General features: G+C 46.4%; 3 protein-coding genes and 2 pseudogenes across 3 annotated transcripts; 3 read left to right on the top strand and 2 right to left on the bottom strand.

The window, feature by feature from the left end:
- Positions 1–26,772: 26,772 nt before the first annotated feature.
- On the bottom strand, positions 26,773–33,755 carry EIF3F (eukaryotic translation initiation factor 3 subunit F). The gene is made up of 8 exons (XM_016213980.2): positions 33,368–33,755; positions 30,584–30,654; positions 30,270–30,349; positions 29,698–29,835; positions 28,372–28,463; positions 27,788–27,924; positions 27,540–27,653; positions 26,773–27,001 (listed from the first exon to the last, which is right to left on the bottom strand). The coding sequence occupies exons 1-8, from the start codon at positions 33,753–33,755 to the stop codon at positions 26,924–26,926; spliced, it is 1,098 nt and encodes a 365-aa protein (XP_016069466.2). The 3' UTR covers positions 26,773–26,923.
- A 6,608-nt stretch (positions 33,756–40,363) lies between these two features.
- NLRP10 (NLR family pyrin domain containing 10) lies at positions 40,364–43,357 on the top strand. The gene is made up of 2 exons (XM_016213936.2): positions 40,364–40,643; positions 41,733–43,357. The coding sequence occupies exons 1-2, from the start codon at positions 40,364–40,366 to the stop codon at positions 43,355–43,357; spliced, it is 1,905 nt and encodes a 634-aa protein (XP_016069422.2).
- A 5,751-nt stretch (positions 43,358–49,108) lies between these two features.
- LOC148091999 (large ribosomal subunit protein eL31 pseudogene) lies at positions 49,109–49,580 on the bottom strand (annotated as a pseudogene).
- A 157-nt stretch (positions 49,581–49,737) lies between these two features.
- LOC107537838 (olfactory receptor 10A3) lies at positions 49,738–50,703 on the top strand. Its single transcript, XM_087822244.1, is given in 2 exon segments — positions 49,738–50,435; positions 50,438–50,703. Coding segments are annotated over 2 exon segments (942 nt in total). The 5' UTR covers positions 49,738–49,759.
- Positions 50,704–59,423: 8,720 nt separating this feature from the next.
- On the top strand, positions 59,424–60,452 carry LOC107537819 (olfactory receptor 10A3-like; annotated as a pseudogene).
- The last annotated feature ends 10,828 nt before the right edge of the window (positions 60,453–71,280 follow it).

Below are 71,280 nucleotides of genomic sequence, written 5' to 3'. Positions count from 1 at the left end.
GGGATCAGGGTGGAGGGACTTCCGTCGGGTGCTCACTCTTTGGGGCCCAGGACAGCAGGCAGGCAGCCCCGAATGAGGGTGGTAATGACCAGAGCTGTGGGAATGAAGCACGGGGCAGGGGTGGAGGCTGGAAGTAGGAGCCCAACAGATGAGGCAGAGGGCAGGAGCGTGGAGCTGCCAAGGGCAGAGGCCTCACTCACAGTGGAGGAAGCCCCTGAGATCCTGGGCAGGTGAGGGAGCCCTCCTTGTTCACCTGTCCAGAGCCCAGGCTTTGGAAGGGGTGCAAGGTGGAACCCCATGTGGTGATGGGGAAGGGAAGGCCTTGGAACTGCAAAGGGGTGAGGTCACTGGGGGGGTGAAACGGTCGCAAGGTGGGGTCCATGGGCTAGAAGTGGGGATGTTGAGTGCTTACCGATCTCTTCGGTGGCCTCGTTTCAGGGGCCCAGGTTTCCTGTGTTGCTTTGAATGCTGAGATCCCATGGGCCGGGGAGTGCCTCCTGGGGACAAAATCCCTGTCTTGGCAAACGGGTGCAAACCCAGAAAGAACACAAAAGGGTCTTAGGCCCCATGCGGCAAGAGGATGGGCAGAGTTTGGGGGCTGGTGCTGTTTGGGCTGCATACAACCTGGAACCTGATGCAGTTCCTTGTCTCATTCAGCTCAGTCTTGAAGCTAGCACAAGCCACTGGGGTCTTCCTCCATCACCATGGCAACCATTAGGCTAGCAATCATCACGGATTCATTAGGACTCAGAAACCCTCTCTGCTGGCCACAGTCTCCCTCCTAGGCCCTTCAGGACCAGACTGAATACCCAAGGCCTAAGCAGCCATGCCACTCAGGGACACCCAACTGCCAATTTCCACAGCAACAGAGTGAGGGTGCATCCCTGCATCTGTGGTTACTATAGCAACCCAGGCAAAGCCAGATGCACAGAGAACAAAGGCCCCATCTGGAGGACCACAGCCAGAGGACCACATTCACTGACACTCTCTCTGTGGCCAGCCCTGTGCTAAGGAGGCTCAGTAGCAGGCTCTGTGCTGGGGACACGCACACTGCCCCCATGAGGGATCACGGGGGATCTAGGATTTCCTGGTCTGTTGTTCTCGCCCTCTTGTCTTCTCTCTCCACCTAAAGTGTACTTGAGTCATCTTATCCCCTCACAGGGCTTCAACTCCCACAACTCTTACATCAAGAATGTCCACGCCTGCATCGTGGGCTCATCCCTCTCCTAACATCTAGACTCCTTCGCCTACCTGCTCTCTGGACACATCCCCCTGGATGTCCCACAGCACTTCATACCGAGGCATGCAGCTGAGGACTTCCTGTGAGTCTGAGCATTTGTCCTACACATTCTGTCTCTGTGACACATCCAGCCCCCCAGGCACCATCATAGCTTCCTGCTTTTCCCTGTCCACCTTCTGTGCCAATGCAGACAACCATCAAACCCTTCTGAAGCCACCTACCAAGCAACTCTCATCTGCACCCACCCCCTTCCCTAGACCCACATCCATGGTAGGGCCACCGTGTCTGTTGCCCAGATCTTGGCGTCAGGATGGTGTCTGCCTCCAACGTGCTCCTCTCAAATCTGTCCTCGGCTGGCACCAGAGTGAGCTGTGTGCTAAATGCAAATCTGATTGCCTCCAACCTGCCTAAACCCTTCAGAAGCTGCCTCAGGGCAGGATCCAAGCTGCTGTGCTCTGCCCAAGTCCTGAGAGCCCATCCAGCCTCACCTACCACCAGGCGCTCACTCTAACTCCCGAGTCACGTCACCTCTGCCAATCTCTTCCTATCTCCAGTCCCACTTCTTCCCTCTTCTTGTCCATCCTTAGCCACACTCTTCAGTAAGTGTTTAAAGCAATAATCAAGACTTTCTGGGATTCAATTTCAAATTTCTGAGGGAAAATGATGCCTAGATGCAAAGCCAGACATTGCTGACCCCACTCTGACTAGACCCTGGAGGCTTTGGCCCCTCGGTCTTGCCAAGCAGACAGGAAAAGACTTGTGGGGAGACGGTAAGCAGCTGGGGAGGAGGGTGCACAGGTGAGCCCATTCTGTTAATGCCCATGGCCTCCAGAAGAGAGAGGACCACAGGCTGTCCGCTGAGAAGTCATCTCATCCTCCACCCTTTATGTCACAGGTGGGAAAATCAGAGGGAGGAGAGGTCAGAGCCAGGTCCCCCAACCCTCAGTCTGCTGTCCTCTCCACTTTGACACAAGTCTCAAAGCTCCAAAGCCAGCATGGAGGGCTCCCGAGCAGACACACTGCGCACAGCAGCTTCCGGGTGGGGACATGTATGTGTGTGCCCACCTGGAACTGGAGACCTCCTCCCTCTGCTTCTCATAAACTCTCAGATGTCTTCCATCCTGTGGGCTGGATGGAACTTCCCGGTTAGTGTCCAAGGACATCTCAAGACTAATACTCAGGCCACCACCTTCTCAAGCAGTGTCTTCCCTGGTCCCCTTCCTGCTCAAGATCTCAGGTTTACACACTGGTCCACACGTTAAATCAGGGAATGCAAACCAGCCATATCAACCACAGGTGAAGCCAGCTTCCTCCAAGGGGGCCCATCCTCACCTTGACGCTGGTGGTGGGGCTCAGCTATATGACACCCTGAGGAGGACTGGGGAAGGATGGACAAAAAGAATCGGGGAACCTCAGGACTGAATGGACTACATCCCTCAAGGATCACATCTCCCGGGGCAGGAAGCCCTTTGAAGCTCAGCTGATTGACAAGTGATTCTGCAACCTCTGTGTGCACACTTCCAGCGCCAGAGGGCTCACTCTCTCCAGAGCAGTCCCTCCACCTTTGCAGTTGGCAATTTCTCCACTTCAACTCAAGCCCAAACACACTTCCCTTTGGTTCTATTCTGTCTTCCAGAGCCCTGCAGAACATGACTCTCGGGCTGTCCCAGCACTTTGCAGTGTTAGAGCATTTCCACACGCTAGCTGTTTTAATGGTGAGCACAGCCTTTGAGGGAGGGCACTATTACTGACATTTCCCAGACGAGGAAACTAAGGCTCAGGGGGAAGTGACTGGCCTAGTCAGCGGCAGAGCAGGCACTGGGTGACCCGCTGCCAGGCTGGGTGACTGGAGTGTGCAGCTCTGCGGTGCTACAGAGGCCTCAGAAGGGAGACTGTGGAGAACAGTGTGGGCAGAGCTGTTCACCGGAGAAATCCGGGCCTCCCACGGTCATGGCATCAGGGGACAGAGTGGCCGATGGATCTAGGCCTGGACCTTGATATGATAATGCCTCGAGTCCCCTTCAACATGGCATCCTGGGCACCCCTTCAGCATGGAGTTTTCTGAAATGTTTAACCCTTAGACAAGCTGAGCACAGCTGGGGGGGGGGGGCAGGGCACGAGGGGAAGAGGTGCAGGGGGAAGGATGCTCCGGTGACAGGTGTACACCAGAGATCCCGCTCAGCAAAGCAAAAGCCCTTCAGTGAATCAGACCTACCCTCTGCAGAAGGCTGGTTAGCCAGCATCCATGTCTACTTCAGCACTTCGCCTCCCTGTCGCAAACAGATCATCACAGTTTTCCATTAGCCACACGCTGTCCTCGCCCAGGGAGGGAGTCAGGCGACTGTAAGTTTCTCCATCTCCATACACGTGCAGCAATGCTTTAGTGTCCCCTGGGATTCGTGCAGCAGGGACTCTACTGGGCAGGCCTACAATCCCGCCCTGGCTGGACATGATTACAGGGTGTCTATCTTCCAGTTACCAGAGTGGTGACCATGGCAACCTGCAGGCCCTCTTGGGGGTGTCTGAGGATGCAGTGGAGGGCGGGCGTTTAGGAAGGACCACCCACGGTGGGGCCCCAGCTCAGGCGGAAACTGAGCCCCCAACCTGAGGCAGTGAGAACTGAAGGGAGCAGGGGTACCCGGCCCAACAGGAAGTGGGGAGCAGGGCCAGGACTAGGGTGAGTTGAGTGAGGCATTCACCTGAGGTGAAAAATTTAAGAAGGTGCCAAAAAACTCAGTGATCAAGATTAAAGATATTTAAATCAAAACGAATGTAAAAAATATCTTCAATAAAATATCAAATATCAGAGTCCCACAGGACTGGAATTAGGGTGAGGGAAGTGAGGCCAAGTCCTGCAATCCAGGGTTGGACCCTGTCTTTACTAGATTTTTGGTTTTGTTCATTATGGATGTTTTTGCATTCATTTTGCCTTTTTAAATTATTGTATTAAAATATTATTTATCTGGATTACTGGGCTTTTTGGTGGTCCCTTAAGTTTTATACCTGAAGAAAATGCCTCATTTACCTCACCCTAGTCTCAGGCCTCAGGGGGAAGACAGACTGAGTAGGGGGCAGGAGGGAGCCTGATGCAGCTGAAAATGCATCCTGTGACAAGGAGCCTGGAGACATGAGTCCATGTCTCTCAGTTCTAACAGAATCCGATTCAGATTTTACAAGACTATGCAACTTGCCCTCGCAGGTTTGGCTCAATGGTTGGAGTGTCAGCCTGCGGACTAAAGGATCCTGGGTTCGATTCCGGCCAAGGGCATGTACCTAGGTTGCAGGCTTGGTCCCATTCGGGGTGCGTGTGGGAGGCAACCAGTTGGTGTGTCTCTCTCACATCGATGTCTCTCTCTCCCTCCACTCTCTCTGAAAAGCAATAGGAAAAAGGTCCTTGGGCGAGGATTTAAAAAAAAAAAAGACAGCAACTTGAGGACTGCTGCTGGGAGCACAAGTGCCTAGCATGCACATGGCCCCAAAACTACGGGGGGGGGGGGCTCCCCTTCCACCTCCTGCCCTCCCAGGCTGGCTGTGGAGGGAAGGGGAGGAGCAGGGAGAAGAGGAGGAGAGAGGAACAGAGGGGGCGGGCAGGGGAGAGGCTGGCAGTTTTGCACGACTAGGAGCAGGGATGGCAGATTAGCTGTAATTGCCTAAAGCTGAGAGGCTGTTGATAAGTGTTACTAATAATCAACCTTCAGATCTGACACCCAGCTCAGGCTGGGATTACTGTTTTGAATGGAAATCGAACCCAAACCAGTAATTACCCCGGTGAGTGATGCCAGTCTTCCTCTGGAGCCTGCTCTCAGCAGGGAACTGGCACCTGCATGTTGGTGTCAGCCTGTCATGGAGAGGATTCCTCAAGTCTCTTCCCAAGCGCACAAGCTGGCCTGGCCTCCGCTCACTCAATAGGACACAGTCAACAGAAACACCCACCCTTCTTCCTAGGAACTGCAGTGGGCAGGGATGCCCACCTATCATCCAAGGCCTCCAGGCAGAATCCCAGCCTCAGACCTCACTCGCACTGTCTGTCCCCACTTGGACTGGGTGGAGGTCCCTTGTGGACATTGTCCCTAGCTGTCAAAAGCAGTTTCTAGGATCATGGAGGCGGGTGGCTATACTCCCCAGTACAGATGCAGCCCTCTAAGCCTCTGTCTGGGACCCTTGGACAGTCACACAGTTGTTCCCTGTTCGACTGGGAGGCTCCCGGAATGGCCCAAGCTGCGGCCAGGTAAGAGGGGCGAGGACACCACACGTGTAGAGCCCACCCCAGTCCCTGTCTCCATCCCTGGGCAGCGTGTGCTTGCTCCTGGTGCCAGAGTAGACCAGGTATGCCTAGACACCCTCCCTGGAAACAAGCAGCATTCTGCGGCACTAGCCTGTGTCTCCTCTGTGCCGCTCATCCTATCTAGTGGAGCCCTAGAGTGCTGGCACCACCCAGACCCAGGCAGGAGCAGGAAAGACCCAGCTCCCTCCCAGGGTACACCGGTGCCTGGGCCCTTTCCCCCTGGCTTCCCAGCGAGGTAGCTGATACTAAAAAGCATTCATTGGACACACTTCAGTGGTAAACAGCAGTGGCATATCATTTACCACCAAACACTGCATGCCCCTCCACTGTGCCTGGCCCTACGGCCCAGAGGGGAATAAGACAGTCCCTACCCTCAAGCAGCCCTGTAAAGGAAGATAAGTGGGCAGGTAATGACGGATGGCGACGGCTGCAGTTAGTCCCAAGTAAAAATGCCCTGAACTTCAGAGTCTGGAGGTGTTGATAAGCTGCCTCAGCAAGCAGAAGGGGCTGGTCAGGCCTGGTGGGATTCAGAGTGAATGTGACCACAGTCATTGTGGCCGCAACTGGACCAGTGAACCACAGGCAAGTGTCAACACTCAGCGCCCTCCACAGCACCAGCCGACGCCTCGAGGGTGCCACCTAGTGACGGCGCAGCAGGAATGCAGCTCCGTCTTTGGGCCTTGGGGTATCCCTCTGCTCCAGTCCTTCCCCTGAAACAGATCCCAGAACTCAGCCGTGCAAAGGGGAACCAGAAAGTGGTCTGGCTTTGTGCACAAGGGCTTGGTGCTTGGAAGAAAGAGGCACATATGCCCCAGGATCAGGAAGCTGTTGGGCAGCAGGTAGGGGAGGGGTTGTGTCTTTGGAGCTCCCAGGTCCCTCCAGGGCATACTGGTGCCCTATAAGTATCTGTTCCCTCAGCAGTGTCTCCCCACTGCTCCACTGGGACCTCAGCTCTGTCACCTGATCCTGGCCTGGCCCACAGGGAGAGGGAACAGGAAGCCCACTCCCACAACTGGCATGCTCAGCCTCTCAGATGCTGTGATAGATTTGGGGGTCCCAGAGAGGCTATGCTCACCATCAGCTACCTCATCGGCTCCTGTGGCTTAGGAAGGGACTCACCTTCTTCTTGGGCTCAGGTGATGGTGATGCAGGGGCTCAGCCCTCAGCTCTCAGATATCCTATTGGATTCTGCAATGCCTGCTGCCCCCAGTCATTTTCCTTTCTTGCCAGAGAAAGTAATAGTGAGGCAAGGAGAGGTGAGTGGTCCCCAAAGTAAAGTGCCCAGGCTCTAAGAGCACTCAGCCTGAGGTGTGTGTGTGGGGGGGGGGGGGGGGGGATGCAGAGGGAGGAGGGAGGGAATGTGGCCAGGTGTGGGGGGAGAGGAAGAGAACAGACAAGTGTAGGGTAAAGGGGAACATACCCCGGGCAGTATTTGAGAGGGATGGGCAAACATTTTCTTAAAGGGCCAGACAGCTAATATTTGAGGCTTGCAGGCCGTGCTCAACTCTGCAGCTGTCCCGTGAAAGCAGCCGCAGACCATATGTAAACAAACAGGCGTGCATGTTTCCATTTAACTATTTACAAAAACAGGCTGCCAGCCCACCTGGCCACAGTCTGCCTCTCACTACCCACCACAGTGGCTGTCCATGCTGGACCACGGAGGCCACAGCCCAGTAATAACTTCATCCCAAAGACTGCCAACAAGTACCAGCTGCTCAAGGGACAAGGCGCCCACTTCTCTCCTGCCTCCTAGAGTGAGGTTGGAGGTAGTGTCACAGGGGCTGGGGTGTAACAGGTCAGGGTGTTGAGAAGCTTGGCTAGGGGGACCCCGAGATCTCAGTCCTGTCCTGTCTCCATTTCCCCCATGCACTCACCTGCGGTGGGAGGCTCTGCGCAGCCGCAGCTACTCCCCTTCCTTCCCCACGGGGATATCTCCTGGTCCAGCTGCTGTCCCTCCAGCCCCTTTCCAAACAGGAAACCCTCAAAGGCCGGTGGGGGGATGGGGCTGAACTGCCCCAAGGACACGCCACGGGACAGATGACACCCCGAGGAGGACGAGGTGGCAGGAGGGGGGAGGAGGTGTAACCCAGCACCGGGACCCAGGGGCCAAGGAGAGGCCAGGCTGGAACCGACCCCTGCCCCGCCAGGCTGGGCCCAGAGGGCCCCCACCGGGTCCCGGGACACACCACTGGAGCCCACGCCAGCCTCCCCACCCCAGCTCCTGTCCCCTCGTAGGTGGCGCCTTCGCGAGAAGATCGCGAGTCCCAGACTCCGGCTGGTCCCTGGCCTCTCCAGTTACACTAAAAGTGAGACAGGGGAAGATGGTATCAAGGCTCGAGGAGGCAGCGCGGGCTCATCCAACATTGATGCGGCCCAGACTGCCCCAGAGCCCCTCATGGGGGCTCAGGTCCCGGCTCCCAAGTCCCTGAGGATGGGCCCAGCGGGCAGGGAAGGATCATCACCGCAACTCACCACCAGCGTCACACAGGTACCTTTCAGCCCCTCCATCCAAGACCCCTCCAGTGCCCCGGCTTGCCCAATCATGCCTAGTCCTGGGCCAGGGGAAGGGGCAGTGTGCTCCTCCTCCCCCCAGTTCCCAATCCTCCCAGGCCTGTCGCAGGGGCAAAAGAGGGAGGGAGGGAGCTGGCCAGTCTCTCCTCCATCCCCCCTAGATTCAGTTCCTCCAGCACACCTCCTCCACTCAAAAACACACCACAGGCACACAGCCACTAGGTGGTGCACATGACCAGGCAAAGGTGCACAAACTCATCAATACACATTCAATCGTGCACACACACCCTGGCAGAAAAAGCACATACCCCAGACACTCTTACTGATGCACACACTGAGTTGCACACACAGGGAAACACCCCAATGGAAGCCTAGTCCCCAGTGGAAGCCTACCTCCATCCCTGCCTCTGCTCCCTGACACTTGGTGATGGAGAGGTACCGCCACCCATAATGTCCCACCCAAGGCAAGGCGGATTGTGGAGGGAGTGCTGGTGCCAGGGCAGTGCCCTCTTGGTGCCCTGTGGCGTTCCTGGTGTAGTGTTTCATTAGTCTGCAGTATGCGAGAGGGCGTGGAGGCAGAGCCAGGTTGGGATTAAGTCTTTGCTGAGGAATGTGACCTTATAAGAAGATAATCGTGGGTTCCAGTTACCCTGGAGCGGGCCCTCTTTGGCTCCAAAGGTCCCCAGATGCTGGGTCCTTGTCCTCCTAACCTGAACTCTGTGCCCCTCATTCTTACACTAGGTTTCAGTAGACTGGCAATGTTCTCTAGCATCGCACACCTGTGGGTAGCTGCCAACCCAGGCAACAGCATGGGCAGGCAATTCCCTAAAGCCCGATGACTTCCCCACAACCTGGCCTGGCCTGACACTCACCGACAGACCCCCACCCCCCAACACACACACACACACACACCCCTAGGGTTTTCTTTGTTCAGAAGAAACAAGACCAGATCCTCTGCCCAAGGCCTCAGAGTGGGGCTTATTGGGAAGACACCTGATCCAGATCTAACTGCTGCACCTTCAGCACAGCCTGTGCTGCTCAGGATGGACAGAAAGGAGTGCCTCTCTTCTAAGCACAGGCTGGGCCAGGATCCCAGGTGGGACCCAGGCTAAGCTGGCATTTATCTGTCATCAAGGCAAAGGATTTTCCAGAGTGGAGGCATTAGGTGTCAATGGGTGCCCAGGAGCCCCTGCTTGTCAATTGTTCTCCAGACTGTGGGCCTAGCTGGCCCTTCCTTTTACCTTTAGTCATAGATATGATGTCTCTGCCCCGGGGTCTTTCTACTTGAATTCATCCAGTGACCCTACATGGGAAACTGCAGTGCCTGATGACCTCAAACCTCAGTGTGGGCAAGTCCCAAAAGCTTGAGAAGTCCTTGCCTCACCTCCATGACTGACTTCTCTCTCCTCCCGCCCATCACCCTGAGCCCCAATCACACCAGCTGCATGGGAGACAGACCATGCCCCACCCACCGCCTCCTCCAGAACTATTACTCCAATGACCTCAGTACCACCATTCCCATTTGTCCCACCCAGGTCATCTTGGTCCTGTACTGCTAAAAATACGCCAAAAGAAAAGCTGCTAAAAGCTCTGGATCAAAGCAGAGCCTCCAATCACCTGTCCCTGGTGACAATCTCAGCTGCCCCTGCCAACAACCCCTAAGTTGGCACTGCCATGGCCAAGGCCTCCAATCCTGGCCTGCCCTGTTCTCACCCCTCCACCCTGGCCTTTCCAATCATGGAACACGCATTGAGGCCATAGGCCATGTACTTACAGAACCCCAGAACTACCAGAGTGCTTAGTCAGCCAGTCCAGCCCCTTCAACTGCAGGGAAACGGGCCCACAGAGCCCGTGACCTGCCCGGGTCAGAATGGGAATGCGTAGGGCAGTCAGAATCAAATCCTGGACCCCTGGCTCCCTTCAGGCACTGCAGTGCTCTTTCTAACACTGTCCTACTTCATAAAACCCTGTGTACAGACAGTGAAAGCATCGCCTCCTAATTTCAGAGTAAGCTGCTAATGAACCCACATGACACAGTGGTCAGCACGGCTCCCCCCGCCCGGTCTGCCCAGCCCCCGCCAGCTTCTCTGCTCATTCTGAGCCCCGGCAGCCGGACTAGAGTGGGCTGGCAGGTCCAAGTCCTGTGAGAGGGCTCTGTTTCAGTCCCTGATCTATCTGTGAATTCTCCAGTGGGGCTAAAGGCCCAGGCCCTCTTGGGAAAGTTGAATCCTGTCACCCATGTCTCAGGCACTGGCTGAAGTCCCCAGCCCTCGAGTCCCCATCTGACCCTGCTTTCATCCCTGGCCTAGAGGTCCTGTCTGTGTCCCTCTCACCCAACTGGTTCCCATCAGGTCTTTATTAGTTATGCCTCTCGAATCCCTAGGCGGCCTTCCTAGATGCGGTCCAGACCCATCTCAGCAACCCCCCCCAAGCCTTCTCCCCCGCCCCCCCCCCCCCCCCCCCCCCCCCCGTTTTCCTGCCCTCTCCCCTCACCGAGCTCCTGATTACACTGGGGCAGGGCCTACCTGAGTCTCCACACCTACCTTTGTAGCTAGGAATGGCCTAACTTTTGGAGTCAATCCCACAGAGAAGGCCTGATATTAGTGGAGGAGCCCCACTATGGGCCAGAAAAAATAATAATACCTAACAATTAAATAGCACTATGTGCCAGACACTGTTCCAAGCACACTCCACTTATTCAGCCTTACACAGATTAACACATTTAAACCTCACAATAACCCTATGAGATACATACTATTATTAGGTTCCAATTTAAAGATGAGGAAATGGAGGCTTGCAGGAGTTCAGTAGTTTGCCCAAGGTCACCAATGTGTTGTGCAGGTGATTAGGACACTTTAAAGCAACAAGGAACAACTTTCTGGAACACTGGAAAGTAGAAGCCCCAGCCACTGTTCAGTAGCATCCAAACACTGCCTCTGGCTTCCCCTCCCACCCCAGCCAAAAGGATGTGGCTTTGCTGCCACCAGGCTAGGTTCAGAACCAGGAAAGCCTAATTTCTGAAAACAGAAGCACACTCTGTGTCAAGTTCTCTAAGACCGGTAGAGCACGCCTTCATACGAGAGGGCTACTTTACCATACGAATCTAGCTACTTCTCAACTTGACGGGAGCCTGCCTGTGCAGAGGGTGTCACTAGCAACTGAGTGCCCTGTTTGGGAACCAAGAGGCCAGAAAAAAGTTATACCAAGATATGTTGCAGAAACTCCTGGCCACTGTGGTCCCCTTGTCTCCAGTAAGCTGCAGGTCAATTAAATTAGGAACTTCACTATACCTAATCCTACAGCGGATATATGTGTGGCCTGTTTCTGCTAATTTCCAGCCCATCTAAAAGGGTACAAACATTATCTCACTCAGTTCTCACAGTGGCCCTTCACTATTAGAAAATCATCACTCCCATTTTACAGACGAGGAAACTGAGACTAAAGGACAGTAAGTTATGATTTAGTGGATACACTTTTAAACTGTTAGGCCTTTGTTTCTTTTACAAGTGGTAGATATGATTTTTACAAAACAATAAGGAATTTCTTTTCCTGGGCTATACTTAGACAGCTAGTAAGAGGTGGAGCTGGGATTCGAGCCAGGTCTAATACCCAAGCTCAAGCTCTTTCTATTGCCCCCGTTACGCCATCTCAGCAGCTCAGTCCCTTGGGAGTCCCAGCCCTCCCCAGACATATCTAGCACAGGTTACCTTGCTTCCTTCTCTTTCTCTCCTATTCAAAACGTATCCAAAGCTGCAGCAATCAAAACAGTGAGGTGCTGGCATAGGAACCAGCTCAACAGCACGTCACACACACGTGTATATGAAAACATCAAGTTCTACACCTTAAATCCATATAATTCCCACGCATCGATTATATCTCAATAAAGCTAGGAAAAATATCAAACCAATAATAACAACATCACAGAAAAGACAGGCATTAAAGTGTCCACTATTAATAACAGTCAAAACCTTGGCTCATGCCAAGTGCCCATGGCCGGGGACTAGATGGCGGTGGTAAAGTGACACAGTAGAACACTACACAGCAGCGAGGACGAGCTAACCGCGCTGCACGCCAGGACGCCACGCAGCGACTATAAAGCTTGAAAAGGAAGACTGAACAGTACACCTGGTTCTCTTAGGTTAAAGTCAGCAAAACTAATCCCTGCTGTTAGAGGCCAGTCTGACAGAAGTCAAGGAAGTCAGGAAGTGGTCACCCTTGTGTCAGGCGCAGTGACGAGGAGGGCTTCTGATGACAACGGTGTATTCACTTTGTGAAAATGCACCAAGCTCTTCACTTATGACTTGTGCATTTTTCTATATGTAGGTTATGCGTCAATCAAAAGTTGTTTTTTTAATTGATTTGGGGGGGGGGAGGGAAGGAGGAAGGGGGTGGAGAAAGAGACAGAGAGAGAAAGAGGAAAGAAAAAGAGAGAGAGAGAGAAACATTTGTTGTTTCACTTACTTACATACAAGAATCAACCAATGGTTGATTCTTATATGTGCCTTTACCAAGGATCAAACCCACAACTTTGGTGTATCCGACGTTTTAACCAACTGAGCTGCCCAGCCAGGGCAAATCAAAGTTTTTAAAAACAAACAAACAAAAAAGATGGACCAAAGACTTGAACAGACATTTCTCCAAAGTGGAGATATGAGTGGCCAATAAGCACATGAAAAGATGTTCAAAATCACTAGTCACTAGGAAATGCAAATCAAAACCACAATGAAAAACCATCTCATAGATCCTAGGATTGATATAATAATATTTTAGAAAAGGAAAATAACAGGTGTTGGTGAGGATGTGGAGAAATGAGAACCCTCATACATTGCTGGTGGGAATGTAAAATGGTGTAGTTACTGTGGAAAACATTTTGGTGGTTCTTCAAAAAGCTAAACATACAATTACCATATGATCCAGCAATTCCACCAAGGTATATACCAAATATATATATATATATTTATATATATATAAAACAGGGACTGGAACAGATATTTGCACATCAATGCTCATTGCAGCATTTTCATAGTATCGGAAAGGTTGAAACAACCCAAGTGGACATCAGGAGATTGATGGATAAACAAAATGTGGTCTATGTATACAAAGGACTATTTTTCAGTCAAAAAAGGAACGAAGTTCTCATACATGCTACAACATGGATGAACCTTGAAAACACTAAGCTAGGTGAAATAAGCCAGACGCAAAAGAAAAAATATTCTGTGATTCTACTTATACATAATATCTAGAATAGGCAAATCATAGAGACAGAAAGTAAGTTAGAAGTCACAAGGGGCTGGGGAGAGGGGTGAATAAGGAGTTACTTTTTAACGACTACAAAGTGCTTGTCTGGGGTGATGAAAAAGGTTTGGAAATAGTGTGACAGTAACAACATTGTGAAGGTAATTGATGCCACTGAGTTGTACACTGAGTGAAATGGCTAATTTTATGTTATATAAATTTTACCACATAACCCCAACTGTATTGCTATACACTAGCTATGAACAATTGAACAATAAAAAATTTTAAAATACCATTTACAATACTATTGAAAAAATATGCAATAGTTAGGGATAAATCTTACAGAAGGGGTGAAAAATTTACACACTGAAAACTACAAAATATGCCTGAGAAAAATGATCTAAATAGAGATATACCATGTTCATAGATTGGAAGGCCAAATATTACTAAGTCAACTCTTCCCATATTGATCTGTATAGTCAACACAATCCTAACCGAAATCCCAGCAGGCTTTTTATTTTTCCTGGTATAACTGTAAAATCTCATTTAAAATTAATGTGAAATTGATAAGGACCTAAAATAGCCAAAACAGCTTTCAAAAAGAACATCATCCTCACTTCCCCAGGGCTTGGGTGGAAGAGCCTCTTCAAATCATTCCTTCTCTCTTGTTTTAACTCCACACTCACCAAGCAACCTTTTGATTTTACTTGCCAAGTAGCTTGATTCTTGGTTGGGCCACTGTCATAACTACAAAGGGATCTTCACAACTGTGGAGTAATAAATATTCTGGTTTGAAACAACAAAAAATAAAGTTGAAAGTCCTGAACCATCTGATTTCAAGACTTATTACAAAGCTATAGCAATCAAGACAGAGGGGTATTGGTGTCAAGAAAGACAAATAGGTCAATGAGGCAGAAGGCATAGTACAGAAATAAACTATATAATAAGGACAACTGATTTTCAATAAAAGTGAAAAAAAGGAAAAGTCCTCTCAACAAATGGTGCTGAAACAATTGGGTATCTTCTCTTTTTTAATGAAACTCATACCATATACAAAAGTTAACTCAAAATTCAGCACAGACCTAAAATGTTAAATCTAAGTTAGAAAATTCCTAGGAGAAACCTCAGTCAGTTCAAGTTAGGCAATGATTTCTTAAATATGACACCAGAGCACAATGCATAAAAATACAAATTGATCAACTGGACTGCAGCAAAAGGAAAAATTTTCTGCTCTTCAAAATACATAAGAGAATGAAAAGAAAGGCACAGATTTGGATAAAATATTTGCAAGTCATAAATCTGATAAAGGACAGGTATCCAGAATATACAAAGAACTCTCAAAACTCAAGGATAATGAGGAAACAATTTAAATAGGAAAAATGTTTTAACAGATACTTCCCTAAAGAAGAGATATGGATGCCAAATAAGCACACGAAAAGTTGCTCAATATCATTAGTCATTAGGGAAAGGCAAATTAAAATTACAATGATATTCTACTACATGTCTATTAGAATGGCTGAAATTAAAAAGACTGACTATACAAAGTTGTCTCAGGTGAAGAAGTCGGAATTTCCATACACTGCTCTTAGGACTGTAAAATGGTATGCTCATTTTGGAAAAGTTACGGTGTTTCTTAAAAAGTTAAATGTACACCTACCACATGACCCAGCCTAGGTATTTTCCCAAGAAAAATAGACATATGTCCATACAAAGACTTATGCATTAAGTGACAAAGCTTTATTTGTAATGGCACAAAAGTGGAAACAACCCCAGTGTCTACCAACAGGTGAATGTATAAACAAACAACGGTATCTCCATATAACGGAATATTACTCAGCAATAAAAAGAAATGAACTACCAATTCATGCCACAACATGGAAGAAAATCAAAATAGCTCTGCTGCGTGGAAGAAGCCAGACTAAATAAAGAGTATATACTGAATGATTCCACTTACACAAAATTCTAGAAAATGTAAACAAATAAGGTCAGTGGGTCCCTGAGAATCAGGAGGCAGAGAGGTCCACTTCAATGGGGACCTGAAGGAAGGAGAGAGGTTTCCCAGGTTCAAATGTGGTGGGAGCAGAAGCTAGAGAGCAGGGTTGCAGAGTGACAGTTAACTATTAACAGCTGCTTTTATTTGTTTGTTTTTGCAGGAAAATGCTTAGTGACTATATAGAATAATCTCGATTTAAAATTTTCCTCCTATATATGTATTAGACCTTTGGCATACGCTACCACTTATTTCTACTAGAATTCAGACTGTGAGCTCCTCTGGGGGGAGGATTTATGTCTTTTTATCTACTTATCTCCAAGGCCCAGCACATAGTTTGCACTCAATACATCCTGTGGGATAAGGGAATGAATGTGATTTGGGATCTGAGCACAAGCCTGAAGGTTTTGTTATTTTTTTAAGTTTGCCATCCCATCATTTGAGAGTTCCTCTCCACACAGACCTGCTTTCAAAAGGGCGGGCTCCCTGGGACTGTGAGGTGACAACCAGCCGATGGCTAGGACTGTGCAACGAAGGGCTAAGGAGGAGACAGAATCAAACGCCTTTTTCCGCAAAGAAAAGGTGGCCCAGTTGCACGCATCCTGAGGAAGGCAGGATAAAGTTGGGTAGTTTTACAGGCTAAGGAAGGGTCTCCAATGAAGAGAGGGGGTGCGGGCGGAGAAGAGAGCTGGGGGTCCGGGACAGTGAGGAGGGGGCCACGGGGAGTCAGCCCGGGGTGGGGGAAGCACCCCTTCTCCACCTCGGAAAACAGGGGCAGTCGGCGGCGCAGGGAGGATTCAGCCGCGGGAAGAGGGAGCCGCGGCGCCGGCCTGCGGGGCGGTGAGCGCAGCCGGGCTGGCGAAGTTTCCCTTCCAGCTCTCCCCGCCGAGGGCCACGGAGCAGCACACTGCACTCGGGATTCTGGAGATCGAAGCGGGCTTACGAACTTTAAATACGACAAAAAATAAAGACAACAAAAATGTACCCTCTCTTATCATCGTGGTTTCGTGTTTTAAAGAGGGGTAGCACTTGACACACCCGAAGAGTAGAAAGGATGACATCTGGAAATAAATCTACTCCGCTTTGTGACCAACTCACTCCGACGTCATTTTCCCCGTTTTACCAGGAAGGACGATTCTTTCCTCCAAGACCAGAGCGTGGGCAGCGCGGCTGCTAACCGCCCACGCGGGCAGCGGCTCCGGGTCCCCGCGGCCGCCGCGCGCTCTCCGCAGGGGGGCAGCCGCCTCCCCGCCCGGGGGCCCCGCGGCGCAGACCCCGAGGGGGCCCGAGCGAGCCGCGCCCCGCCCGCCCCGCGGCCCCGGCGCCCACCCACGGCGCGGAGCAGGGGGGCTGGGGGTGGGGGTGGAGGGGGGTGGAGGGGGGTAAGGGTGGAGGCGGTGGGGGGCAGCTCGCGGGTCCGGGTGCCCCGGAGCCCCACTCGGACAGCTCTGCCCCGCCGCTGTGAGGACACCCTCGCTTCACTCAAGTCTCGGATACCCGAGGCTCTCGGTACCGACGTCGCGGGTGCTCGAGGGTCCGACACCCCCCCCCTTTTTTTTAACCTGCCACCATGAGAAAAAATTGTATTTATGAAAATCCGAAGCAGCACAAAACTCAGACGCTCCACTCGGGACTGGGCGCTCTCGCCGCTCTCAGCCCCCCGGACGCCGGCTTCTCCCGCGGGAGCCAGCGCGGGCGCCCACGCTCGGCCCCCGAGCCCCGCGAGGCCACCCGGGCGCCCGCCTACCTGTCGTAGCTCCAGCGGCTGTAGGACAGGGTCCGGTGGCTGCTCACGCCCTCCATCGCGCCTCGGGGGCAGCGGCGGCGACCGGAGCTGCGCGGGCTCGGCGCTCGCCCGCAGCCCGCCCCGCGCGCGGAGGACTGTACCATTCCCCCCGGGGGGGACCCCTCCCGCTCCGCCAATGGCGGGGACGTGCGGGCTGCGGGGACCCGGGCCCGAGGGGCCGCCTCCCCCGCGCTGAGTCGCGCGGAGGCAGCAGCCACGGCTTATTTATTTATTTATTTCTGATGTGTGCTCCACGTCGCCATGGCAACCGCTCCCTCTCTCCGCGTCACTAGGGCACCGCGCTTTCAAACCTTCCCGGGCCGGGGAGGCTAAGAGGCTGTCCTTCCTCCCGCAGTCCCGGGACCGCGCCTGGTACTCAGCCCCCGCAGAGATGGCACCTCCTTTCCCGGGTGGGGGGAGCCGGGTCTTCATCCATTAAGGACCCCCAACCTTCCACCGCCAATTGCCCCTTCTCAGGAATGGGAATACCCAGCCCCGGAATTCCGGAGATTCCCCCTCCGCCTCCCCGCCCCCTTCCCCCCAGCTTGCAAGTCCTTGAACCTCCAGGATCCCCCGTCTCCTGAAGCTGTGGGGACTCAGCCTCCCCGTTACCCAAAGGGAAATGCACTTCTCCCTCCCCCTCCCCACTGGATTCCCTCGGCGCCGCTCCGCCGCACAGTGTGGCCCCTTGGGTTCCGAGGACCAATCCCCGTCGTCATTTCCATTTCTGTAGATTTCCTTTGTGCTTTCATGAGATCCAGCTGTGCCGGCTCCACCGGCCGCACGCGCCTCCTCGCCTACACCTGGCTGAGGTCGGCCTAGGGAGGGAGACGCGGTCCGCTGCGCCGGGTGGGGCGGGAGGGGCAGCCCGCGGGCGCCTTTCATCCCCCCCCCTCCCGGCTGCGGGGATTTAAAGGTATAATCTCCTTGCAAGGTCAAGGAGCCTAAGAAGGACCTTTCAGCGCAGCTGTTGGGAGGCCGCGCTGACCCGCTGGGACAGGGGACGCCGGGTTGAGGGGAGGCGCCTAAATTCCCCGGAGGCGTGGGGTGCAGGGCTGCAGAGGTTGAGCTACACTAATCCAAGGATCAGGGGCAACTCCTGTGAAACTAGACTTGCCTGTTAACCCTTAGTTACAGGGCTTGCAACTGGCAGCGCACCTGTTGCATCCACCCATAAGTGTGTGTGTGTGTGTCTTCCATTGACTAAGTTGACAACGCTTAAAAATGGGGAGATTTGATAGATGCAGCTTTATGTCCTCTCTTGAAAACTAAGAAGTTCTAGTGCCTTTGGGCCTGTCTTCAGCATGGCAGGCACAGAACAGAGAAGTGGCTGCTACCCTTACAGGGAGCACATCTTCTCCTATGTGACTCAGGCCCCAGCCATCCAGCTTCTCTCACACAATTCGCTGGTCTCAATAGCTTTGGAGTGTGCCACCATGTGGAATACAGTCATCTCTGTAATCACTGGCTTTCCATGGCCCTCAGAGCTGCCCTAATGCAGAATTAACCAGTATTTACCAAGGGCCAGGTCCTCGGCAAAATGCTGTACGTAGCAAAGGGTTTACAGACAGACATGCATGGACTCCTGTTCTTGATGATACTTTTGGTATGGCCATGACCTCAGGAGTGCTGGATTGGGACTCCAGAAACATGTTGAAAGTGTGTGAAGCCTTATTTCATTGTTTGGGTAGGGGTGAGGAAGGAACTTCCCTATCTGGAGAATGTGTGGTTTGTTGCCCCTCCCACAGAAGACTGCAGAACCAGAAGCCACTGCTCCTGAGCCATATGTTATAAGACATGCCTCCAAGGATGTCCCTCCTCTGAAGGATTGATTGGAAGGCCAAGAGAACCTAAGAAAGGACTCCCTCAGGATAGGTCCTGCTCCTGCAGCATCGCCCCACTCAGTAGAAAGAGCTCTTCCTTCCCTGTTTATGTGTATATTAAGCAATATTTTCCCTTCTCTCTCCCATTTCCTTACAATCTAATACAGATGTGTAAATAGTAATTAAACTTTCACCTCCGTATTTAAGCTACATGGTATCAAAAGGGGAGTGTGAAACAGCTAAGGGGAAATGCACAGAACCCAGATAGACAAGAGACTTTGACCTCTTTTGGAGAGAGGGTTCTGCTGCTCTGCTTGACCCCTGAAACAATGTAGTAGCAGGAGCAGGGAGAACAAGCATAGGAGCCCATCTTGAAGATGTTCAAGTGGGCCAGAGATGGAATGGAAGGTTAGATAGAGGCGAGCTTATTGACCTGGGAGCAGCCTCCTGTGCCTTGGGATCGAATGCTCTGGTAAGGGCACCTGGAGCTGGTCTAATAATACCTTTGCTGCGGTGGCCCTCCGAAGCTTGGATGTGATGGCCTGCAGTGAGATGGTGTAGTAGACAACAGTGATGCTTCACTCAGATTCTTTTGTATCCCTTTTTACTGGTCTGTGTGTCCACACCTTCCACTTGCACCAACAGCCTTGATGTACTTTTGCTTCTAAAATCCAGCACCTGCACCTCTTCTCTGAGGCCTGCCTTCACACTGCTGGAGCCACTGTGCTCGCCACACAAAGAGCAGTAGGTACCTAGGAATTTACTCCCACCCTGGATGGCCTTGTCTATCACCTGACAGGTGCAGGAGTATGAAAGTGCAGCATCCTTGCCATGGCACGGACAACACTGAGGTTAACTTGTACTCCAGTCTCCCTGGAGGGTCAGGTTGAGTAACTTCTGTGGGACTTTGAGATCACACCCTTGTTTTCCTTCCTCCTATATCTTGTCCTCCTACACCCCTCCTTTCCGTGTCTCCATAGCATCTCAGTGGTGCACTAGAGCTGGCTAGTGCTGAGAGCCGATTGCTAGCATCTCTTCCCAACTCCATGTTCAGAAATTGGCCATGGTGGGAGCATTCACATGGATTAGTCACAGAAATTGGTGAATGCTATGAATCAAGGCTTTTTTCTTCTTTCCAGAGAGCCAGTTGTTAATTATTTACCATCGTACCACCGAGGCACTTCCTTAATCATTTGCAGGAGTACTCATTTCAGAGTCTGCTCAACCAGCAGTCACAGAAGCTGGGTCCTCATTACGGTGTCATTCATGTCACCCCACAAGAAGACTGTCCCAGCACTTACATCAGACTCCTTCCATCTTGGACAGGGCCACAGCATGTTCTTACTGGAATTGATACCTTTTCTGAATATGGGTTTATCTTCTATGCCTGTAGTACTTGGCCAATGGCTTATAGACTACTTAATTATCAACCTGAGATTCTGTATAGGGAAGCCTCAGCTAAAGGGTCTATTTATGGTAAAGGATGTGTGACAATGGTTTTGTAAAACAAGGGGTCCTACCACATACTTCATTACCTGGAAAAAAAGGGTAGAACGTGTGAGTGGCCTACTGAAGGCTCAGGTAAGGAGCCAGCTTTGGGATGGAACTGTGGCCCTCCAGGGTGTAGTACATAAACTAAACTCTCAGCTGATATATAGTACCGTGTCCCCAGTGCTTAGAATACACCTTGATTTCAGACTTCCAGTCTCCAGAACCGTGAGATAATAAATTTCTCTTGTTGTAAGCCACCAAGTGTGTGATACTTTTCATGGCAACCCTAGGAATCTAACAGATCGTCTTACCAATACACAACCTTCCCCCAAGTCCTTGTTACATATTGTTTTCAAGGGATCCAACTCAGTATGTTCCCCCTCAGGCTGAATTTTTAGGTCTGTTTGGAGTTTCCATCCTCGTTCTTACCCCAGTCCATCTCTTGCATCTCCAATCAGCTGAGCAGTCTTGCTGGACTGGATGGGATCCTGCCTTACTGTACCATTTCCTTCTTCCAACCTCCAGAGTTTGGTGAGTGCTCCTCATTCACCTGCCCAAACTCTAGTAAGGGCACCTGGAGAGACCAGGTTCCATTATAGGGGCCCCAGGACCACATACTAGCTCTGGCACCAACCCTCCCTGGACAGGAAGCCCAGGACCTCATTTTGGTCATCAAGGCCTGGGCCAGGGTTTCTCCTGGGAAAAGGCAGCTCCAGTATTTTTGAATAGAGAAGCTTTTAGATTACAATCTGATTGGAAGGGGAGTGTATAGGAGATTTACTTAAAACTATTTCTAAACCACATTTTGAAATAGATTATGTGTTTATTTGGGGTGGATATAGAGGAAGATGCTTTGGAATCATCACTACAGCTCAAAGGCAGCCAAGGAAGCATTCTTTCTTTTTTTAAATATATCTTTATTGATTTCAGAGAGAGGAAAGGAGAGGGAGAGAGATAGATAGAAACATCAATGATGAGAGAGTCATTGATCGGCTGCCTCCTGCACGCCCCTGACTGGGGATTGAGCCCGCAGCCCGGGCATGTGCCCTGATGGGGAATCGAACCCCGATCACCTGGATCCTAGGTCGACGCTGAACCGCTGAGCCAGGCCCGGCTGGGCAGGAAGCATTTCTAAAAGTTCTGGTCACACTTTCTGCATTGCCCTGGCCTCTCCAAAGCTGAACCAGGCCTGTAGAAAACTGCTCAGGAACTGAAAGGATGGGAATGGGCAACCAGCAGCCTTTAAGTGGCACGAGGGAGCCCTCTAGTGGCCATCACTCAAAAAGCCTCGGGCACAGAGCTGCACTGCTGCTGGAACTAGGGGTCCATTACCATGGACAGAAGGACTAATACTTGGAGGCAGAGAGACCGTTCTGAGACGGACAACCATCATCCTGGAACAGAATCAAAAGCACAGGGCTGGCAACTCCAGTGAGACAGAAGATAGGTCAGGATGGATCAGACAGGTCACAGAACAAACAGACCTAATCACAGCCTAGGTCACCAAACCCAGTTTGCCCCTATGGGAGGCATCACTGGGGAAAAGTGGACAACTGGAATTTTGTTAGTCCTGTAAGGACTTTTGTTACTGGTACAAACAATGATTATGTTGTTCAGTTATTTTTTAAAATTAAAATTTGAAAATATAAAATTGACTTCAGGTACAGAGAACTTATAAGGCACCCCAAACAACTTTTGGGAGGGTATGAAGGTGCCCCCATGGAGAAGGCAGATACTGTGCTGCGGCAGTTAGTGCAACCCTATCTTTACCGCTAAGCTGCTGTACCCATGGAAACACAACTCTACATATGCACCATTGTAAAATTAAGAGTAATATTTTGATCTTCATAGCTCTTCCTCGTCTTTTGTGCCCAATCAATTCTAATGTCTTTCAAGATTGAATTCCCTTGTCTGCAGATTTAAGCACGTTCTCTACTGTGTCTTTCCAAGACTTGTTCCTATCCTTTACAGCAATTGTTCTACTTTGTCATAATTGTTCATTTTTGTGCACCTACCCCATAATACTGAGACCCATAGAGGCAGAGAACATGGCTCATCTACTTCTACACCCCCAGTGCCCACCTCTATGACTGGTGCATACTAAGCATCACTAAGTATTTGTAGAATGAGTAAAACAAGTAGCAATGTCTGGTGTGCTCCCTCCTCCAGCCCCTCTCCAGAAGATCCTGATGACTCCTAATGGATCTATCATGTCCACAGTGCCCTGTAGTAACTATCCTGCAAGCCACCCATTCATTTATTCATTAACAAAGGTTTACTAAGAACCTATTCTGTGTCTGGGTCGGCTCTGTGATCTAGGAATTGAAGTCTACAGTAGACTTTGCCCTCAAAGAGCTTGTGCTCTAATAGGGGAGAAATAGACAAGTTCAAAATGGTGAGATAATTGCTAAGACAGGATAATATCATGGGCTCATGGCATAGGTGCACCTTCCAAGAGGAGGCAGTACTTAGACTAAAATCTAAGGGATGAGTGGGAAGCCAGCTAAAAGGGTAGATTCTAGCAGAGGGGAGAGCAAGTGCAAAGGGAGCCCAGGCTGGGGGAGTAAGGGATGAGGCTGGAGAGTCAGGCAATAGGATGAGCCATATAGATTGTGGTAAGAAGTGTGGACTTTACCCTGGGCAGTGGGACCTCTGAAGAGATTGCATCTGAGGTATGACCTGGTCAGATTTACAAAGAGCAGTGTGGCTGCTGTGGAATGAATTAGAGAGGGTATAAGGAAAATGTTTTTCTCTAAACTACTTACATCACACACTTCCGTGACCAGATATACAGGTAACTTTCCACACCATGCAATTCTGACAACAGCTGAGTGTCCTACAATTTAGCTCAATGCCGACACTACCTACCTAGAGATAGTGTGAGATCCTAAGGTTAAGAGCTCAGTCCCACAAGACTGCCACCCCTGTTCTGATGCCGTTGCAAGTCTAGGTTGTCACCCATGCTCTGACCAACCCACTATCAATTGGAGCTTCCCATGACCCCCTCCTTGGGTTCGATTAATTTGCTAGAGCACCTCACAGAACTAAACAGTTTACTTGCCATTACTGATTTATGACAAAGGATACGAATGAACAGCCAGATGAAGAGGCAGAGTGCGGCCTCAAAAGGTATAGAGTTCAGGAGCTTTAGTTCCTGGGTCCAGGGTGCACCACCTTCCTGGCATGCACCTTGTTCCTATGTTCTTGTTCACCAGCTCAGAAATGCTTCAAACTCTGTCCTTGTGGGATTTTTGTGGAGGTCTCATTATGTAGATGTATCTGATTAAATCACTGGTACTTAAATCAAGCTGAAAGTTCCAACTTCCAATCACACAGGTCGGTTCACCTGGCAACCAGTCCCCATCTTATGGTTTTCTACAGGCTTTCCAGAAATCACTTCATTAACATAAACTTAGGTACTGTTGAAAGGGGCTTGTCAGGAATAACTAGGCTCTGTATCACTTAGGAAATTCCAAAGGTTTTAAAAACTGCCTGCCAGGAACATGGGTGAAGACCAAAATATACAGAATATCATAGAGGGCAAGATTGAAGGCAGAGTAGTAATAAAACAGTTGAGGCATGATGGTGGAAGGGAGGGGAGAATCAAGGATTCACCCAAGGTTTATGGTTGGGACAATTGAGTGCGTAGTCATGTCATCCCTGAGGAAGGAAATTCAGGAGGTGATTTGTGAGAAAGAGATAACCAGTTCAATATGGAACACGCTGAATTTAAGATGCTTTTGAGACATCCAGGTGAGGTATCTGTGTCCATCTAACTAGTCCAGAATCAGGAAACTAGTTCTGAATGTGGGCCAGAGCTAGAGTTTGAGAATAGGCATCCTTAACATACAGGTAGTCATAATCATCACAGGCTGCAGTGAGAGCTTCCAGGCAGAGGGTGTAGAGAAGGTGAAGAGGCCCAGGATGTAACCCTGGGAATGAAACATTAGGGGGGCCAGAGGAAGAAGGACCAGGAAAAAGCACCGAGAAGGGGTGGCTAAGGCGGCTGGGAGAAAATCGGGCAGTGTCGTGTGTCATGGAAGTTAAGCAACATGTCTCGCCCAGACACATTCTGAGATGTTTTTAGCATATGCACAACCATGTAACAAAGAGAACGTGTGCACACATTCCCAGTTAAAACAAACTTGCACACACATAAGCAAAGGTTGCAAAAAAAAATAAAAATCCAGCCCTGGCCAGTGTTGCTGTTGGTTGGGTGTCGTCCCTTGCACCAAGAGGTCTCTGGTTTCATTCCCAGTCAGGGCGCATGCTCAGGTTGAGGGCTTAATCCCCAGTAGGGGGCCTGCAGGACGCAGCAGATAGATGTCTCACTCTCTAAAAATCAATAATAATAATAATTTTAAAAATCCAGTCATTCTTTTCCAGTAAACCTAGGCACAGAGTGTTCCTTTCCTCACAAACATCTCCCACGCCAGGAGTCAACAATGATGGAGCCACACGGTCGACAGTCATTCTGAGCCTCTGCACAATTGTTTTCTGTGCCTCGAATGCTCCACCGTCTTCTCTCCTTTTTGTCTGTCCTCATTCAAGTCCAGTTTAGATTTCACTTCCTAACTAGACACATGCCATTACCTCTGACACCCGTGATTCCCAGGTCATGACTGCTTTGTCTTCTCCAGCTCTGAAGCACGGCTTTGCTTAGCAGTTTGGCATTCATTAAGGATTACATGAGCAAATGGCTACCTTGAATTCTTCAGCCTTTCTCCGAAAGATCTGGTGCAGCCCGCAGTTGACCAAACAAGTCACAATTCTGTTTTGCATTGCAAGCCTCACCATTTGGTCCCACACTATGCCTCTAACCTTAACTCTGGTCACAGCCCTCTGCATCCTCTAAGCTTCCACCACTTTGGAGTAGTCAACTTCCATATACCACCATCTCCTCAACCACCTTTATCAGAAACAGGCAGCATCTGGACTCGTCCCATCTTACCATCCATGTTTCAACCAGCCTCTAAATCCTCCTGCGTCTGCCTCGTAACACGCTTGAGAATGTGTCTTCGTCAGCATCCCCACTGCTGCCGCCTCGGCTTGGGTCCTTATCATCTCTCCTCCGAACAATCACAGCGGCCCTCAACTCATCTCCCTTCCTTCAATTTTTTCCCCTTTCTACATTACTACCAGGTGATCTTCCCAAAATCCAAATCTGATTAAATATGCTTAAAATTATCCACTGCCTTCCCACAGCTTCCGGGATAAAAAGCCAACCTCCATAGACTGAGGGCCCTTATGGTCACCTCCTGCATATGCCTCCTTAGGTTGTGAACAGGTTAAGCTTTTTTATATCTCCCTACTTTTTTATGTGCCCCTTCTGCCTAGATTACCTTTCATGATTGTCTGGTTTAAAAAAGACAAAAAACCAGCTCAGATACATCCTGGATAGAACCTTCCCAGATACCCTCTGATAGAGCTGGTCAATCCTATGATGTGCTCCTGTTATATTTTTGCCCTAATGGAGTAATTATTTCACTGGGCCACTGAACTATGAAGGAGAAAATGTGAAAATAAAATCCAGACTTGTATTCAAATCCTGTTTCATCATTACTAATTATATAACCTCAAGTAACATATACAACTCCTCTGAAAATAAAAACTGCCCTCAAACATAACAGGTGCTCAATAAACATTAGATCTGGCACTCGTTTTCCAACTGATTTATTTACTTTTCTGTTTTCCCCACTAAAATGGGGAAACACTTAACTTAGAGATCCTAATTCTGCCTCCCTGAACCATGGTATCAAACAGCTCTATCCTATTATTTACATATTTTAAAACACTGACCATACCCTCTACTCTTTCAGTTTAGATTAAGTATCCAATTCTCTCATTTTCCCTGCATGGATTCTCCTTTTCATTTCCTGTGGAAGCCACAAGACCCACTAACGAATGTTCACAGTACTGTCAGTGGATACCTTTCCAGACTGACAACCACGAGGAAAAATTTCGTGATGTTAATTCTCACCATGGAGAAGGCTGTCTTTCCACCAGGAATCATGGGTCCCAGGCCTGAGACCTGTATCCACCTCCTCCTCTCTTTTCCTCTCCTTACTCACTAGCATTCTCTAGGTACTTCAAACTGTGCACACGACAACCCTTTATACTGCCATCCATGTAAGATGCTATGAAAGAGAAGTGATAAAAAACTTTCTATGGAGGTTGTCTGCTCTGATCATAAGCAAAGAGTGGGGAGATGGTGTACCTGTAAGCCAGGGTGCTAAGGCTATCTGGTCTGGGGTCAGGTGAAGCTAAAGTGGCTTGGGCTGTGGGTGCAACTACTGATGACAAGTTGTGCCAAACACACAACTAACTTCTACCTAGAGCGCTCACTTCTGGTTTATGCATGAGCCCTAGAAGAGTTTTCTCCCTTCCCCAGCAGTTACTCACATAGATGAATTCATTTACAAAAGATAGGCTATGTTTATTTTAGAGTCACAAGCAACTGACTCACTCAGTGTGACTCAAACCACAAGAAGCCATTTCCACTTCACTCCATTCTGAGTCCTAGCACTGGAGCCAGAGTAGAACGAGTGCTGCTGGGGCCAATTCACAGGTTGACAAGTTTCTCATTCAGGGCAATCTGTGACTGTGTGAGATTGGCCAGGTAGGTCACCATCAGCAGGTCCTGGAAGAGAAAGAAGCCATCATGAGTGCAGAGCTAGGTAAAGGGGAGCAGAAAGGCTGTTCTGGGCAGCTCTACAATGGACATTGGGTGATAAATGACAGCTGGATAAATGACAGCTGGGAGAGGGTGAGAGCTGAAGGTAGAAGATGGGAAGGAAATGCTTAAGAACACTTTCTCATCTCTATTGATAACTCAAGAGAAAAAGGGTGCTTGAGTTGAGATCCATGGGTAAAATTGTGGGGGGTCTGAGAACGCAGATGGGGAAAATAACAAATTGCATTTTCATTAACCTCTGAATTTAAGTATTTCTTTCAACCGTGAATCTAGATAACAAGTCGCAGTTTCAGCAGTACCTGAGCCAAGGGGATCAAGGAAGGAAAACGGGGTCTCCGAGCATGTGCATTACCTCTTCCTTCCTCCCAAACTGGTGAGCAAGGGGGGCAAAGGTAAAGCCCTGTCTTCGGTCCCCAGGCTCCCTTCACACCCACGGTGAGGCAGGGAAGGCACAGGCTCCCAGAAGCCCAGACATGGCACTCACATTGATGTTGCTGTTGAGCATGGTCTCGAAGTCCTCAGGAACAATCTTGGGTACTTGGTTAACCAGACTCATCAAGAAGCGGCCCACAGTATTGTCAGCGGACACCTTTCCAGACTGAGCACCAAAACAAAGACTGAATGAGGCACAGTTAATTCTCACCACCAAGGACTGTCATTTCAGCAGCCTCTCTCTCAGCAATCTAGGATGGAGATCTATGCCCGCCTCCTTTTTTTCCTTTCCCGTCTCACCAGCACATCCTCTGCATACTGCAACACTGTGCTGAGGGCATCCTGGATGCGAGCCGATGACCCCGCTACTTGCTGCAAGTCACTTGAGAGTCCAATGACCCGGTTGGTGCTAAAACAGGTCTTCATGATCAGGTCAACTGTGGGATTGGGTTGGGAGGTAGAAGAAACAGAGAATTCAGTGGTTCCATCAGGAAAGAGATGCTTTCTAACCATCCTGCTAACTCTCTCACCTCCCTCTGCACTCGGTCAACTTCCCCAAATTCCCATGCTCTGTCCCTGTTAATGTTTCTTCCTCTAGACAGAGCTCAACTCCTGTACCTAGTATGCCAATCACTGGTTCTGGTCTCATAGGAACAGCCCCGTAGCCTCTAGTACTGATAACTTCCCACCTCTAACAATTTTACACATGACTCCTTGAATCCCATTTATGTAGGAGAATGACTGTGACTTCTAGTCATCACAAACCTTAGATCAATGGTTCCTCTTTAAACCACCCAAGGCCCTCCATCCTTGTTAGTGAGCAGCAACCCCCTCCCATGAAAAATTCCCAAGACCTTGAAGGAAGGCATGGGAAGGTGACTCACCTCCAATGCGTTCAGTGTCATAGTATGCGTATTTCACCGTCAGAGGTGTGAACATCACCCCCATGGTCCTCCCCGGGACACCCATTAAAGTGCTGGGGAGAGAGAAGTCAAGGTAAACGGACGGCCTTGAGAGGGCTCCACGTCTGGTCCAGGCTAGGAAAGCAGTCACACCAAGAATATGGCTTCCAAAGGTGGCTCGAATCCCCAAGGCCTCACTTTCTTTCCTTAGCTCATTCCACACATCAAACCCTTGTCCCATGAGAGGGAACTCAGCTTTCGGACCTGGCCTGGTCCAGTCAGAGGATTACTTCAAACACTGTGCAATCTCTGTGATAAGAGGACAGGACACTGGATTTCCCTGGGAAGCCGGCTGCCTAGACATCCACCACCACAGAAAAGAAGGACAGGCCCTTTCTGGGACAGAGTCCTTCATCTGCACCTAAAATACAAATTGGCTGCAGTGCACCAAGTCATCTCACTAAAGGTGACTGCCTTTACTAAGCCAACTACACATTTTTAACTGGATCTTGAGGAGCACGAAATATCTGGGGAGGCTAGGAGATCGAGCAATGGCCATAAGGACTTGGTATCCACCATCTTTGTCTTACTGCATAATAGTTACCTCATTACATCAGCATCAGACACAGAAACAGAAACAGCACGTAAATTTAACGCCTTCATTCTAAACAGGAAATAGAATCCTTCCAACTCCAAGAGCAGCCCCTTCTTCAGGACGCCACTAAAGCCTTTCCCAATACCCCCCTACCCCCCACCCACCGGCACTTACACCACCTCAGTATGTCAACACTGTAATGTTATGGTCATGAAAACTATTTAATCCTGGGCTAATAAATATGTCAAAATAAGGACAGCCATTCTTTAATGTGTACTACCCCGATCCTGTGCTCAGTTGTAGGGATAAGGAAACTCTATAGAGGGCAGCTCAGAAAAGCAGTGAAGATGGTGAAGGGTGATGACCAGAACACCATGGGAGGAGCAGCTATAGGAACCATGCAGAGCTAGCTTCCAGGAAAAATGACACAAAGCACAAGACAGCTTGCTCAAATACCTAAGGGCTGCCCTCTGAAACTGGTTAAGAGCAGTGAGTAGAAACCTGGGGTTCAACTAGGATCAGCAAGGGGAAATTTTCAGGATGGATTTTGTTTCAGAGCAAATAAAGCCTTTCTAATGATAATTGTTGAGTGAGGAATGGGCTTCCTTAGGAGGCAGGGAGTTATACCTGCTTGGACTGGAGGTGGGGTGTCATCTGGCCATGGTATGAACTAGATAGCCTTTTATGCCCTTGTGGCCCAAGCCCCTTGTCACCTGACATAAGCCTTGATGCTCATGCGACCATTCTGGAGGCTCGTGTCCACAGTGAGGTGAATGGGGTTGGGGGCTTCCCGGCTGTAGTACTCGTGGATCAGCACAGAGTGCTCTGTGATGTCATGGCCTGTAGCATACCTGGAAAACGAAAAACAAGGTTGTGGACTCACATCGACATGTGACATCAATACCAACCACAATGATGACATGGCTGTCTTTAGGTACCCGACAGCCCCCTGGTAGTGATACGCAGTGACACTCCAAGTAATAAAACAGTAAACACGTCAAAAACTGTATCAAATCAAATCAGAAGTTGACTTGGAGCTCCTGAAAAATTCCAAGTCATCAGCAAGGCAAAAAAGACTTGTTCAGTAAAAGCTACAATTGAATAGAACTATTTTTGGCCTCAAAGGATCAGAATAGCCAGCAAAACACACTTTATTCATAGCTCCTTGAGGTAATATGCTTTCAGTATTCTGTCTCCTGAAGAGGCAGTATAATATCTAGGCTGGTGGCAAAAGGCCTTGGCAATCACTGAGAGACTTTCTAATCCCCTCCGAACCCCAACTTACCAGCCCAGGATGAGCTCATTTGGAGAGACTTTCTTGTGCAATTCATACATGTTCTTAGCAAATTCCATGTCAACGGCCACCTAAGAGGGCAGGAAAGAAAGCTCAGAAGCCAGTTCACAGAAAAAAAGAGTAGGAACCAGAGGCCACCCACCAGACAGAAGAGGCACATAAAGTATGTCCAACTGGAATGAAGCTCTGTGAACTGCAGGAGCTCACGTTATGAGCACAACATATTATGAGGAGGAGGGCCCAAAGGGGAGCCTAGCAAAAGAACAGCTACAGGCTGCACAGGGTCAGCTCAAATTCCCACTCACTTCATCTTCTGACTCATTGTGCGGCACTGAAAAGCAGTTGGTGACTTCCACTGAGTGCTTGTCAACGGTTCCTATAAGAGAGAATTGTCCCCATGTTATGTAACCCAAAGGCTCCTTACAGCCTCCGACCACTTTCCACATGCTTTCAGATATTCAGTCAGTCAATGAACAAAAACCTGAGCTTATTAGCTCCAAGTTTGGCCACATGCATCAGTGGGACCAGGATTTTGCAGAGAAACAAAACTCCTGAGTGACCTACAACTCCTTCTTTTAACCATCAACAAACAGAGCCTATTTTTTCACAGGTCACCTTTTGTGTTACTTTCCGCTATCAGTCCTACTCCAGATCTTTACTGTGACTTCATTTTCAGCCTCTAGATTTTTTCCCTATGATTAATCTGCAGAGCTACTTGGAAGATTTTAATTGTGTTTAGATAGACCACCCATACAGTAGCCACAGCTCAGAGAACACAGTTTAGGGAGATTCACCTATACCTCTCTTCAGCCAGCTGGTCCCATGGTGATAACCATAACCCTATCATCACCCAGAAACCTACCTGTGAACCTTCAACACCAATGTCAGTCTTTTACCACAAACTTCTATTCTAATTCTTATCACTTTATCCCCACTATGTACATTTGTTTCTTGACCTCACCAAGACTACTAGTCCCTTGACTTCTCTATTTTTTTCTCTCCCATCCCAGGCTTCAAGTGTTTCCCTCTTCACCACAGACCACAAGGTTGCCTATACCCGTTAGTGCCTAATTCCACTTTCCTATGGTTTCTGCCTCCTTAGCTGAAACTATGCCTCCAAACCCAATGGATATATATTCTTTATCTTATTTGACCTCTCATCAGCATCCAACAGACTTGACAACATCAAGCTTTGGAAACAGTTAATTTTTAGTCTTCTATATTTTCTATGCCAACAGGACACCCTTCTATTACAGCATTTATCACATTATATTCTAATCATTTGCATGCAAGAGTATGTCTTCATCTTCAACTTAAGGTTACAGTAGAGCTCATTTTACCAAGCTTTGAATTCTAAGTGCCCAACAGTTTTATGATACATAAAAAGCATTGGTGACTTCATTTAATCAAATGAAATATGTTTCATAAATTAATGTCTGAGAAAATTTGTAAGTTCCTAGCAAGCAGGATCCATGCGTCATTCTTCAGTAAACACGGCTTCTATAACACCCAGTGCTGCACCATGATGCCTGCCTGGAAGAGGCTCTGAAGGTCCAGGTTACAGTTAGTCCAACTAGAGTCACTGCAATTTTGGAGGCACCTAGCACAAACCTTGCGTAGAGGTTTCTTTAGTTAAATAGCTCCAGTAAATTAGGAAAATTTGACAGTACAGTTAAAAGTGTATTTGTTCAGTGCCAAGTAAGTAATGCAAAAATCATTTATTACAAGCTCAAAGCAGGGCATAATCACAGAATGCTCACATTTTGGGAGGTTAAGAATGGGGGTGAGGGTAGAAGTATGGAGGCTGAGGATGAAGGACCAACACTGAACACTTTTCCTGGAACATGAGTGGAACTTAAAGAAACAAATAAGGGAGAGTAGGGAAGGCACTTGTGACAAGGAAAATACAAAGGCTTGGTGTGAGAAAGGCCATGGCAATGTTTGGAAGGTAATAGATTAATTGAAATTTCTGTAAAATGCTATACCCTCAAAGAAAAAGAGGGAGAATGTGTGTGTCTTTTAGGGTGGTACAGGCCCGATGTGGTGAAGGAGGGCAACCAACAGCCATTTTGTACCTAATGTGTGCCAGCAGTTAGACGCTTTCAGTAATAACCTCATTCTCACAGAGACTAAGCCTAAAGTAGCCCCTGAAGGAACTAGGCTTTAGGTAATTTGTCCCAAGGCCCATGGGACAAATTTGATGGAGTCTACCTACAAATCATGTCCTCTTGCAATACACCAATTGTCTTCTATAGTGGGGCTATCACAAGTTCAACAGTAAGAGAAATGATGCGTACAATTGGCGCAGGGGGACAAAGGTGACTAAGATGGAGTGGAAATGAATTTGATGAGACCAGCAGTCCCCAGAGAAGGAGACATGTCACCAGTAATTCCTCTTTAGTGCTTCTCAGTTTTACAAATTATTTTAACATAAAATATCTATTCCCCATATTTGGAACTTGGGTAGGGAAAAGGTTATTCTCTGATGTGCAGATTCAACAATATCATAAACAGACAACACAAGTGTTTGTGTCCAAATGGAGAATCAGAGACAGCTCTGGGGGAACTGGGTCTTTAGGGCTGAGCATCAGGGACACTGAGGGACAGAGCATCAGGCTTACACACCTAGGAAAACTGATTATTACTGAAGCCCAAAACGGGTTCCTGTCAAACCGGTTTACTTTTTGAGAGGATATCTTTTAACAGATGTCTCCACTGCCAACTGGTTAGGAACTTCTTTGTAAACACCTGGGGAAATAAAGACTTAAGGGGAGTTAAGTGGTCACTGGACGTAGGGAGTCCTAGACGGAGTATTAATTCATTTTTGGTAGACTGGGATAACCAAACTTGATGTGAAATGCTACTGGGAAGATTAAAGTGTAAATCATTCGGCACATGATATTTAATACATAACTGCTTATGTTGCCCAAAATGACAGCAATCAGGCCAGAAAGTTCAAGTTCCTTGGGAAGATAAGTCGCAGCAAGAAAGTGGGATGGAGAAATAGGTAAGAGATCAACGCGGACGGGAAGAAAGGCGAGCAAGATAGAGGGGAGGTAGAAGGGAGCCTCAATTTTCTGATCACTCACCCAGCAGAGTCCCGATAACTCGGGCAGCACCCTCGTTGCGTCGCTCGTAGCTGTCCACGATGGAGGCCAAAATGACCGGGTGCAGCCGGACCACACGGCCGCCGGGGAAGGGGCCCGGTAGAGCAGGGCCGGCCAGCGACTGCGCCGGGGTCTGCGCCGGGGCTGGCGCCGAGGCCGGGGTCTGGCCCGGAGCCGCGGTCGCAGCCGCCGCCGCCGCCGGGTCTGGGGAGGAGGCTGGCGCTGGAGTTGGTGCTGGAACCGGCGCTGGCGCTGGAGCTGGAGCCGGCACTGGGGCTGAGGCCGGGGTCGGGTCTGGGGCTGAGGCTGGGGCCGCGGTCGGGGATGGAGTGGCCGGAGGAACACTCGCTGATACCGCCGGGGTGGCCATCTTGTCGAGAAAGAAGGAGCGTGGAGTGGGAGGGAGGAAGCTGGCCAACAGGAACACCGCGATAGGCTGAGCGCGCACCGCGTGGACAGCACCTTTGTTTCCATTGGTTATTGGTGATGGTTCTCACGGTCCTACAATTTCCGGCTTGGAGTTCGTGCTCTTAGATCTCGGTCCGATGCGCACTCAGTGAGAGCCGAGGCGAATAGTTCCGAACAAACTTGTGACCGAGCTGGAAGAGAAACAACTCAGTCTGACAGTTGCCGCCAGATGGAGGCAGAGAGCAGCGCAAGAGTCGCAGTTGGTGTTTTAAGATTTCAATGAGCTAATAGTCAGAGGGCCTCGTAAAGGGCCTTGTTTTTGACAGCGTCATAAGGTGTCAGTCTGTTGGTTTATTCATTCAGCAAACGGAATATGTGCCAGACGCTTATTTGGGCGCCTGGACTATATCAGTGAACAAAACAAAATTGGATGTCAATGAAAAGTTTACATTCTAGAGGGGAGTGAAAAATAAGTATATTATATAATATGTTAGACAGTGATAAGTGCTAAAAAAAAAAAAAAAGTAGCAGAGAGTAAGGGGGACTCAGGACTTGTGAAGAGTTAGGGTAGGCCACAGTGAGAATGTGAGATTTGAGTGGACTTGAAAAAGGCGAGGGAGGTGGCCGTGGGGGGGCGGGGGGAGTGACAGCTCCAGGTACAGGGGACCTAAGTGCAAAGGCCTTAAGGCAAGAGCAGGCCTGGTGTGTTTGAGGAGGCTATTTGATAGCTGGAGCATTAAGATAGAGGTAGGGAGTAGCAGGAGATGGACTTCTAAATAGGAGTTGGGGCGCAGATCATTAAGGACCTCCTAGGCCAGGGTAAGGACTTGGACTTCTAGTCTGAGTGAGATGGGGAACCATTGCAGAGTTTTGAGCAGGGGAAGGTCATGATCTGTCTTAGTTTTAAAAGGATCACTCTGGCTCCTTTGAGAAGTATATAATGGGGGGGGGCGGTTACTGGGGGAGAGGCAAGTGAGAGAGAGTGAGCAGAGAGGTGGTAGGAGAATACCAGGTAACCTAAGTGAGGGATGACGGCCGTTGGCGTCAAACTAATAGCAGTACAAGTGGTGAGAAGTGGGCAGATTTCGGGTATATTTTCAGGATGGAGAGAAGAGAATTTTCTGAGAAACTGTATGTGAAGTGTGAAAGAAAAGATGACTCCAATATTTTGTGCTGAGCACTAGTATGAAGAAGTTGTTTAACTGAGATAGTGAAAGCTCCAAGTGGAACAGGTTTCTGAGAAAAGATCATTTTTGGAAGTGTCACCATTGAAACGTCCATTAGAGCCCGGCGGGACGTGGCTCAGCGGATGAGCATCGACCTAGGATCCAGGCGATCAGGGTTCGATTCTGGGCCAGGGCACATGCGGGTTTTAAGGGCTCAATCCCCAGCAGGGGGCGTGCAGGAGGCGGCCAATCAGTGACTCTCATCATTGGTGTTTCTATCTCTCTCTCTCTCCCTCTCCTTTCCTTTCTCTGAAGTCAATAAAGATATTTTTTTAAAAAAAAGAAAAAAAAGAAATGTCCATTAGACACCCCAGCAGCATTGTAGAGTGGGTAGGTGGAGATTCTAGTCTGTACTTTGGGAGAGGGTTAAACTAATAATGCTCTGTAAAGTTCTTAGCAAATGCCTGATATACAGCAGTTGCTATTAAGTGGTAGCTATTACCAATACTATGTGATGAAAGGAGATCTGATCCTAAGTCCCTGTGGAGCTTTGGGCAATCTGTAGGTTTTTGTGTTTTTTTTTTGGAGCCTTGCCTTCCTTCTTGATGTAATAGGGGTGATAACATCTGCCTGTCAGGAAACCTATCCCCTCCCTTAATTAGGTCAAGTCCAGGCATCCAGCTGTCAAGTTGGGCAAGCGAGTTTGGGCTTCTTAGCCCTGATTCTTATGCCCAAGAATTGTTTTCTCCTTGGAGCTGCCTTCTATAATTAGAATTCACACAATTCTGCTCCCCTGTCAGTACATACATTTTTTTTTTAATTCCCCCAAACATAGGTGAACAGTCTATCAGAGAATGATTGAAAAGTGGCTCTTGGATTTGATGACCTGGATCTGTCAGTGGAATTGGGTGGGGGCTGCACATGGAAATCAGAATTCAGATGTGAAAGAATGGTCAGTTTGAATTGACCATGGTGAGTGCTGGCTACTCTCTCAAGGAAGTTGCTGGAAGGAAAGGAGACATTTAAGGCAGTAGCTGGGGGAACAGCAGGATTGAGAGGTGGGAAATTTAGGCCAGAAGAGTTTTAAGTATATTTTAAACTAAGGGTCAGAGTCTAGAGAAGAGACAAAGATCTAATATGCAAGTATGAGTAAGGAGAGCTATCTAATGAAACAAGGACGGAAGAGGAACATGAATGGAGAAGCATAGATGAGAGGGATGGTCTTGGGCAGGATGAGGGACATGCTGGAGAGGCTTCCCTGGGCTGTGGCTTCCCTTATGTGTACCTGGTGGGCACCTGCCTTAGTCCGGCTGGCACCCTGAGATAATTCCATGGTGAGAAGTCCAGAGGAGAGAAGCACCCTTGATGAAGAGGTGTTGCCAGCTGCCCCAACTGACCATGCACAACCTTGGGACCTCCTACTCATATGCTGATTTGAGTTGGGTGCAGGTACTTCATCATCAAGAACTTTGCCTTTATATCGATAGCCTATAGGAAAGAATGAAGGGAAGGATGAAGAATCAGAGACACTTCAGAGAGAGAAGGGAATTTGTAGGCGCTCCTATCAAGTGGTGTTTTTCTGAAGGAAGTGGAGGCAATGTGACCCGCTGAGGATGGCAAGGCAAGGGTGGGGTTCGGCCTTGGGGCAACAGACGGTGTTTGGAAGGGCAGAGAGTAAGCCATCAAAAGCATTGATTGATAGATTATGTGAGGACCCAGTGGAGCCTGGAGACCTCAAGGATCTGGTCAGTTTTTGTATTTTTCTCCAGCCACACAGTTCAGGGGCAGGAGGAGAGAGATCATTGACAAGGTCTTTCTATGGATGCTGATCGGCCTGGACAAGGGAATGCATACATCCAGGATGCTGGCTTTTCACTAGCTGATTGAGGGGTCCAGGTAGGCTCAACCCTTTTCACAGAATGAGTGTATAAGTGTGTGTGAGGGAGAGAGGGAGGGAAGGAGGGAGCGAGCGACGGAGGGAGCGAGTGAACTGTAGCATCAGCCAGCTTCATCTCTCTGTTTCTCTCTCTAACTTGGTTTTGTCTGCTCCTACCTCTCTTGTGCTTCTTTGTATCTCTTCTGACTGTTTCCACCCTTGGTCTCTGTCTCTTTTGTCTCCATCTTTTCCCTTTTTTGGGATTCAGTTGTACCAGTTGTCAGTTCTGCCCACGGCCAAGCCAGGGTTAACAGGGAGGGAGATCTCATTTCATTTCCTGCCTCCACCCTCCAATTAAAATTGGTTCTTTTGCATCTCATTTCTGCTTCCTTCGGGTGTGACTCTCAGTCCCTGGGACAGTGACCTCCAGACCTGGAGCCTTCTAGGGGAGGCAGACCCGGGAGCCTTCAGAGTAAGTGGCCTCACTCCTCTCTCCTGTCACAGGATCTATGAGGCTGTCTCACTCTTTTTTCCCCCATCTTGGTCTCTTGGGCTTGGCTCTTTGCTGTAATGCTTCTGTCTCTAGCCGCAGCTTGGTGAGGGCTCTGCCTGTTCTCCTGGACTCTGGAATAACTCCCCGAGCAATGGGCACTGGAAGCTTGGAGAGGGAGGAAAGGTGCGAGGGAGACAGGCTCCCAGCAGCCACCTCCTAGATTCTCCCCTCCTTTTATGGAGAGTACAGGGACCCCCAGACATGACTGCCCTTAGCTTCTGACCTGCCTTGCTCTACCAAACAACCTCACTCGCTTTCCTCAGCACGGATGTTCTCTCCTTCCTCCTGACAAAGGCTTTGAACCCTGTTCCAACCCACATTCTCAGTTCTCTCCTCCTGTACTTCTCTCTCTCTCTCTCTCTCTCTCTCTCTCTCTCTCTCGCCAGCATTTCTAATGTGGCCTCTCTGTTGGATGGTGTTTTGGGTTTTTTTAGTCAGCATCTGCTACCCTCTCCCACGTTAAAACAAAACAGAATGTTGTTTTGACTTGATGTCACCTCAGGACCTTTCTGACTCCTTTCGCTGCCAAGTTTCTTGAAAGATTTGTCTATACATGTTTTTCTTCTGGCAGCTACACATGTTAGTGCCACTTCTTTACCTCCTAGCCTTTCATTGTTAATTTTTATTTTATCAGTGCAACATACTCATAATTTAAAAAGTCGATCAGCATTAAAAAGATTATGTTCCAAATAAAGTAGCTTTCTTGTCCACTCTCCCCGCCTCCGCCACCCCCAGTCTTTCTTCCCAGGGCAACTACTTTAGATTTCAAAGTGTTTCTTCTTACATCTCTGCACCTCTAAACGCACGTATAGGGCTACCTTTGACTCATCAATCTCGGGCATTATCCACTGACTTCCTATCCCTGTGCATCCCACCATTATCCTTTCAGCGTGGTTATGTTATACATTTTAGTTAGATCAATATTCAGTGGCTATGTTATTATTTCTATGCAAATATTATTTACACCTGAGTGTTGTAATTGACTGTTATGTAAACTTCTGGCTTCCTTTTTTGTCTTTCCTTTGTTACTTTTTTTCTAGAGCTAGTAATTTCCTTGTTTTACTTTTGTCTAGTTCTCTTGGTATTTACGGTTAGTTTCTCCCAGACCTTCTAATAGCCTCTCGGTAGGGTGTTTCTGAAGGCCAGTGTGGTGACAGCTCCTTGATTCCTTTGTTTGTCCATCAGACTGCCCGAGCTTGGCCTGGAGTCAAGCTGTAGAAGAGGGCTGGGGTTCGGAGGGAGATGGGGGGATCTGCTGGGCTCATTTCCTGTTGGTGACAGAGGAGTTCATCCCTTCGGCCCTTGCCTTATTTCTCAACTCTAATATTCAGAGGATGAGGTCAAGTTTTCCTCTGGTGATCAGTGGTCATCCAGTGGCGTCAGACGGAATGTGTGGGTGCTCCTGCTTCTTGACCTGGCCCAGCCCATGCGCACTGGGGCCTGGTGAGAGATTCAGAGGGTAGGTATCTAGGTGTTCACATCCAGCCCTTTAATACCAGCTTCGCCAAGCAGAAGTGAGCTAGTGGGCTTGGGCTACTGGGCCAGACCTGGCTTGGGAAGCTGTCTAATCAGAAAAGGGATCTGTTTCCGTTCAGTTCCTAGGACCTTGCTTGTTGGGCTCCTGCAGCAGGGAGCACATTGTCCCTGATCCCATTGTCCCATTGTCACTTCGAGCTCTCCCAGCTTACAGCCTCTGCACAGCCTAGAGCTCACACCAGGCATCCGGGCAGGCTCTAGCGCATGCTGGCTTCACAGGTTCTTTCCCAAATTAGCTTTGCTGACAGCAGAGATTTGCAGGGGAGCCTGAGGCTTAATTGTAAGTTGCTCCTGCGTTTCCAAATTGCCCTATGACTTGCGGCCAAAGTCCCTGTATCCTAACACAATTCTAAAATGTTCTCTATTCTTTTGGTATGTAGTCAGAATGCTGATATTTGAATCTCAACCACTTTCCTTGTTCCCAGATACCTCACTCTCAGACATTTTACTACTGAGACGGCTTCCCGTGGGCTTTAGTTCACAGGTTATCATTCTGACCTCTGAAAGCTGTCTATCAATCGTTGGTTTCCTTCTCCTGAAGACTGCTACCCTGCCCACATTTTAGTTCTCTGTGTTAAATATAACTCAAGACCCTGCTCTCCTTTCTCTGCTGCTCTCAACTCTACGTATCTCCAGTTTCGGGTAGCATTTAGCCTAACTGCCTGGTTTCTGTGCCGTCTACGATGTCTTTGTGTTTTCATCTCTTTCTGTCTCTCTACCCAGGTCATAGACCAGAATTTAAATCCCAGCTCTATGCCCATTGGTCTAGCTCTGGAAAATTCTAAAAACCCCTTTTTCTCTGACTGTCAAATTTCTCATCTGGAGGGATCCCCAAGACAGTTTATGTGACGATCAAAGAGATAATGTATCTTAATCACCCAGCCCAAAGTGAGCCCTCAGAGTGGCTCTTTCTTTTATCATGACTTGAACTTGTCTCCGTATCTGAATGAGATGACTTCCCGCTTTGAAATCCTGTGTTACTGAGTCCATGGGGCTGATGTAAGGCCAATGGGCTGATAAGTGTAGATTTTTTTTTTTTACCTTCTTGCCATATCTCAGCAGTCCCAGAAAACATAATTGTTTTCTTAACCTAGACTGTCTAAAGGAGGCATGTAGAGGCTGATAAGCAATGTGTGTGAGAGGGAGGGAAGGAGTGAGGGAGGAAGGGAAACAGATAAAGATCCATGCACCAGCATGCCTTACTTCTCTGCCACACAGACCATGTCGAAGAGGCACGCGGGGCATTTCCCCAGTCACTCCCTGCCTGTTTTGGAACTTGGCATGTATCTCCCTCCCCCTGGCTTGTGCTCAGTAGCCTGCTGAGCACCCAGAAAGCAGGGCAGACTGAGGCGCCTTCCCTCAGCTGGGCGCCTCTCCTCTCTTCTCACCCCCACCCTGCTTCTCCAGGTCACAGGTCTGAACTTTTCACACCAAGTACCATGGCCCTGCCCAACAACCCACAGGAGGCACTGCTTTGGGCCTTGAGGGACCTTGACAAAAATAGCTTCAAGATATTAAAGTTCCACTTACGGGACAAACCCCTGCCTGGGGGCCAAAGGCTGGCCCGAGGGGAGCTGGAGGGCCTGAATGACGTGGACCTGGCTTCTCGGCTGATCTCGATGTACGGAGCACTGGAGGCAGTGAAAGTGGTGTGCGAGGTGCTGAAGGGCATGAACCTGTTAGAACTTGTGGACCGGCTCAGCCACATCTGTCTAAATGGTAAGTACAGCAGGGGACAAAGGGAGGCCAGGGTGGCACTGGGATTCCCCCTCCCCATGACATTTCCAAAACTCCCAGAGCCTGTAACTTATGCCTTCTTTCACTCTTGCCCTATGCCCATGCCTGGGAGCCCCCATGCCTGAAGGTCCTAGTGGCCCTAGTGCTCTCCAGCTGAAGACTCTGAAGACTGAGCTGAGGGTGGGGTTTATTTAGAGAAAGATTAAAGTATCTTATGGCCACTGTCTCCAGTTGTAGTACCAGAGAAGGGGAGGGTATGGAGAAGGGGCTTGGAAACTGGGGATCGGAGCGTGGGGTCAGACCTCTCCTGGCTGATTCTCAGAGAGGACAGCCTGCTTCTGTGCCCTGCTCTGCCAAGGAACTGGTGGACCGACGGTGCCCTGGAGAGTGGGGTGGGCATGGAGCCTAAGTGGCCCCTGTCCCTTTTCATGGGTGCTGAAGAGGAGGGAGTGCCTTTTGGTGCCTGTGCTCCCTCCACAGGCTCCTTTCATGCTTGAAAGCTCCTCTAACCCAGAGATGGGAGGTTCCATAGACTCAGAGTCATGGCTCCTGCTCGGGAGCTGGTTTGTCTGCAGCAGCTGGCCTGACCTTGACTTAGAACAGCCTCCTGTGGCTTCACCATCCTGCGTCTTCCCTTCCCTTTGTCCTCTCTGTTCCCACCATTTCAGATGCACACTCAGTCACACACACAGAGGCTTTTGCACATACACATATCCTTCAAACACATACTTGCCGATGCAACTGATGTGCCATCCCTGCCTGAACACACACAAGTTTCTGTAAGCTCGCGCCCATGAGCACGCGTGGATACAAGCATTCACTCCTTCCCACAGATATTCACATACTGGACACAGCTTGCACACTTACACAGATGTGCACATGAACACCACACATGCGTATGCACACATGTGCACACATACCTATGCACATTGGTGGATATAACCTTCGTGGAGATACAAGTTACAGAGCACAGAAGATGAGAGAGTAAAGAACAGAGTCCAGAGTTCAAAGGGCCATTTTGTCTTTTTTTATTCCCATCTCACCACCTAATACACCATGTGTCTGGCTCAGATTACAGAGAAATATACCGGGAGTATGTGCGCTGCCTGGAGGAGAGGCAAGAAGAGGGAGTTGGCCACAGCTACAACGAGCTGCTCCTGGTGGCCAAGCCCGGCTCGGGGAGCCCCATTCCGGAGCAGGACCTGGACTCGGTCACAGTGGAGGCTCTCTTTGATTCAGGGGAAAAGCCTGCCAAACACCCGCCCATAGTGGTGCTCCAGGGATCCGCTGGTACCGGGAAGACGACACTGACAAGAAAAATGCTGCTGGACTGGGCCACTGGCACCCTGTACGCAGGCCGGTTTGATTATGTCTTTTACGTGAGCTGCAGAGAAGTGGTCCTGCTGCCGGAGGGCACGCTGGACCAGCTCCTCATGTGGTGCTGCGGGGACAGTAAAGCACCTGTCGCTGAGATTAGGAGGCAGCCAGAGAGGCTCCTGCTCATCCTGGATGGCTACGACGAGCTGCAGAGGCCCTTCGCCGGGAGGCTGCAGAGGCCGGGGCCCAGCCCCGCCGAGGACGTGCTGCGCCGCCTGCTCAGGAGAGAGGCGCTTCCCGCCTGCTCGCTCCTGGTGACCACGCGGCCCCTGGCCCTGCGGAGCCTGCAGTCCTTGCTGAAACGACCGCGCCATGTCCACGTCCTGGGCTTCTCCGAGGAGGAGAGGGAGAGGTATTTGAACTCCTATTTCCCAGATGAGGAACAAGCCCAAAAGGCCATTGCCTTTGTAAAAGGAAATGAGGTTCTCAAGAAAGCGTGTCAGGTCCCGGGCATTTGCTGGGTGGTCTGCTCCTGGCTGAAGGGGCAGATGGAGCGAGGCGGAGAGGTCTCGGAAACTCCCAGCAACGGCACTGACATCTTCATGGCCTATGTGTCCACCTTCCTGCCACCCAGCGACAGCGAGGGCTGCTCCGAGCTCACCCGAGACAAGGTCCTGAGGGGGCTGTGCTCCTTGGCAGCCGAGGGGATCCAGCGCCAGAGGTTCCTGTTTGAAGAAGCTGACCTCAGGAAGCACAGTTTAGACGGGCCCAGCCTTGCGGCTTTCCTGAGCAGCCACGATTACCAAGAGGGACTTGACATCAAGAAGTTCTACAGCTTCCGCCACATCAGCTTCCAGGAGTTTTTTCATGCTATGTCCTACCTGGTGAAAGAAGACCAGAGCCAGCTCGGGGAGGAGTCCCTCAGAGAACTGAACAGGCTGCTGGATGACAGGGAGCAGGCGGGGGGCGAGGAGATGACCCTCAGCATGCAGTTTTTATTGGACATATCGAAAAAAGAGAGCTCCTCCAAACTGGAGCTAACGTTCTGCTTCAAAATTTCCCCCTCGATAAAGCAGGATCTGAAGAATTTCAAAGAACAGATGAGCTCTCTAAAGCATAACAGGACCTGGGATTTGGAACTGTCCCTGTACCAGTCTAAGATGCAGAATCTGCGAAGGAGTGTTCAGATAAGCAAGGTAGGGCTTACGGCTCAACATTCGAATGAAAGGAAACCCCATAGCAGCACCTCATTTTCTGTCAAAACCCACTTGAGTAATGCAGGGAGAGAGGAGCAAAAATGTCTAACTGTGGACGAAGGGAACACAGCAGGGACACAGAAGCAGGCTCCTAACGGGAAAGGCAGAGGGAAGAGTAACTAGAGGCAAGGAGGGTGGAAGCGGGACAGGAAGCACAGAAATGGGGACACGAGAGCTGACGGTGGGGTGGAGAGACAGACCACGGGGGAGGACAGTGGAAAGCAACGCGGAGCTGTGAGGTGAGATTAATGGGCACACGGCGTGGAAGGACAGAGGAGCAGAGAGAAAAGAGAAGTAGGTAGAGGCGCAGAAGACTTGGAACGTAGGGCGTGGGGAAAAGCCATGTGGAATGAGCCCTTAAGAACAAGCACGTGTGTCAGCAATGACTCCAGCTCAGCTATTTAGCACTGCTTTCCCCCAAGGCTCTTTGTAACTGCCCCAAATGCAGTCTTATCATAGTCTGACATTTGACTCTTTCCTAGAAAATAAACTCCTTAATATCATAAAGTGTGTGTTGTGCTCACTCTGTAAGATTGGATAACAAGAGGCAAACCAATGTCAACATTTAAAGGAAATATTGGCCCAGCTGGGCGTGGCTCAGCCGTTGAGCGTCGACCTAGGATCCAGGCAATCAGGGTTCGATTCCCAGCCAGGGCACATGCCCAGGTTGCAGGCTGCAGCCGATCAATGACTCTCTCATCATTGATGTTTCTATCTCTCTCTCCCTTCTCTTTCCTCTCTCTGAAATCAATAAAGATATATTAAAAAAAAAAAAGGAAATATTGTACTGTAGCAAACAGAATGGCCCTTTGACTCTGTATTTGTGACCGACTGCTGCTTAAATAAGTAGTACCTTCCCATCTTTCTAGAAACTTCTAGAATTTCCATGTTGGAAATGAGCCATGGCTTGTCACAGACCTTTGGTCTTAGAAGCTATTCTGTGACTTGACTTACCTCTATGCTAAGAACATGCCGCTGTTGTCTCCAGCTGTATCATGAACTGGCTTCTTTTTTGGAAAGACCAGTCATTTCCAAGCACTAACTCATAATCTTTTTTTCTGCGTTGGTTCCCTCTGTACAGAAAAGAAGAAGAATTATAGACATAGATGTGGTCAGGTCCCAACCCTCATTTCATAGGTGAGGAAACTGAAGTTCAGTCAGGAGCCCCATTCATTTCTGGAGTTTGTAGACGCCCTCAAAGCCCCTGTACAGGCGCCATGAACCTACCCCCACCCCGGCCTGCTGCTGGCTCCATGCAGCTGAGAGCACTGATGCTGCCTCAGACTCTCGGTGCCCCACAGAAAGTTACAGACGCTTCTCACCCATTTTTATTGCTGTCATGACTCTTCCTAAGTTGATTCCACGTACACCAATTCCAGCAATCCGCTGGATGTGCCCAGACATCTGAATCCAAGGGAACTCAGCCCTGAGTGGTCAGCTTTGTACGCCATGACATCAATTATTATTAACTCTTCCTCTCACAGGAAGCTTGGTGGCTCTACATTTGGTAATTATATACATAGCATGTTGAACACATAGATTGCATGTGTATATAGAATGTGTAAGAAACCGTGTGTGTGCAGTTTGTACTGGATTACTGAAGAGGCTGGTTGGCACCTACTGGGCTGGGCTGTGTTGACCCCTAAAGGGCTTAGATGTTCTCAGCAGGCCAGCTCCTGAATGTCATAGAGAATTTGGGAACAATGAAACAGGTGCCCAGCCACATTGCTGGACTACCATGTGGCCAAGGAGGTCTGTTTTAATAAAACATGGTTCTAACATCCAGTTGAGGTTTAAACAGGTTATTTCACTTAGGATTCACATTCAGTTCAAACTAGCTTGAGCAAAACTTAAATGACTGACTGTATTCATTTAAATAAAAAAACTGACTTGCAGTTTTACGTATGTCTTGCTCACGCTAACAATATTGTCTAGGCTCTCACTCTCTCTCCTCCCTGTCCTTTTTATAGTTGCCTTTGGCTCTTATTTCAGGAAGTAACTTTTACGTGTCAGAGAAGATGGCCATAGGGACTTCAGCTTAAACCGCCCTTACAGTCAACGATCCCAAAGGAAGAGAAGAGTGTTTACTAACAACTGTCCCAGGGAAGTTGGGGGAGGGTTCTGACTTCACCCTGGGTAGGCGCAGAGCCTTGAACAATTAATTCCTGTGGTCTGGAAAATAAATTCTGATTGTCTAGACCTGAGTTTCATGGCCTAGGTCACTGCCACACCCCTAGGGCTAAGAAAGGTCAACACCTCCAAAAGTGCATAGAATGGGAGAGTGGCTTCCCACAGGAAAGGATTTTGAGCAGAAAAAAAAAGTCACACAGCTATGTACACAGAGTGTGTCTGATGGATTGGGGTTCCCTGAGGGGGCTGAGTAAAAGGGAGTGATAATGAGGCCCCTCCGTGTAGGAGTCTGGAAGGATGGGTGCAACCAAGCTACCAGGCTTGGTGGTTAGAGGGAGTAATTCCAGGAGCAGAGAGAGCTGGGCCTACCGGTTCCTTACTTAGCCACCCTCTAGGGGGCGAGAGGTATGAACCATGGGAAAGAGAAGTCTGTGGCCAAAAGGAAGGAGCTCCGTGCCTATGGGATAGCTGCGTGAACCCTTTCTGAAAGAGTGGGGTTTGAGAGTGGCAGGGAGGAAGGGATCAGACAAAATACAAGATGCCCGGACAAATTTGAATTTCAGGCAAACAATAATATTTTTGCAGGAGACATACTTAAACCAAAATTACTTGTTGTTTATCTGAAATTTAAGTTTCATGACAACCCCCCCCCCCTTAGTGTTTCTATATTTCTACTAGAAAATAAAACATTTTGGTAAGGACACCTCGGCTTTCCACTCAGTAACTTCAATCTACTTGCCTCCACGTGCTTTCTGTCAATGCAGAAACTGTCTACCCCATGCAATCAGACCTTCCGTCTAGATCACCCTGCCTTTGCTCTCCCCTCACCCCTTTCTCCCTTCTTCTCTCTGCCTGCTTACTAACTTTCACCCAGCCTCCGCTTTCATTTCCTAAGGGGGAGGCCGTGGTGGAATTGAGTCTCTTGAGCTGTTTATTCCCTGGAGAAATCTGAAAAAGTATTGCTCCACGTTTGTGCATCGAGCTTTCTTAGGCCTATGTAGGAGAGTCTGCATCAATTGAGCATAAATTCTCCGGAGAAGGATCCTCCCAGGGCAACAAGTCAAAGCCATATAATGTCATAAAATCAGTCCACTGAATTACCGAGTTGTATTTATGGGAGAGGTATGGTTTTGTTTTATTTTGTTTTTTAACTAAAGAGGTGAAATCTGATTAATTGGGATGAAAATCAGAGGCAGTCAGTAGGTCAGGTCCTGCTTATGTAACTATTACTGGGTTTACCATTTAGAGTTCTTCTCACTGATAACTGGGCATGCCCATCAAGTGAGAGCTCAGTGCTCAGGTAAGAATGTCAACGACTCTGCCTTTCATATTCATATATCCAATCATTTGGTTAATGATTAGAGCTTAGAGGTGGTCTGCTTGCATGAATCATCAATTCACAGAGCTTTGTAGCTGGGGTGGGTGGTGCTCAGAAATGAATCTGGTCATGCAGAAAGGTGACACCCAGAAAAGGGAGTGATTTGCCCAAAGTCACACAGAGAGTTGACACTGGAGCCAGAGCGCATGCCAGTGGATTAGGTCGGCAAAGGGCAGTTCCCGTTAAAGGGAGAAGGCAGCGCGTTCAGGTTCAGTTGTTTTTAATCACTCACGAAGGCAGCGATTTAGCTTGGTTCCATGACTTTCTCAGCCCCCGGAAGCCTGTCTGTTTTTAACAGGATGCTCTAAGTTATCTTACTTTTATAATTTAATTTGTATATACTTGGAATTCAATAGATACTTTTGTCTATTAGAAATGGTACTTAAATGTTTTTTTCCTGCAGTCTACTTTACTAATTTTAGAAGACTTTTTGACATCTAAAATATAATTATTAAAGTTAATACAGACATTTAATTTTAACATATCACTATGGTCCAACTCGGTAAATCAACTTGCCTTTTCCTCTCAGCTAATGCTGAGCTCAAGACAACGTACCCTGTCTTCAGCCTGCTCGTCCTTCTGTCCTGGCTTCCTCACGTCCCACACTGAAGTCCTCCTGGATGTCAGGCATCACACCAAGACCAGCAGGCCCCTGTTCTAGTACTCAGGTGTCACTGAGCAAGTCAGCCTTCTTCCTGTGCCTTCCTCTCTCCTCTTCCTGGCTTTTCTACCTGCGACATCCTGCGATTATGGCCGTTCACTCTCCCTCTCCATTCAGATGTAAGTTTTCCTCTGTAAACTTCTACAGCACTTGTTCCCACTCTGGCTTCCCTTAAATGCCAGCCTGAGAAGTGGGCGTTTTATTTCACGGATAAGAGGAGACCCTGAAGGTTCTGGGAGAGGGGATGATAATATTTTGGGAGAGGTATGAGGGATGGATTGGAGAAGTTACAAAATGTGGAGAAGCCAGTTAGGAGACCATTTAGTAATGGGGGGAGGCTGGTGGAGAAAAGGAGGCAGAGAGCTGGAGCGGTCAGTGGGGACGAACCTGCTACGGCCAAAGGGACTCCAGATCCTTGGGCCTGACAGTGATAGGATGCTGGGGACAGGGTGGAGTTGGTCTGGGTGACTGGGGAGGTAAAGGGGGAGAAGTGAGATGCTCTGCTCAGAGAGGGGCTCGGGAAGGGCAGCTGGACTGGGAGATAGAGGGTCAGCTCTGCTTGGGATTGGCTGGCCCACAGGACTCAGGCAACATGCATGCCTCCTATGTGCCCACCCACTATTCCAGGGACCCTTCAGCCTGGCTGTCATATGAATGGAAGGGAAACCCTGTAGCTTGAAGATTTCTATGAACAAATCAGACAAACACCCATGTCAGAGCTAGAAGGGATGCCCAGGGTTATTTTCCTGTTTCCAACAACACAGGGGAGCCTGAATGTGGGGAGAGGCAGACATTCATATTGGGGTTGGTGGCAGAGTTAGGAAGAGAGCCCAATTCAATGGTATTTCCAATCCCACAAGGGGCCTCAAAATTCTACAAAGTCATGGGTTAATTCTGGGGCTATTTCAGTTGGTGATGATTGTTATGGAAAAAATAAACCAGGGAGATGGGAGTCAGAAAATGCTGGGGTAGGGGTTGCTATTTTATGCTGTGTGGCCAGGGAAGACGTCTCTGTTGAGTTTATGGCTCAAATGTATCTCTGAGAGTACACAGGCATCCATAAGGTAGATGCTCAACCAGTGTTTTACTGAATTATTAATGGTTAAATAAACTTTCGAGGGGGGGGGAAGGGGAGACTGTTTAAATGACAGGGTCAGAATGACCAAAAATGGTCTTTTCTATAGCCCTGAAAGCCATTTTATGGTCACAAAAATGAGCCATGGAGAACTGACCTCTAAAGTTTCTCATTCAGGCAAATTTCAAAAAATTTGTCAAATCTGCTCTAGCCAGAAATCAGTGTGCTTGAAGCAATCTACTGATGTTCACTGAGAAAAGTGCACCTAAAGTTTACCCCTTTGAGTGTTTCCGTATCTGTTTAGGCGTCCTATTGATATATTTCATTTTGACAAAGTAATATAAATGCATTTTACATTTTGGCGCTTATCATAAACATTCATAAAAAATTTGTTTTAATTTAACTTTGAATTATGATTTTTTTCAGGACTTTTTGCTATAGGTTTATTTAAAAATTGTTATATAAATGTACAATTGAAAAGAACAGATGTACACATCACTGTGATGGACAATGGGTTCTAAATAATATAACGTCTATGTAAGTTTTAGGAACAGGGTTAATTGTTAACCTAACAAAAAAGGTGCCAGAAAATATCTGCTGTTATTACTATTTTTTTGCAGTTTTATAACTTCATTTGACAATCGGCGGTTTTTTCTCTTCCACATTAACTGCTTGTAGATCTTTGAAAGTGATGACAGGTACAAGGGAACCAACATAGAGAAGCTTGTCTGGTGACTCTTCATCGTCGTTACGTTTTCTGGACAACGGCCCCCGGGTGCGGTGGGGGACACTCCTTATTCCTGTGACCCACACGGCTTTGTGGAGCTGGGTCGGTGCACACATCTGGAGTCCCATGTCCTCCAGGGCAAATCTCCGGATCTCCGTGAGTGCCCGAGGGCACACTTCCTGACACCACCCCTGGGTGCCTTGTGAATGTTGATGGCCTGTTCCCTGGTCACCTCGGTGACGGCAGAACGGCCCTTCTTCTTCTCACCCCCTTCTTTGTGGGAGCCATTCTGCTGGGCCCAAGTTAGAAAGCCATTTGCAGTTATTCTGTACTTTTAAAACAAAATTTCTGAGCCGAAATTCTCCACTTCTTCATTTGTATATTAGAGGGTTCATATTGGCCATTCTCAAAATTGCCAACCTGAAGATCTGTCAAAATGAGCTCATCATTTCATCTCCTGCCAAGAGTTTCAGGCTTGCACTCTCAGCTATTGCACAGTGACTTCATAATTAACAGGCGATGTCGATAAAAACAATATACCCTCCCCTACCAAAATGAAACGGCAAAATAAGAGCTCTGTGGTTGAATTCACCCTCTTGGGCTTTTCAAACTTTCCTGAACTCCAAGAGCAGCTCTTTGGGGTTTTCTTGATTATTTATCTGGCGACCCTGATGGGAAATGCCATTATCATTGTCCTCATCTCCCTGGAACAGAGCCTCCACGTTCCCATGTACCTGTTCCTCCTGAACCTGTCTGTGGTGGAAGTGAGTTTCAGTGCGGTCATCATGCCGCAAATGCTGCTGGTTCTCTCCACTGAGAAAACGACAATTACTTTTTCAGGCTGCTTTGCACAGATGTATTTCCTTCTTCTTTTTGGTGGGACGGAATGCTTCCTCCTGGGAGCCATGGCTTATGACAGATTTGTCGCAATCTGCCATCCTCTGAGCTACCCAATGATTATGAACAAAAGGGTTTTCATGAAATTGGTCATCTTCTCATGGGTCTCAGGGATCATGGTGGCTACCGTGCAGGCTACATGGGTTTTTAGTTTTCCCTTTTGTGGCCCCAGTGAAATCAATCACCTCTTCTGTGAAACTCCCCCAGTGCTAGAGCTTGCGTGTGCTGACACCTTCTTGTTTGAAGTCTATGCATTCGCTGGCACCGTTTTGATTGTCATGGTTCCTTCCGTGTTGATTCTCTCGTCTTACGTTCGCATTCTCTTTGCCATCCTGAGATGTCATCGACCGCCGGGAGGCAAAAGGCCTTTTCCACCTGTGCCTCCCACCTCACATCTGTGACCCTCTTCTATGGAACAGCCAGTATGACTTATTTACAGCCCAAATCTGGCTACTCCCCAGAGACCAAGAAACTGATGTCACTGTCTTACTCACTCCTGACGCCTCTGCTGAATCCACTGATCTACAGCTTGCGCAACAGTGAGATGAAAAGAGCTTTGATGAAGTTATGGCGAAGAAAAGTAGGTTTGCACACATTCTGACTGGGCTGGGAAGCCACGTGATATCTGTCATCGCTCGACTGAACTCTATTTTAATAAATGGCCAAACACTGCATTTTTGGGTATGAATATGTGTAATAAGTTCCATAATATATTAGGGCTCCCTCCCTAATATATTAATAGTGTACTGCTGTCATTCATTTTTATACAGATCTGTAAGTTTTCATAATATATAACAATTTATTTATCAATTCCTCTGTTATGATCATCAGGTCATTACTGAATTATTGTCACTTAGATGAAGCTTCAATAAACACCTAGTTTCACATGCTCTCACGTACTGATGTTTTATTTCTCAAAGTTGATAGTTTGATAGATTCCTCAAAGTTGGCCTGATGGGATGGAGTATACGTGTTTACAAATTTTAACAGCTGTTGTAGAATTACTTTTCAAAATGATTGTAACTCCTTCAGATGGACCCGAAGGCCCACTCTGCTGCACTAACCTGGTTAAGTTTCAAGAGACCAACAGATAGATGAGATTTTTATTTCTGGAGTGAAAACCTGTCCCATGAATGGCTAAACCAAGTACAGTTATTTTGGTGAGACCAAACTGGTTCTACTCCCTGGACTTACACAGATTACTATCCAAAACGGAATTTCTCTTGGTATTTTTCCAGATATTCATCAGAATGTTGGTGGCCAGAGAACTACTTGGGAGCTCCCCTGAAGTCTCACTCGGTAGTTTTAGAATCTTTTTCAGTTAGAGGCCACTCTTTGTTGTAGAGGCTTCCGTTAAAGTTCCCTTTGAAGGCCCCAAATGCTTCTGACACATTGTTTGTAAACATTGGGTGATTCACTTTTCTTTTATTGTGGGAAACTCAGTAGTTACCTATTTGTGCATATTTTCTATGATCCCTGAGTCACATCATCAACTAGCACATGGAGAGAAAGGAGTTATAATTTCTCACTTAGCAAAATCTGAAACATTTAATGTTTGCCTCCTAGTTCAATGTTGCTATTCAAAAACAGAGAGGGGCCCTTTATTGAACCTATAACACATGAGCTCCTACTGCTTAGTTTCTGCTCCCGGATGATGATAAAGGGGTAAAACACTATTTCCATTGTCGTTCAGCTGTGGGAAAAACAATTTTTTAATTACTACTGCCTCTGCCAAAACTGAGAAGTAAAGATGCAAAACTGATTGGATTTTCACAAAAGGAAATGTTGTCATCAAATGGTTGAAACCAGTTTGAGTAATATTTGAATGTTGTATAACCTTTTCAGTGGGGCATTAAATAGGCATTTGGAAGTCCTTTAATCAGATTCTGTCTCTTGGTGTCCTGAAATTTCCTTCTCGTAGCCCTTAGAATTAGAGGGTTCAATTAAACAGAAGAAAAATCTCCCAAAGCCTAAACCCCAAGACAAATAACTTCATTTTGATTTTTGTTCTTTGTTTCATTTGTTCATTCATTGATTAAACATGCTTTTGTTAGGGGTGACTTAATGGGACTGTCCCTGGGGAAAGACAGCCTCTGTTCTTGAGGAATTAGAAGTTTACGGGAAGATCACTGATTTTGGGCGGTCACAGAAGCCAGCCATGCCATACCTACGTCTCCACCCCAGGTGAGGAATGAAGTTGAACGGGCAAGGTCCAGGGTTTCGCTACATAGGTGATGATTGCCAAGTCTCTGATTCTCCATGTAGGTATGAGTTTCACAAAAACAACCTGTCCAAAAGGACCCTGTTATGATTCTACTCTGAACAGCAGCAACACGCTTTCCTGGCTTTGAAGTTTCGACACCAAGATTTCCAACCATAATCAACGTGAACAAGAAAAAAGTGAATTTTAAAATGTAAAACTTATGTCTCCTCTTGCTTAAAGTGTGTCAAAACATGCCATTTTCTCTCCATCTGATATGTTTTTCACTCCATTTTTTAGCTGATTAATTCTTTAAAAATTTTTTAAAAATTGAATTTATTGGGGTGACATTGGCTCACATAACCATACAGGTTTCAAATATACAGCTCAACAAAACATCACCTGCACATTGCATTGTGCTTTCTTTAGACCTTAATGTGTTCTTTCCTTGAGGCAACCATTCTTGACTCCCCCAAACCCCAGCTTCTTTTCCCAAATTATTCTCCCTCTGAACACTCTGTCCTTTCTTCATAGCCCTTATTAAATTTTCTTTCTTGTAGCAGTTGCTTGGCTGATATTTGACAGCTCCAGGCTGCTTTATGATGTAGTCCCTTTTTTCCTTACCAGGCCCAGTGTGTCCCTGGGTGGGTTTTATTGTGACTTAACCCTGTGTATAGGCCTGGTGACCAGGTATCTTTTACATAGTTTTCCTGCAGTTACTGGGAGGGATTGGCTACTTCTGTAGTTTCAGAAGGTTCAGAGATGTCTTGGGAGTGAAAAATCACTGGAGACATCCATCCAGATTTCCCATCCATGCCTCAAGTCTTTAGATTTTTCCAACTCTGGTTTCAATTTGGCATAACAGAACTTCCTCGATTAAGCACTGAACTATCTTTGAAGTTCAGCCATGCTGATGATTAAACCCTGGATTTGATCTTCAGCTTTCTCCATGCTTGGCCATTGCAAAAGATGAGGGTGCTTGTGAACTACTGAAATGCTCTTTGGCTCCCACACTGTGTTTTCAGTGGTTTGTTGACTGCACTCAGCTTTTTAGTTATCTATCTGCGGTAATCAATGCAATATAGCAACAACTATATAATTCCATTATCCTTTGATTTATCAACCTTCATCACCTCCAAAGTTTGGATGCCCAAGTCCTTGTACTGACCAGTACATTTCCTGCCACAGTTACATAATTCCAAGTCACCATTCCTGAAAGCTTTTATTGCTAAACTTGGTGGCCTAGTATATAGTCAGACTTTGGAAAATGTTCTGTGTGAGATTAAAAATGATGTGCTTTCTTCCAAGTTTCTGATACAATGTGCTCTATATGTGTACTAGACTAAGTTGTATTGTGAATATTTTCTTTATCCTTACTGATCTATTTATTTCACCTATCAATTACTTAAAGAGGCATGTTACAGTTCCCTTGTGATTGATTCAGTCAATAATTGCTAGTTATATTTTGCAGCCAAATTATTGGATACTCACAGGTTTAGAATTGTTGTATTTTCTTGGAGAATTGAACCTTTCTTTTCTCATTATGAAGTAACTCTCTTTGTCTCTCCTAATGTTTGTTGATCCAAAGCATGCTTTTTCTGATAATAGTTACATAAGTTTCCTTTTATGTACCTATATTGTTTTGGAATATCTTTTTCTTTTTAACCTTTCCATATCCTTATGACTTAAATGTACCTGTGCCGAGGAGTGCTGTGGAGAAAAAATAAATCAGAATAGTAGCGTTGCAATTGGGGTTCAATTTTAAATAGGTTGATCTGGAAAGATTTTATGGAGAGGGTCCCACTTAGCATTCTTGAGAGCAGTAGTCCATGCTCAGGGAAAAACAAAGGCAGTAGCTGTGATATGAGAACATAGCTGGTGGATCTGAGAAATGGCAGGGAAGCTGCCTGGATGAACAGGAGTGAACAGGGGATGCGCCAAGGATGAGCCCAGAGGGCCCAGGTGGGGAAACGGATCTTTAATCCATGTTTTTGAGTTTGGCTTCTACACGGAATGGGATAGGGTGCTACTGACATACTCTGAGCAGAGGAAACGGAGGAAGAGAGAAGTTCGGAGACTATGGCAATTATCCAACTGAGAGAATTAAGCAGGGTGGACCAGAGTGCTAGGTTTGCGAAAGGTGAGAATTTTTAACACTGTATTTTGAAGACAGAGCCACAGATAGGTGATAGGTTTGATGTGGTTTGGGAGGGAAAATGGATTCCAGGATGACTCCTAGGCTTTGGCTTGTGTAACTAGAAGCTTTAAGCTGCTATTACCTGAGATGAGGAATGCAGAGGGCGGGGCAGGTTTCAGGAAAAGATCAGGAGTTCAGTTTTGGACACATTAATAAATAAAGCTGTTTACTTATTTTTAAAATTTACTTATTAGTAGCCTATATTTCATTTTTGACTTCCTGTTAACAGAAGAGATACTTTCAGAATATTGAAAAATTTCCAAGACTTTTAGTTTCTTTTTTCTCTATCTGGTGGTTGTTTTGCAGTTTTATTGCAAAGTATGTTATGTGTATGACCACCAAGTATTTGAATTTATTAATATTTTCTTTCTGACAAATACATAATCAATTTTTATAAATATTGTATAAATGTTTTGGGAAGAAAATAGAGTTAGCAGCATAAAAAGTGTTGGTTCTGTCTTATATTTAGTCTCTCATTATCATCTGTTAAATCAAAATTTTGTTATTAAGATCTTCCTGTTTGTATGTCTTTTTTTTTTTTTTTTGGTCTATTTTATCTGTCAATCATTGAGGAAGATGTGTTAAAGTTTCCACATTTTGAATTTTGTTTTATCAATTTAGTACTATTGGCTATGAATTATAGTTTGAGGTTAATAACATTACTTCCTTTTTATCCCTGTTAGCACGTATCTAAAATGTTTCTATACACTTTTCACTGACGTCTGATACACACATAGGAAAGTGTAAAAATCAAGACTCTACATCTTGATGACTTCTCACAAAGTACACATCACCTGCATTCTCATCACTGACGGCGATGAATAGAACATAGTGGTAAGATGGAAGCCCACAGGGGGCTTTACGGGGTATGAATCATGGAAAGAACACACTAGGCAGCATTTCCCTCGCTTGGTGCAGGTGACTGGTTCATGCATGGGGTGCTGCCCACCATGGTGAATGATGTGGGAAGGATCCTTGGATTAGAATCTGTGAATGAAAATCCCTCTTCCTCGGGATAACTGGTGCATTTCCCACTGGATACAGATTACACTCAATAAAGCCTTATTACTGCCAGCAGGGGTGAACTTCCTTGAAGGTAACCTGCATTCTGGCCACATCATCGAGTTCTGGACAAAGCTGAACCTGCAGACTCATTTATTTCTTCACTCTGCTGGGACTGAGCCAATGGCCTATTAATTGTTTAAGCCAGTTTGGACTGATCCTGGAGGAGTCCCTGATTCTCACATGCATACCACGAGATGAATGGCGTTATGTTTATTTTACAGGGAAAGTAATAGAATCAGAGGAGCTAAATGACTTAGAGCATACAAACTAGTCCAGATCTTTTGACTCCTAGTTTAAAATTTCTACCTATGAAAACAATTGCAATGACATTTTTCTTAAAAATTTTCAGTACTCTATATTCTTTCTGGAAATGATCAAAAGTTCTTCGATGAGGAGAGGGCCAGGCTTTCTACAAAGCTTCAGTAGACTTGCCTTAACTTGTTTCTGACCACTGCCCAAACTGTGCATCCCATCTCCTCAGATCCTCTACCTCTAGCTCACACCCTCACCCCCCCTCTACTGCTCTCTTCTCCCCGCCCCCCCCCCCAGTTATAACCTTTATTCAGCCTCTGCTTCCACCTCCTAATGGGAGGTGTCATGGTGAAACTGAGTCTCTTGTGTGAAGAGGCATTTTCCCTATGGGAATATGAAGGAGTGGTGGCTCCAAGTTTGTGCTCTTGAGCTTTCTCACTAGAGGGGCCAAGTTCAAGCCTCTTTAGATATCACTTGACAAAAGTGTTTATGAATTGTTTCCACGTTCTCCAGGGAGAGATTCTCTAGGGCATATAATTCAATGTCATATAATGTTCTAGAATCAGTGCACTAAATCACTGAGTTGTATTTACGAGAAGGTGGCTTTTGCTAGAGGTAAAAACTTCTGATACAGTAGTGTGAGCTTAGAGAGACAGAGTCAGTAGGTAGGAAAGGGAAGCTCCTGCTTGTGTGCCTGAGAGTGGGCTTTCCGTGTACAGCTCTTCCCCCTGAGAGCTGGAGATGCTGTTGCAGGGATCTCTCTGCGCTCAGGAACCACCAGACACAGCTGAAACATTTGAATCAGAGGACTCTTGGGTTTGATGCTATTCAATTTGTTTTTCTCTTGTTTTTAGAGAAGAGTTCAGGCAACAATTAGGGGTAGAAGTACTTTGCATGAACTAATTATCAAATCTTAGAAGTTTGCAACTGGAAGGGAGCTTGGTAAAGAAGTCTAATTCTTACCTTTTCAATGGCAAGGATCAGTGAGTTATCCAAGACAGTCTAAGGGTCTTCTAAATTCCGGAGAAGATGTGGAGCGTCTGTGGTCATTCACGGATGTTCTGTTCCATAACATGCCTACAATCAGTCCTACAAGGTTTTCTACTTTATTTATACGATACCCTAAATTTTCTAATTTAAAAAATCTATCCACTTTTATTTTTTTCATCCTCACCTGAGGTTATATATATTTTTATCTTAGATAGAGAGAGACAGAGAGAGAGAGGGAGGCCCGTCAGTTGCCTCCTGTATGTGCCCTAATGGGAATCGAACCCGCAACCTTTTTGGTGTACAGGATGACACTTCAACCAACTAAGCCACCTGGCCGGAGCTAAAAAAAATCTATCTAATTTTAAATACTTGCAACTGAATACATGTTATTTTTTTTCCCCATTAGAAATTGGTTTTAAATGTTTAACCCTGTGACCATTTTACTAATTTTAGGTGATTTTTTAATATTGAAATTATAATTATTATGGTTAATACAGCCATTTAATTTTAATGGATGTTTATGATCAAACACAGAAATAAATCAACTTGCCTCCTGTCCGCTAATGTCCTACTAATCTGCACTCAAGACAGTATTAAATGCCTTCAGCTCACTTTGTCCTGCTGTGGTCTCCTGGGTTTCTCGTCTCCCACGGTGTATGTGCTGCTCTCAAGACATCACACAGAGGACAGTAGGCTCTCTTGTAATAAGGTGTCGTCAAATACCTCCGACCTCTTGCCTTTCTCCTTACACCTAACATAACTTCCCCTGATGGATCCTGTGATTATGGCTCTTCACCCTTCCTCTCCGCTCAGAATTAGCCTGACCCTCATTGAAATGTCTAAAGCACTTGTTACAACTTCCGCTTCCCAGACGTTTTGTGTGCTGGTTGCACTTTTTAAGACACTCTATTCTATTCCTTAAAGGTATCGTGGATTGTCCTCATTTTTCATTCCTTACTCATCAAACATTGGCTTAGCGTTTATCACAGGCAGGGACGGTTTCAGCCAATGTGAACACAGTGGTCCCTCGGCTTTCGAATGTGATCCATTCTGGAAGCCCGTCGGAGCTCTGAAACGCTGGCAAACGGAGGGATCCGCAGCCGGCAGCTGGGCCTCGGGGTCTTGCCCTCAGCGGAAGCCGGGGGCGTGTTCCACTTCCGGGGCACGTTGGAAAACCGAAGCGTTTCCCTCCGGGTTTACGGCTTCGTAAACAGAAATGTTCCTCAGCGGAGACGTTGGAAAACCGAGGCACCACTGTACAGCAAAGAACAAAAAAGAAATCTTTGGATCCTGAACTTTATATTTTAGTGAGGGAGTTAGATTTTAATATATATTAAATATACATTTTATATATGACATCATGTATACTACATAATATGTATTAAATTTACATATGTTTACATAAATAGTGCCAGTTGGTGGTAATGGAGGAAAACAGAGCAAGGCCCGACTTCAGGAGTTAGGGACAACCGAGTAAGGGCGGGTGCTCGTTCCTGTAGCATCTCCAGCTCTCTGTTGAGTTGTAGACTCAAATGTGTGCCTGAGGTGGTTGCGCCTAAAAAACATTAGTTGCTTAATCAGTGTTTGTTGAATGATTAATGATTAAATGAACGTCTTGATGAGAAGATGAATCAGAGGAGAGACGAACGAGAGGAGGAGAGAGTGGAAATATTTAAATTAGTTTCAGAGTGACCGACATTGGGCTTTTCTTAAATCATCATGGTCACAAGTACGAGCGATAGAGAACTGGCTCTTAAAATTTCCTGTGCAGGCCAGTCTTAATACAACTGGCCATGACCAGTCTACGCATAAGTTAATAAGCCTGAAGTCAGTTCACATTATTTACAGATCACTAAAGATAGGTATATCTGCCCAGCCGGCGTGGCTCAGCGGTTGAGCATTGACCTAGGATCCAGGAGATCGAGGTTCGATTCCCGGTCAGGGCACATGCCCGGGTTGCGGGCTCGATCTCCAATGACTCTCTCATCACTGATGTTTCTGTCTGTCTCTCTCTCCCTCTCCTTTCCTCTCTCTGAAATCGATAAAGATATATTGGGGGGGATAAAAGATAGGTATATCTGAAATACGCCCCCTTTATGTGTTCCTGCAGTGTTTTTGTATTTAACCAAATCACATACATGTTTTGAACATGATAGTTACTATAAATATAAAACAACTTTGGTGTAACTTCGAATTATTAAGTTGTTATAACAATTTTATGGGTATCTTTTTCCACTTGCCTACTTTTTAATACTTTATTTTTTGTAGTCTTAAATTTCACATTATTTAAAATTGAGAAAAATAAATGGTACTGATAACAATGTCACTCGTGTTTGTTTTAAGGTTATGTTTATTTTTCAAACTACATAAGGTAAAAGTTGCAAAAGAATTTTGATATATTTTGTACTTTACAGACAAGGTTTCTGAGCCAGAATCCTTCACTTTCTCTCTTTTATTTGAAAGATTCATTAATCTGAGTGATTGGCTATTCTCTAAAATTGCCAAACTGAATTCCTGTTAAGATGAGGAGTTCCTTTTTACGTCATCTGCTAAGAATATCTGGGGTGAACGCAGATACAGACTTAGCTATTGGACAGTGACTTCATAACTCTTATACTGTGTCCATAAAAACAAGGTATGTTCTGCTACTGACATGAAAAGGCAAAATTAGAGCTCTGTGGTTGAATTCACCCTCTTGGGCTTTTCAAACTTTCCTGAACTCCAAGAGCAGCTCTTTGGGGTTTTCTTGATTATTTATCTGGCGACCCTGATGGGAAATGTCATTATCACAGTCATCATCTCCCTGGAACAGAGCCTCCCCCTTCCCATGTACCTGTTCCTCCTGAACCTGTCTGTGGTGGACGTGAGTTTCAGTGCGGTCATCATGCCAGAAACGCTGCTGGTTCTCTCCACTGAGAAACGTCAATTTCATTTGTGAGTTGTTTTGCACAGAACGAATGTATTTCTTCCTGTGTTTTGCACAGAAAGAATGTATTTTATTCTTTTCTTCTGGTGGGGCTGAATGTTGTTTCCCAGGAGCAATGGCTTATGACAGATTTGTTGCAATCTGCCATCCTCTGAGCCACCCAATGATCACGAACAAAAGGGTTTTCATGAAATTAGTTATGTTCTCATGGGTCTCAGGGATCGTGGTCAGCACTGTGCAAATATTGTGGGTGTCTAGTTTTCCCTGTGGTGGCGCCAGTGAAATCAATCATCTCTCTTGTGAAACTCCCCCAGTGCTAGAGCTTGCGTGTGCTGACACCTTCTTGTTTGAAGTCTATGCATTTGCTGGCACCGTTTTGATTGTCATGGTTCCTTTCGTGTTGATTCTCTCGTCTTACGTTCGCATTGTCTTTGCCATCCTGAGATGTCATCGACCGCCGGGAGGCAAAAGGCCTTTTCCACCTGTGCCTCCCACCTCATATCTGTGACCCTCTTCTATGGAACAGCCAGTATGACTTATTTACAGCCCAAATCTGGCTACTCCCCAGAGACCAAGAAACTGATGCCACTGTCTTACTCACTCCTGACGCCTCTGCTGATCTACGGCTTTCGCAACAGTGAGATGAAAAGAGCTTTGATGAAATTATGGCGAAGAAAAGTAGATTTGCACACATTCTGGCTGTGTCGGGAAGCCACGTGATATCTGGTCACTGACTGAACTCTTAAATTTAATAAATGGTGGAAATAGTTTGCATTTCTTGGTATGAGCATGCTTAACTTTTTGAGTTCTACAAATCTGCTCATATATTAGGGTTATCTATATACAAGTTTTTTTCACAGATGCATTATATTCCTTCATATTCAGAATAACACAGTTTCTGAAAGAAACTGTTTATTGGAGGCCATACAGGTGTTTGTTAGATTTTTGTTCCCTAGAGAATGCTAAATAAAAAACTTAGTTTTATACATTCATAAATATTGGTGCTTTAATTCCTGCAGAGTAGGTTTTCCAACATGAGTTTGATGGGTTAAAGCAAGGGTGGGGAACATCCAGTGCTCAGGCCCAAATCGGTTGGTCTGGCCCTGCCAAGGCCGCACCAAAGAAAAGCATTTCCAGCCATCACATTAGGGGTGAGTTAATTAAATGTTTGACCAAATACAGCAGGCTAATTTTTAAGTTGATAATTCTGTATGGCCCTCAAACAACGTTATAAATATCTAAATGGCTCTTGGCAAAAAAAGGTTTCTTACCTCTGGACCGTTAGAGCAAAGCAATTGTGTTTGCAAACTTCCATAAAGATTACCAAATCACTTTTTAAAATTTCATCGGCAGATTGCTGAAGATGTGGGTAATGTCTGAATGTTGTATAATACGGTCGCCAGTCAAATGTCAAAGAAGTATCAACAAAAACGTTTGATTGAATCCTATTTCTTGATATCCCGAAATTTCCTTCTCATGGCTCTTAAAGAGCCAATAAAATGAGGCTTATCTCAAACAAACGAGCAAACAAAAAGGAAGCTAAACACACGGTTTCCTTCTAATCACTCTTTAGAGCGTTCATGTATTCATTGATTGTATAAACCAATTTTTCTTTTTTAATATCCTAATTTATTTATATTCCCAGCTTTAATGAGATACAGTTGACAATTAAAATTGTACATAGAGTACACTGTGATGATTTGATATGCATACACTGTGAAATGATTACCACAATCAAGTTAACTAACACATCCATCACTTCACATAGTTTCCTTTTTGTGGTTTCTTTTTGGTTGAAAACACTTGAGATCTATTAGCAAGATTCAAGTATATAATACGTTATTATTAGCTATAGTCACCATACTGTACATTAGAGTCCCAGAACTTATTCATCTTGTAACTGAAAGTTTGTATCCTTTGATCAACATCTCCCCATTTCCCCCAGCCCCAGTCCCTGGGAACCACCATTCTACTGTCTGTTTGTATGAGTTAGACTTAAAATTTTTATTTATTTAAAAATTCCACATAGAAGTGATACCATACAGTATTTGTCTTTCTCTGTCTGACTCATTTCACTTATCATAATGCCCTCCAGGTTAATTCATGTTGTCATAAATGGAAGGATTTCCTTTTTTTTTTATGGCTGAAGAATATTCTATTGTATTGTATATATATCACATTTTAAAAATCCATTTCTCCATTGACAGACATATAGATTGCTTTCTTATCTTGGCAACTGTGAATAATGTTGCAATAAACATAGGAGTGCAAATATCTCTTCAAAATCCCTTTTTTATTTTCTTTGGATAAATACTCAGAAGTGGGATTGCTAGATCATATGGTAGTTCTAGTTTTATCTTTCTGGGAAATCTCTTCTGTTTTCCATAGTGGCTGTACCAATTTATATTTCCAGCAACAGTGCACAATAGTTCCATTTTCTCCACATCTTTGACATTAATTGTTATCTCTTGTCTTTTTAATGATAAACATTCTAAACAGGTGTGAGGTGCTATCTTATTGTGGTTTTGATTTGCATTTCCCTCATGATTAGTGACGATCAGCATCTTTTCATATACCTGTTGGCCATTTGTAGGTCTTCTTTGGAAAAACGTTTATTCAGTTCCCCTGCCTAATTTTTAATTAGGTTGTTTTATTTTTCTGTTATTGAATTGTAGGAGTTCTTCAAATATTTTGGATATTAACCCCTTAACAGATATATGACTTGCAAACATTATCTCCCATTCTGTAAGTTGCCTTTTCGTTTGGTTAATTATTTCTTTTGCTGTGCAGCAGCTTTTTAATTTGATGTAGTCTCACATGTTGTTTTTTGCTTTTGTTGCTTGTGCTTTTGATCTCATGTCCAAAAAATTATTGCCATGACCAATGTCAAGGAGATTTCCCTCTATGTTTTCTTCTAGGGGTTTTACAATATCTGGTCTTGGGTTTAAGTCTTTAATCCAATTTGACTTAAGTTTTGTGAGTGGTGTAAGATAGGGGTCCAAATTTTATTTTTCTGTATGTGGTTATCGAGCTTTCCCAACACCACTTATTGAAGAGATTATCCTTTCCCCACTGAGTCTTCTTGGCTATCTTGTCAAATATTATATGACCACATATGTGAAGTTTTATTTCTGTGCTCTCAGTTCTGTTCCATTCATCTATGTGTCAATTTTTATGCCAGTACCATACTGTTTTACTTACTATATCTTTGTAGTATAGCTTGAAATCAGAAAGTGTGACGTCTCCAGTTTTGTTTTTCTTTCTCAACATTGCTTTGGTTATTTGGGTCTCCTATGCTTCCATATGAATTTTAGTACTGTTTTTTCTAATTCTGTGAAAAATGTCATTGGAATTTTGATAGGATTACACTGACTCTATACATGGCTTTGGGGAGTACTGACATTTTAACAATATTAATTTTTCCAATCCATGAGCAGGGAATGTTTTTCCATTTATTTGTGTTGTCTTCAATATTTTACATCAGAGTCTTGTAGTTTTCATTACACAGATCTTTCACTTCCTGAGTTAAATTTCTTCCTATTTTACTTTTTGATGCTTTCAAGAACAGAATTTGTAAAATTTATTTTTTTGTATATTTTGTTAGTGTATAGAAATGCAACCAGTTTCTGAATGTTGATTTTATGTCCTCCATCCATCTTTACTGAATTTGAGGATTAGGCCTCACAGTTTTTGTTTGAGTCTTTAGGATTTTCTATGTATAAGATCATATTGTCTGCCAACAGAGACGATCTTACTTCTTCCTTTCCACTTTGGATGGATTTTATTTCTCCGTCTTGCTTAATTGCTCTGACTAGGACATCCACTACTCTGCTGACTAGGAGGGGCGAGAGAGGCACCTTGGCTTGTTCCTGATTTTAGAGAAAAAGCTTCAACCTTTTACCTTTAGTATAATGTTAGTTGTGAGCTTGTCACACGTGGCCTTTATTATGTTCAGGTACATTCCTTCTCTACCCACTTTGTTGAGAGCTTTTATCATGAAAGGATGCTGAATTTTGTCAAGTCCTTTTCTATATCTGTTAAGATGATAGTTTTTATCTCTCATTTTATTAATGTAGTGTATCATGTTTACTGATTTGCATGTGTTGAGTCATCCTCATTTCCCAGGGATAAATCCCACTTGGTCATTGAGTATGATTTTTTTCAAGTATGATTTTTTTAATGTGCTGTTGAGTTTGATATTTTGTTGAGAATTTGAGCATCTATATTCATCAGGGATATGTGAGATAGTGGAAAATATATATATTGGTCTCTGCCCCTGGCTCCTGACATGGGGCTCCTGAAACCCTTGTAATTTCCTGGGTGATAGGAGTATGTTTTGTTCTAATGAGGCAACTCTGGGTGGGCTCCTGGATGGCTCCTAACTGAGGGGCTGGTCACTGGAAAGACCAAGCCATGATTAGAAACTTGGAATTTTCAGCCAAACCCCCCCCCCCGCCCACTCTCTTGAGAAGGGAAAAGGGCAGAAACGAGTTAATGATCAATCATGCCCAGGTGATGAAGCCTCCATAAAAATCCCAAGAGTACGGGGTTTGAAGAGCTCCCAGGTTGGTGAACACATCCACGTACCATGAACAGAAGCTCCTGCACTTGGGACCCTCCCAGAACTCCTGCTATGTATCTCTTCATCTGTATCCTTTATCATATCTTTTAATAAACTGGTAAACGTAAAGATGTGTTTCTTTGAGTTCTGTGAACCATTCTAGCAAATTAACTGAACCTCAGGAGGAGTCATGGGAACTTGTGATTTGTAGCCAAGCTGGACAGAAGTTGTGGGTAACCTAGAGACCTACTACTTGTGACTGGCATCTGAAGTGGAGTGGGAGCAGTCCTGTGGGATTGAGTCCTTAACCCATGGGATCTAATGGGATCTTGAAGTACATGGTGTGAAATTGAATTAAATTGTAGATGATGTGAATTGCTTGATGTGGGAAAAAACTCCTGCACACCTGTTGACCAGAAGGACTGTGAATGTGGTAGAAATATGGAGTAAAGAACAGTAACAGAGGGATACTGAGATTTTTTTCACTGACACAGGTTTCCCCCACTATCCAAAAGTAGAGTGTTCCCAGGAAGCCTTTCGTATGTGAACATGGTAAAGATGCAATTACCATTCATTTATATGGAAAAATGTTTGAGTGTTTCCAGACCCCAAATTCAATATCTTTTGAAGGCACAATATCTTTATTTTGTTCACCATGATTGAAACACTTAATTATGTACCCTTAGGAGCTCTCTTTTCTAATACCGTAGGACACATCTTGCTAACACATGCACAGAATAAATTGAGATAAAGCACAGATGCTCATAGATACAGCTTAAAGCCGCGGGGCTTGATGCTGAGACACTGAATGTAGTTCCCAGGAAAGGAGCTAGACAGTGTCACTCTCAATGATCTTTGCTTTAAGGAAAAAGCCATTACTGTACTAATGTAGGTCTTTCGTAAAGCAGAAGTGGTGGGAAGTGAACTCTGGGAAAGTGGGAGACACCTGTACACAGCCCTAGCAAACTAAGATAGCTTGTGACAGGTGAAGCCTGGGACCAAGTGCTGGAATCAACTTCTTTTCTTCTTCTATTACTAAAGATGTTTTATTGATTTTTAGAGAAAGAGGAAGGAGAGGGAGGGAGAGAGAGAAACATCAATGTGAGAGGGAAACATCCATCGGCTGCCTCCTGCATGCCCCCTACTGGGGATTGAGGCTGCAACCCTGGCATGTGCACTGATGGAATCCAACTGGCAACCTGTTGGTGCACGAGATGGGATGCTGCCCAAACCAACTGAGCCACAGTGGCCAGGGCCGGAATCAGCTTCTTAACATAAGGAGCCTTTTGGGTTTCTGAGGTCCCTTGATTTGTTCCCTGCCAACAGGTCACAGGCCTGCCCTTTTCTTGGCCTAGTTACATAAGATCTTGGAAATACCCGTGACTGTGCAGACCCCAAGGGATTAACAAATATACTTACTATGGTAAGCTATGGCCCTTTTATCTGATCTGACCATGCCCATGAACGCCTGCTAAGACAACGATGTCATTTTACTTAGTATACCATCCAGGTTAAGTCTGTGCCAACTGGCTGGTTTCCAAGGACTCTCCTGGGGGACTCCCCTCACTGACTTATAAGGATGGTCCTTTCATTTCCTTGAGGTGTAAATTGGACTGGTTTTTCAGTGTATCCAATGTCGAGATTACCTGGAACGGCTGAAGTCATACAGGGCTGCACACACAGCTTTTTCACATTTATGTGTCTAGTTCCAGAGAAAGGAAAGGAAAACCACCTCTTCAAGCAGAGAGCACAGAAGCCAGCAAAAAAGGGCAGGCTGTGCGTGGCTCACCTCCTTGTGATTGCCAGAGGGACTCTACATGCTAATGAGGTCAGAGAAATGCCCTCCTGCTGTGCTCTCAGTCAGTGACTGACGTTCTCACCAGCGTTCAGTATTTTTGCAAATAAACTAAAACAATGAAGGACAGAACCCAGTGGAGTTCTAGGGACAGGCTGCCATATGCGTCCTATCAATGCATGTCAGCCAAGCCTACGGAAGTTACCCGCAGCAGTGACGCAGGGCAGCCAGGGCCCAGTTCCCTGGAGCCCTGAATGAGCCGCAGGGCCAGGCCGGAGGCTGTCCTGTGGTGCCGAGTCCTGAGGGAACAGCAAGATGAGTGTTTCTTAATCCTGCGTCATCACTAATTAGGACTACTCAATCTCTTAGAATCTGAAGTACACGAATATCCGTGTGTTTCTACAATTACTATGAAATCGGATTGTTTTGGGTTAAATTGTGTTTCTCCCTCCCAGTTCACATGTTGAAGTGCCAACCCCCAGTACCTGAGAATGTGACCTTATTTGGAGAGAGGATCATTACGGAGATAATCCAGTTAAAGAGAGATCACTAGGGCGAGCCACCATCTAATATGACTGGTGTCCTTGTAAAAAGTGGAAATTTGGATAAAGGTACATGCAGAGAGAGAAGGCAACAGGAAGAGATACAGGGAAAAGATAGCCATTTACAGCCAAGGAGAGACGCCCGGGACAAATCCCTTCCTCACAGCCCTCAGAAGGAACCAAACTTGCTGGCAACTTGGTTTTGGGCTTCCAACCTCCGGAACTGAGCCGATAAACTTCTGTTGTTTGGTCACCCAGTGTGTGGTACTCTGTTATGGCAGCCCTAGCAAACCAATACATGGATATTTTGGAGGGATAGTTAAGTCTCTTTTTCATTGAAAGGCAATATTTGTTCACTAAAGAAAATCTGTAGGAGCTTCATGACTTGAAGGCAACCAAACACTATTTTGTTATCTATAAATCTATGTTTAAGAAGTACAATAAGATTATGCCTGCCAGAAAGATTCTTTGAAAGGAATTTCTCCCATGCACTTGTAGGATTATTTTTATAAAGAGGGATAACAATCAGTATTTAAATAATTTGCCTTAAGCTTCATATAAATTCCATCACAAACACAAACACACTCCACTTACATTCTTGAAGGTTTGTTACTTTGGGATTTTAAGCAGGTTTGGTTTGCTGAAGTACTATTTCCCGAGGATTCTTATCGTGAGCTGGAAGCTGGGTGAGTACAAAGCTCCCATGGTTCTGTTGGAGAGTCCATAACGTTTTTTTAACTATCACCATCCTTGATTTCATACTTTTAATGGCTGACCAGAGTAGTTATTTTAAGAAGAAAAGAAGTGTAGAATATTTTTAGGAGTAATTGCACAACAGAATGTGGTCCTGTTGCCTTCACACACATATGACAACAAGCCTTAGTGACACTACTTTCCATTGCAATCAGTTTTCTTTAAAAGTCTGAGAATATTGTAATTGTGTTCTGAGATTCAGTGTTAAAATGACTGATGCCAGCCTCACTATTACTCATTTATTTATGCAATAGATATTTATTGGATATGACCCTAGCATTTAAACCAAAATAGCCACAACTTTTGTCTGAGAATTTCTTTTCCCCCACACTCAGCTCAAATGCTTGCCGCTCACAATTGATTTCTCCTTGCCCACGGCTGCAGTTGGCTCCAGTGTGGAATATGAGGCAGTCAGAGCCAATGAAATACCACCCCCAGTGTCCCCACCCCCATAAAACTCTAGAAAAGAAAGTCTTGTTCTCTGATGAACTCAATTGAGAAAGAGTCTAAAGCCTAATGTTGCTAGAGCCGTTTTTAAAACCGCCAGGATAAAACATGCAAAATGGAGCGAGCACACCGTGGGTTAGAGCTGATAATTAGAAATAAATGGAGAAACTGAATATATAATGACAACAGAGCTCTGGCCTACAACCTCTGCCGCGATCATCCCAGAACAATCAGAACTTGGCCAATGACTGTCATTTCCCTCCTTATTATCACTTCCCCCTCCAACTCAGGAAAACCAAAGAAAGCTAAATATGATGCCCAGACCAATCACATACGAGGCCCGCTGCTAGTTAGCCACCTCCAGCTCTCTCGTGCTGTAAGCCTCCACAGAACATACTTGAAGTCTTTCCCTTTTTTCACTATAAAGTTTCCCCACTCTTCTGCCTGCTTTTGAACTAAGCCCAGGGGAGGGTGACTGACTCCCTTTCTATAACCATCTCTGAATGAGCAGTCTCTGTTCTCATTTGGATAATCAAATGAGAACAAAAAAAATCAATCCCTGGCTTGAACCCTTGCATCACGATGCACTTGGAACCATTATCAACCCGAAGGCCTTCATTTAGGTGACTTTATATTATTTTTGCATAAGTCAGTGTGGGTGAGTTTTCTGTCACTTGCAACTGAAAGGTCCTAACTGCTGCAGTAGATACGTGTTTGCTCCAATTCAAAAGAGAGGAGCTAATGTTTTTAGCACCGTCCACTGTGCCAGATTATGATTTACCTCGTTTAAGTCATGCAGTACTGCTCTGAAGTAAATGTCTACTTCATTTCACAGATTAGGAAATCTAGTTTTAGAGGAAATAAGCAATATTTTGAATGTTAAAATACTAGCAAACAAATATAATTGGTGTTGGATAAAATAAAGTAATGTGTTTGTACAATGTAGGGCACCTTTTCTTTATTTTTATTATTCACCTTTTCCCTCCTGAGGATATGTCTAGGTTTTGATACCTAGTCACTGATTTTGCCTCAAATGTGAGTTCTTTCCATTGGGAAATTCCGCTCTTTTTCTACCACATAAAAAGTTTCTTCAAACATGCCTTTCACTGTTTCTGGTGTGATAACTCTGACTTCACGAGATGCCTGTGATTCTAAAGGTGCAGCTTCGTGGCTCCTTCCCTGACACAGCTCCCTGTGTTACTGTCCCCCCTCTTTGGGAGAGCCCCACACATACAGGAGCGGGTCTGCTGCCGATACACTCGCTGCCTCACCTCCACTGTCCCTATAGCAGACTGACCTAGAAGTAGACACCTTTGCAGTGTCCTGGAGAGAACATCCACAAACTCTGACCACTCGAGTTCCTTTCCTAAATTTCATTCAGCATTAACTCTGGGCTCAGCAGAGAAGTTTCTGATCAAACAGGGTGTGCTTGTCCATACGAAGGGAAGGTATCTAACGGGTCTCAGGGTAACCCTGCCCTCACTTTCCAGAGACCATGCTCCCAGTCTCCATTATTGCACTTCGATGTCTTTTTGCGGCCAAGAGCCTGAGGAGCAGGTCAGAATTTAGTGAAGGCATTACTTAAGACATTTCATCACTGGCCTGAATATTTACATCTGTTTCCTAACTCAAATTGAATACACTCAGTTCACCAAAAGCTTATGTAGCAAGGATAACAGCACAGCAGAGCCCTGATGATAGAGAGCAGAAGCGGAAAAATGCCTTCAAGTTAAATAACACAAGCACTCTAACCAAGATGGCCTTCAACACTCCCCTCAGCTTGAGTAAACTTTAGATGGGTGATTTTCCTGATCATAGGCCCCTGACCTCACCTTTCATAGGGCACTGTAGAACATGGGTAAGTGCAAATCCTTTCTCTGCCTCCTCTGAAACTACTTCCTGCTATGGAGATATGAGAGTTTACTTTTCCTTTGGGTAAGGCTGGTGAGCAGACAGGTGGCTCACGATTGACCTCACTCCAGCTCTCAAAATTTCTCCAGCCCTTTGTTTCAGCAGAGCTTGGGTTCAATCTCTCTTCCCCATTGCAATAGTCTTCAATAAAGTCTCTTTTGCCTGTTTAACTTTGTCCAGTGCAATTCTTACTTTGACAGCTCTTTTAATATTAGATTCATATAGAGTGAGTACCAAGAGAACCCAAACTACTTAACCCCCATTCAGTTTATGGTCTATGAACATGGCTTTACTAGTTCATTGTCTTTATTAGCATAATGTTACTATTCCAGGTGCCGCCTGACTGGGCCTTCTGGCATATAACTTGATTGTTCATTACAGTAATTTCCCCAAAGACCTATTATGTCTTTTTTAAAAAAATCCTTACCCAAAGATATATCTTTATTGATTTTAAAGAGAGGAAGAGAGAGAGAAAGAAACATCTATCGGTTGCCTCCCTATGTTCCCTAACCGGGGATTGAACATACAGCCTAGGTATGTGCCCTGACTGGGAACTGAACTTGCAACCTTTTGGTATATGGGACAAAGCTCCAACCAAGTCAACTGAGCCACCTGGCCAGGGCCCTATTAAGTCTTTAATAAGAGGCATCAACAGGTCCTTTGCTTCCATTCTAGAGTCAATGTCAACTTTTAGTGGTCCATTATGGTTGTATTGATGGTGTGATAACTGAATTAAGAACTGAAGGATGAGTGTTATCTTATTTGTATGGAGTTGATATAGAGCCAGTGTTTGTGTGTGTGTGTGTGTGTGTGTATGTATGTTGGGCTGAGACTTTCTAACAGTTTATGCAGACACTGGTGGGAGGGAGAATGACCAGTTTGAGAAAGGAAAAGCAAGCCATTTAATCTTTATCCAACAACATTTGTCGATTGACTTCTATGTACCAAACACCATGCCAGGTGCTGGGAACACAAAGGTAAGTAAGATAGTCTAATGAAGAGACAACTATTAAACATATAAACATATAATAAAAATATTATTACAACTGTATTTACTGTTATAAAGATAAAGTACAAGATACCTTGGGTTTATAAGAGAAAAAACTTATCTAACCTGGAGTGGGTGGAGCAGAGAAATGGCACTGGGAAGAACAGGGAAGGCCTCCCTGGGAAAGTGACATTTAAACTAAACCTTAAAGGCTGATAAGAGTTAGCTAGGCCTGCCCCGCCAGGTGTGGCTCAGCGGTTGAGCATAGATCTAAGATCCAGGAGATCGCGGTTCCAGGTCAGGGCACAAGCCTGGGTTGTGGGCTCGATCCCCAGTTGGGGGCGTGCAGGAAGAGCCGATCAATGACTCTCTCATCATTAATGTTTCTCTCTCTCTCTCCTTCTCCTTTCCTCTCTCTGAAATCAATAAAGATATATTTTTAAAAATGAGTAAGTAAAATGTTCCTCTGACAGCTGAGTAGATAATTAACTGGTGAGGTTCAAGAATAGAAAGAGGCAAGGAAGAGGCAATTGCTACAGCCCAGGTAAGAC

The sequence above is a fragment of the Miniopterus natalensis genome, chromosome 11 (genome assembly GCF_054644295.1).
Source record: "Miniopterus natalensis isolate mMinNat1 chromosome 11, mMinNat1.hap1, whole genome shotgun sequence".
In the NCBI taxonomy this organism is placed as follows: domain Eukaryota; kingdom Metazoa; phylum Chordata; class Mammalia; order Chiroptera; family Miniopteridae; genus Miniopterus; species Miniopterus natalensis.
Note: the sequence above shows the minus strand (reverse complement) of the source record. Positions and strands in the feature narration are given on the sequence as shown.

Coding starts and splice junctions, on each gene's coding strand:
- EIF3F (XM_016213980.2), bottom strand. CDS start 33,755: ATGGCCACCCCGGCGGTATCAGCGAGTGTTCCTCCGGCCACTCCATCC. Junction 30,655..33,367: donor AGTTATCGGGACTCTGCTGG/GTGAGTGATCAG, acceptor TCTCTCTTATAG/GAACCGTTGACAAGCACTCA. Junction 28,464..29,697: donor AGCATCAAGGCTTATGTCAG/GTGACAAGGGGC, acceptor CTCTCTCCCCAG/CACTTTAATGGGTGTCCCGG.
- NLRP10 (XM_016213936.2), top strand. CDS start 40,364: ATGGCCCTGCCCAACAACCCACAGGAGGCACTGCTTTGGGCCTTGAGG. Junction 40,644..41,732: donor CAGCCACATCTGTCTAAATG/GTAAGTACAGCA, acceptor TGTCTGGCTCAG/ATTACAGAGAAATATACCGG.